The sequence below is a fragment of the Rhinopithecus roxellana genome, chromosome 9, assembly GCF_007565055.1.
Source record: "Rhinopithecus roxellana isolate Shanxi Qingling chromosome 9, ASM756505v1, whole genome shotgun sequence".
NCBI lineage: Eukaryota > Metazoa > Chordata > Mammalia > Primates > Cercopithecidae > Rhinopithecus > Rhinopithecus roxellana.
Genome location: NC_044557.1, coordinates 120,513,082 through 120,585,170, shown reverse-complemented (window position 1 = coordinate 120,585,170; position 72,089 = coordinate 120,513,082).

Sequence of the window (72,089 nt, the reverse complement as noted above, 5' to 3'; positions counted from 1 at the left end):
TCGTTGAATGAATGAATAAATGTGTGAATAAACTTGGTATCTAGTTTACAAATAAAACAAATAAGTATAACATTTTATTCTAATAGTGATTTTATACAAAAGTTTTACAAATGGTTCTTTATTATTGAAATCTTTTAAGCAGTTACTATGTATGGCAGATAGAAAATTAGGACTTTAGAAAGCCAGAAACTAGGGCTGTACACATGTATATATGGGCTTTCATGAAGAGAAAAAGCCCACATCTCAATGGGTTAACTTCAGAAGTTTGTTTCTCACTCATGTAAATCCAATGTGGGTCAGTGCGGGTTCTTGAATACTCATTGGCTCAGGAATCCAGGCTCCCTTCACTCTGGGATGGAATCATCTCAACATGAAGCTTTCACGATTTTCATGACTCTTAGAACCTGAGAAGAGACAACATGGAGTTTCCTAACCAGATCTTAAATTCCTCAACGTGTAAGTGACAGTTATCACATTTCATTGGCTAGAACTAGTCTTAGAGCTTTACCGTGCAGCCAGGATAAGAGTTCATTAGTTAAAATATATTCATGAATAAAATAATATGTAAACTTCAAATGGTATATGTTCAGGAAATAATCCATAAGAAAAAAATTTTAAAAATTTCAAACTATACCAGGGAGTATAAGGAAGTAAACATTGAATTTAATTACTTCAGTAAATTGAACGTAATTACTGCAGTAAATCAGTGAGGAGTAAAATTTTTAATTGGACCTTCAAGATGAAAGTAAAAATGTGCCAAATGAAAAGACAGTTTAAAAATTATTCCAAACAGAATTACTTTAATGTTCTACTTTATTTGGCTTTTATGCTAGCCAAATTACATTTTAATGTTTCTGATCAATGGTTAGAGACACTGAACATGATTGAAAATGTAGTAATCTTATTTGTTTGTTCCCCCTAGATTAACACAACTGTGAATAGATTATGAGTATTCATTTTAAATATGCGGTGTAGCTTAGTAACCCTCCAAATGTAGATTTATACAAGTTTCTCTAAATTTTAAGAACTCTTCTTAACATATTCTCTAAAAATATGCATAAGCCTGGGCAACATAGTAAGACCTCATCACTACAAAAAAATTTAAAAAGTTAGTCAGACATTATGGTGTGCACTTGTAATCCTAGCTACTCAGGAGGCTGAGGTGAGAAAATTGCTTGAACCCAGAAGGTCGAGGTTGCAGTGAGCTGTGATCGTACCAGTGCACTCAAGCCTGGACAAGAGGACAAGACATTGCCTAAAATTAAATTAATTTAAATTAAATTAAATTAAATTAAATTAAATATATGCATAAGATCTGCAATTATTGGCAATAATATCTTAAAAATAGTTGGAGATTTTTATGATGAAAGTAATTTAACTGTTATAATAACCATAACAACTAGTATTATGTGAAATTTAGCTAGTACATAATAATTTTATTCCCTATAAAAAGTTTATTGCCAAATTGGCATATAAAGTTGTTAAAGTTATTCAAATTGGATGCAACTGGTAAATCTGAATCGAATCTAAATGTCTCATTGTATCATGTGAGGCTAAATTATCAATATGCCATGCTATAATGAATAAGGATCCATCACAGAGCACATCCAAAGATTTCATTATAGCTCAATCTGACTTCTAATGTATTTTTATGGCATATCAAAATAATAGACTTGCAGAAAGTGTTCTAGAGTTGAAAAATGCAGAGAAAAATATGTAACCATTCACTTTATTTCATTTTTAACTGTTTCTCATAATGTTTACAAATTTCTCAAGTATTAAAATATTATTGTCTTCTTAATTGCAAATTATCAAGTAAAGATTTTAATATAGTTCTTTTAGTGTAGAATAGGCACTCATCATCCTACTCCACACATTTCCATAGACATGAAAAAATTTTTGCTTTGCTTCCCAGAATAAAAAAAAAATTTACAAAAACATTTCCAGTTCTTCTGTCTTGCCCATCAATGTATCTTTTTTAAAATCTATAATTAGGGTTAGAGCAGAAATTAGAATTAAGAGAAGGATCTCTGTCAGTCTTCCATTTCTAAACACTGATTTTAGATTGGCTTTAAATCTTAATCATTTACAGAAACTTGAGGCCGGAAGTTTATATACAAATCATCAATATAAAGTTATACTATTATTGTTAATTACTAATATGTTAATAAAGTAAGGTCTTACTTCTAATGAAGATGGAGAAAGAATATGTTTTAGCACTTTAAATTTTGTTTTTAGGCCGAGTGCAGAGGCTCACACCTGTAACCCCAGCACTTTCGGAGGCCGAGGCAGGGAGATCACCTGAGTTCAGGAGTTCAAGAACAGCCTGGCCAACATGGTGAAACTCTGTCTCTACTAAAAATACAAAAATTAGCTGGGCGAGGTGACCCATGCCTGCAATCCCAGCTACACGGGAGGCTGAGGCAGGAGAACTGCTTGAACCCAGAGGCAGAGGTTGCAGTGAGCCGATATCACTCCACTACATGCCAGCCTGGAACACAAGAGCAAAGAATAATAATAATGATAATAATAATTGTTTTTAGTAATCTTACATACTACCATAAAACATATTACCTATGTCTTAAGCTGATTTTTGTTGCAAAGAACATGCATATTTGCTGTAAAGTTATTTTCCTGCCTAAGATCGCGCTCAAATTGTCCCTATGAAAATAAAGTGTTCATTATAACATGTGAAAAGTAAGTTAGATTTGCATTACACTGATCATTAGTGATGCTGAGCATTTTTTCACGTCTTTTGACCATTTGTATATCTTCTTTTGAGAATTGTCTATTCATGTCCTTAATCCACTTTTTGATGGTACTTTTTTATCTTGATAATTTGTTTGAGTTTGTTGTAGATCTAATCCTTGGTCAGATGTATAGATTGTGAAGATTTTCTCCCACTCTGAGGGTTGCCTTTTTACTATGTTGACTGCTCCTATTGCCGTGCAAAAGCTCTTTAGTTTAATTAAGTCCCAGCTATTTGTCTTTGTTTTTATTGCATTTGCTTTTGGGCTCTTGGTCGTGAAATCATTGCCAAAGCCACCATCTAGAAGGGTTTTTCTGATGTTATCTTCTCAAATTTTTATAGTTTCAGATCTTAGATTTAAGTCCTTGATCCATCTTGAATTGATTTTTGTATAAGGTGGGAGATGAGGACCCAGTTTTATTCTCCTACATGTGACTTTCCAGTTATCCCAGCACCTTTTGTTGAATAGGATGTCTTTTCCCCACTTTATGTAAGTATTTGGATGCAGCATAACCTTACTCCTGCAAGAATAACCATAATAACAAAAACTAAAAATAACAGGTCTTGGCATGGATGCGGTGAAAAGGGAACACTTCTACACTGCTGGTGGGAATGTAAACTAGTACAACCACTATAGAAAACAGTTTAGAGAGTCCTTAAATAACTAAAAGTAGAACTACCATTTGTTCCAGCAATCCCACCACTGGGTATCTACCCAGAGGAAAATAAGTCATTATATAAAAGAGATACTTGCATAAACATGTTTATAGCAGCACAATTCACAATTGCAAAAACGTGCAACCAACCCAAATTCCCATCAATCAATGAGTGGATGAAGAAACTGTGAGATATGTGTGTGTGTGTATATATAATATATATATAGTACATATATGTATATCTATGTATGTGATAGATATAGTATATATAATATATAATGGAATACTACTTAGCCATAAAAAAAGAGTAATTAATGGCATTCACAACAACCTGGATGAGATTGGAGACTATTATACTAAGTGAAGATGGAAAAACCAAACATCATATGTTCTCACTCATAAGTGGGAGCTAAGCTATGAGGATGAAAAGGCATAAAAATGACACAATAGACTTTGGGGACTCAGGGGGAAAGGTTGAGAAGGGGGTGAGGGATAAAAGACTACAAATAGTGTGCAGTGTATACTGCTTGGGTGATGGGTGCACCAAAATCTCACAAATCACCACTAAAGAACTTACTCATGTAACCAAACACTATCTGCTCCTAAATAACCTATGGAAATAAAAAAGTTAAAAAAAATAGTATAGACAGTCTTTTAACCTGTTTAGTCAAAAGGTCACAATAAACTCTTCTGAATATCATATTTAAATGTCTAGATTTCAGAGAAAAATAGAATAGACATTTTAACTTACCTTTCTGCCAACTAATCCATACTACATTTCTCCAGTTGATTGTCAGGTATTTGTATTATTTTGAAGAAAATGTGTGTTCAGTATAAAAGATACTCTTTCAGTAAATTTAAAATGCAAAATAAATAATATTCTTTGTGTTGGTTACTCAAGATTAGATTTAAAATGTCTGAGCATTGGAATCATGCATTCATATAATTTATCTTCTAGTGTTACCTTTTTTCTCCAAATGAATTTAGTACAAGAGTTTAAGACCATTTTGGGCAACATAGTGAGAGCCTATATCTACAAAGCTTTTTAAAAAATTAACTGAGTGTGGTGGTACACACCTGTAACCCAGCTACCCGGGAGGCTGAGGCAGGAGAATCACTTGAGCCTGGGAGGTCGAGGCTGCTGTGAGCCATGATCATGCCACTGCACTCCAGCCTGGGTGATAGAGCAAGGCATTGTCTCAAATAATGATGATGATGATGATAATAACAATAATAATAATAATAATAATAATAATAATAGCAACAATGTCTGTTTGGTTTGATCCAGTCTTTCTTTTATTTTTGAGTTTCAGCACCAATCTTTTCTTACTGGAACACTATAACCTGCAAAATGGACCTCAGATACTCTAAGTGTGATAATCATGCTAAAACGTATGGTTACTCTTCTTTGTAATATCCTTTACTGGCTCCTCACAGCCTTCATTCCTGAAAGTAGGAAGGCCTTTCAGTTTTTGAGGTTGGTTTTGAAACTCTCATAACCGTCTGGAGAGCTAAGAGGACTCATAGTGAGTCCTTATACAAAGGACTATGTGTAACTAGTTAGTACTTATTCTAAACTCCACACTGTAGAATCAAGAATTAAGAAAAACAAATCTTTTATTTTCTGAGTTATATAGTTTAACTCACCTGGGTAGAAAATAGATGAATTAAGGAAAATAATCTGGAAATAAAAATGTCTATATTTTGCTTTTATTATTCACCTTTGGTTCCTCTAAGAATATCCTGTATAGTTTTAGGGAAAGAGATCCTAACATCTCTAACTTCTCTTCCAAATCTTATCTTCTACAATGTAGTAATTATATGAATGTTACATTCTTATATTTTAGTTAGTTAGACCTCAAAATTGTGTACTTTAAATGATACCTAAGATATGGAAAAAGTAATATAAAAGGACCTTAAATTGGTTATCCTCAAGAAGTTTGCAAACTTTCTAAAGTGTATGTCTCAATAAAGAAATGATTCAAGGTGGAAGAGAATCAAGTCCTTGACTGTGAGGAAGACTACTCTTGAAGCTAAGATAGAGTTGCATGGAAGGCCTGCAGGAAGAAATGCAACCTCAGTCTTTGAAGAATGTCTAGGCTACAGACAGTTGAGGAAAATAGAGCCAGGGTTGTGGCAGGTGGAAAGAAGCAAAGGCACAATGTTGCAACGTTGTAATGTTGTAATGACCATTAGAAGACCTGACTAATCAGAGAGGAGTCAGCCTTCTGTGTAGTAGGTAATAAATTTGAGTGGTGTGATGCTTAATTTTACATGTCAATTTAACTGGGGCATAGGATGCCTAGCTATTTTGTTAAACATTGCTGGGTATGTCTTTTTTTTTTTTTTTTTATTTCTTTGAGATGGAGTCTTGTGCTGTCTTCTAGGCTGGAGCACCATGGCGCAATCTTGGCTAACTGCAACCTCCGCCTCCCGGATTCAAGCTATTGTCCTGCCTCAGTCTCCTGAGTAGCTGAGATTACAGGCACCTGACACCATGCCCAGCTAATTTTTTGTATTTTTAGTAGAGACAGGGTTTCACTATGTTGGCCAGGCTGGTCTTGAACTCCTGACCTTGTGATACTCATGCCTCGGCCTCCCAAAGTGCTGGGATGGGTGTGTCTTTCAAGGAGTTTCTGGATGAGATTAGCATTTGAATCAGGAGTAATCAGTTGAGTAAAGAAGATCTGCTCTCATTAATGTGAGTGACATGATCCCATTCATTGAGGCCCAAATTAACACAAAGACATAAAGGAAGAGAAAATTGACCCTCTCTTTGTGCCTGACTGTTCAACTGGGACATCAGTTTTCTCCTACACTCTAAGACTGCCACCAGTTCTCCTGGTTCTCAGGACTTTGAACTCAGACAGACTGGAATTTACATCTCTGGCTCTCATAGGTCTCGAGCTTACTCTCTGCTGATCCTAGGAACTTCTCAACCTCCATAATTATGTGAGTTAATTCCTTATAATAAATAAATATAAATGGAATATGTGTGTGGTGTGTGTGATGTGTGTGTGTGTGTTCATTGGTTTTCTTTCTCGGAAAAACCCCAATACAAGTGTAGAGGTGGAGCTAAGATTGATACAAATGATACTACTGATACGAATGAGATGAAGACGGATAATCAAACTAAAGTGAGGAAGATTATGCTGAGAAGCCTTTCAGAGAAAAGTCAGGAGTTAAAAACACATTAGTGGTGGCAAGAATTTTATTAAAACTGAGAAATAAATGAAACCTCAAAACAGTAGAGCCATCCAAATGAAAAGGCTTTTTTTTTTTATCGGTAACAGATCAACTGTGTGATGTTTCAGTGTATTCTCCAGATCCACAGTTCTTTCAATGTACACATGTAATTAATTTATCTGTTTTGTACAACTTATTCTTGCCAATGTTTATTTTGACTGTAAACCTAAAATAGAATAGGGTTTATAGTATTTAACCTGTTGTACATATAAAATGAGTACACAGAACATTTTTGTGTGAGTATGTGACATTCTGAAACATGAATTTTGAAATAGTTCAGGAATTTTTCTCATATTCAGAGTATATATCTGTTTATTAGCTCAGTAATATTTACCAGACCCAACTTCCCTGTTACCATTGTTTTGCTTCCACAGTCAAAACAACAAGTAGGGAAGCAGCAGAACAGTGAGGCTCTATGAATGCAATTAATTGTGAGTCAGGATCTGGGTGCTGGGTGAACAATTAGGCACTTAGGTGGTGTATGCCAAATGAAAACAAGAGACCTCACATGTTTCAGATTTTCATGGGTCAATTTCACCCGTGAAGTCATCAGAAAGGCATTTATTTATAAATAGTTCCAATTCAGCTTACGTATTATAATCATTTGACAAAAAATTAATAAGATCTTTGTAAAATAATAAAGTAAATAAATAGCAATCAGAATTGTAGGAGTTTGACTAGATTATCCGGAAGTTGCTTCTCCTAAAGTTTCTCTGCCTGCGCTTCCAATTTTATTTCAAAGTTATCCAAAGAATAGTATCCATCTGTCTGGATCATAGGAGATCCTGTATTTGAATTCCAGAGAAGCACACATGTATTTACACGTTGTGTATTTTATGGAGATATCTTATACAGATACTCTGTAATAAGCTATTAATATGTCTCTCATTAGGACATATGCATAACTGTATATATAATTACCATATTGTTCATTTTAAGTTGGATATGTTTGAATTTAGGCAGCATTAATCTATAGAATACAAATTAAATATTAAAGTATAATTAAAAATTAAATAATTTTTAAAACAGCATAGTTTATATTAAAAAGGATAAAAGTATGCATGTACTTATGAAACACATCATGTATTAAAAGTTGGTTTTCCCCATTTAACCTGCAAATATTCTATTGTAACTCTTAATCAATAAACAAAACTCTTTGTAATTGGGTATTTACCTCGATCTTTAGTACTTTAATTTATTAAACACGCATGCAGTAACAACTACATGCCAGTACTATTAAATTATTTTTATGCCTCTCTAACATCCATCCTCCCCTTTTCTGGTGACAATAAACCAAATGTCTTTAGGACTCAGCTCTCTCCTATTTTTGACCTATTGTTAATAACTGTTTTCTCAAACTCTCTTTTTAAATTGTAGCTATCAATCTGTGTTAGTAATTTTTTATTTGCATTATTTTGCCTCTATATTTTCCTCATAGCATTATTATTAAAAAGTGTTGTTGTTCATCTCTCTGCATTTAAAAATAATGGGGGCTGGGCATGGTGGCCCACACCTGTAATCCCAGCACTTTGGGAGGCCAAGGAGGGCAAAGGTAGGTCAGGAGTTGGAGACCAGCCTGGTTAACATGGAGAAACCCCATCTCTACTAAAAATACCAAATTAGCTGGGCATGGTGGTGCATGTCTGTAATCTCAGCTACTCAGGAGGCTGAGGCAGGAAAAATGCTTGAACCTAGGAGGTGGAGGTTGCAGTGAATTGAGATCACGCCACTGCATTGCAACCTGGGTCACAGAACAAAACTCCGTCTCAAAAATGAATACATAAATAAAAATAAAAATAAAGGTGAGCAATTATATCAGTAGTTTTTAGAAATCAAAGAGATTCAAAAATTCTCATAATCTAAATTTTAATAATGACAGAGAGCATACACGGAGCACAGCAGAGACTAGGTATATTCATTAGAGAAAAAAAAAGGAAAATATAACCTAGACATTGCCTGTTTAGTGAGTGAAACCAAGTTTAATCCACTAATTCTCATTCAACTCAGGGGAGTTTAAATGTTTTCTATAATGGTTGGAATGAAAGAAAATGGGAGATTTGGTGAAGTGGAAAAAAATTGCCAACTACCACTCAAGCTACAAATAGTTGTCTTCATGCCATTTACTCTTTTTAAGAAACATTTTGAAAAGTCCAAATTACTCAAAATCATTCTATCCACCTTGGAAATGATCAAGTAGAGGTCAATTTGCCCAGACCATGTAACATTCTAAAGAAAGTTTGGAAGCTGTCTTTGAGCACAGTAAAAGGGAATCAGAGAGAAGTCCGGAATAGAATAGCTTTAATACAGGCCACGTGTAATGGAGGGAGAGCTGTTTCAGAAAAAATTGAGAAGTGATTACAATTTCCTTGCATTTAGTGTTTTTTGGGTGTATGATCTCTGACCTCTACTTTACCCAACATAACTTTCTGGAGGGCCTATTAAATTAAAAAAATAAAAATAAAAAATCCACCAAATGCTGGAAGAAGCAAAGACAAAATATGTAGATATCCTGTCTAAAAGAGCCTAACATTGAAAAATGGGGCCTCCATCCTATTTATTCATTTATTCATTGATTAAATACCTAGCTGCTAAAGATTCAGAAATAAAGGAAAATGTATTTCAAGGTTCTTACCATGAGAAAATTCAATTAGTAGGAGCCCTCCGGGGTAAAAAAGTATGTAAACGAAAGTTTTAGAGATAAGAAAATATACTAGAGAGTGACAGTAGATGGAACCAGAATTTCTGTCCAGTGGGAGGAGAATGATCAATTAAGGTGCCAAATTTAGTAAGGCAGTTATGAAATAACATGGATGCTTAAGCAGCAGCAGCAGCTTAGGGCTTTGTAAAAATAAAGCAATTGTCAGCTGTCCTCCAACTGGAATCCGTGTGACAATATAGCTGAGCCTTATTAGCACCTATTTCAAAGAAAAGGAAAAAATCCATTTTTTAAGTTTCAAATCTACAATTGCCACATAATTTTCATTTTCTAACTAGAAATTTTTTTTACAAAAATAGACTTCTTCAATTTCCTGTTAACCATGTGTTTATTTACACATCCTACAAAAACTTGATAAAAGATAGAAATAAATACAAATGGATGATGGAAAATAGAAACAAAATCTTGACACAATATAAAGGGTTTAATTAAAGATAATTTATTGAAGAGACTGCTTACATATGTGAGAGCACACTTAAGGGAACAATAATGAATGGTGAACACCCAGGGGCCAGAACAGTGAAATGTTATTACCAACTGTAATTCTAAAGGGCAAGAAGAAGGAATGTGTCTTCAGGAGTTTGGAAAGGACTGGATCCATGAAAAGGAGCCTCTGGATAGCACTTGTTGCCATTGTGAAATGCAGTCCTTGCGGAAATCCCAACCAGTCAAAGACAGTGTGAAGTAACTACCCACATCTTGCTCATTGCCTGCTCATTCCTCATGCCAGCACTTCCCATTAGCCAAACCCAACCAGAAGCCAGAATGCAAGGGAGTTTACCTGCTGCAATGAATAGAAAGGCAGCCTCTTGTGTTGTAGAGAAAAATAAAGAAAGACGGAAAACTGATCTGGGAATACAAAGCATGGCAGAGATTAGCCAACACACAAGGAATAACAGACTTCAGCTTCAGCTTTCTTTCATCTGTGAATTTGTAATCTTTCATACTGGCTAGACTGAACTACATTTCCCAGAATTTCATTTTGTGTATGTTTCCAGTTAGAGTGGGCCATGAGAGAATTCTCTGGGAAGATACAGAGAACAGATATCACATTATATGCCTACTATGTGGCCATTATACTGGGTAAAGTATAAATAAGGTTACAGAAATTAAACCTCACATTTGGAAAATAGGGTACCCCACAGCAATTGTCAAACCCTGCTGGATAGGAACCCAGGAGGTGGAGCTTGCGGTAAGCTGCGATCACGCCACTGAACTCCAGCCTGGGTGACAGAGCGAGACTCCGTCTCAAAAAAACATAAGTAACAATAATGGGGAACAATTATGTCAATGGTTTTTAGAAATCAAAGAGATTCAAAGATTCTCATAATCTAATTTTAATAATGAAAGAGAGCACACATGGAGCACAGCAGAGAATAAGTATATTCGTTAGAGAATAAACAAAGGAAAACGTAATCTAGATGTTGCCTGTTTGAGTGAAGCCAAGTTTAATCCACTATTTCTCATCCAACTCAAGGGAGTTTAAGTGTTTTAAATAATGATTGGAATGAAAGAAATTCCATTCCTCACCAGTGGAGAAAATTCCTTGACTCTCCTATCAGCTACTTGACTGTAGTTGGCATTACAGCTTGGGGTCCCTCTTAGAGACTGCACTGCTTTTATAGCACTCTTTCTGCTTATGCAGATTGGGGATCCTTTAGAGGTGACCTGATCACAGCTTATGTTAACTAAGCTTGTGGTTTCTCTAGTAATTTAATTGCCTCAAAAACTTAATAGGAATTCAGTTCCCTTGCTTCTGATCACTGGCATATTTAAGTAAACACAAACCATATTCTCTCAAGATACAGTTTATAAATCTGGTAAGTCAGATATTTAATTTTGGGTCTCTGACCTGTGCCATCTGCCTCTCTTGTGAAACAACAGGCTGGGGTAAGAAGTCAACACCACTCATATGATCTTTGGACTATTTTGGCACCTGTCACAGGCTGAGAAATCTGCTTCCTTCAGTTGGTACAAAATAATCAGTAGATTTTGTTTCTTTTTTAAATTTGAGATCCCAAACTATACAACTCTCAGTCAACTTACATTGCAAGCTGTAAGCAGAAAGAACTTCGCAAGTAGGCTAACCTATCTTCACTTTCTCTACATAAAAATATTAATAAAATACATTATTAATATCTTCTAGATCTTATGTAGCTCATTGTCTGTCTTCCAATGCATGGCAGGCAACAGTTTATTACATATTATTCCCTGGCATAATCTTATGCCAACATTTCAGCCTCTAACATTTGTGTCCTCACTCCTGTATTATTTGCAATAAACCAAAGTGATATATTTGTAGCTTTATCCCATACAGCACCCACTTCTGATTTTAGAAATACAAAGGGAAATTTACCAAAAAAGACATCTAAAATAATTTAAAGTTGCTTTTCAGAAGCAAGACTCAGAAAAAGAAAAATCTAGTTGTCTTTTTTTTTTTTTTTACTTCAAATAAAACATTAAATAAAATAATATACCTCTCTACATAAATTCAGCCTAACAGGAGCCAACACAGCCCCCAAAATCAGACTTAAATGTATATAAGAATATAAATTTTGTCCAAACTTGTAAGACTGATTGTAGCGATGATAGACAATAGTGGTATTGTCTAGGGGAGTGGTTCTCAACTGGGACCTCCCCCTATAGTGGTCATTTGGCAATGTCTGTAGACATTTTTGTTGGTAATGACTGGGAGTGAGGATGTGCTACTGGTATCTACTGAATGAAAGTCAGAAACTCTGCTAAATATTCCATAATGCACAGGAGAGTTGCCTCCTCGCATGCCCACAGCAAAGTATTATCCGGTCAAAATGTCAATTAGTGCTGAGGGTGACAAAGTCTAGTCTAGATTCCTTGATTGAAATAAAAAAAAAAAAAAAAAACTAAACTAAACGGATGGATAGGAGCTATAAAACCATAAACATGGCACCCCTAACCTCCACGTTGAGCAAACAGAGGGTGGATATCTTGGGACAGCAGAACATACAAATAGAAGGTATGATTCTGGCAATAGAGCCCTTAGCATGGAAGCAGAAGTAGAAACACTTCTACATCATTTGGAGGGATTCATATGGCTGCCTATATGGCTGGCCTTGTAAGCCTTGTGGACATCACAAATAATACTGGTCCCAGAATCTGCCAAAGTTTCCTTCAACATTCATATATTAGTTTGTTTGATTAGATGAGGGGCATTGAATTAACATAAAATTCCATTAGTTCAACGTAGGAAAAAAAAAAAAAAAAAAAAAAACTCCATGCATATGCTCCACCGATGGTAGATCAGTTACTTACTAGAGACTGATTAGTAAAGTAATAAAAGGGAAGAAAAACAATTATTTTGATGGATAGATGAACTCCAGAGTATATATACTAATTTAGTTATTTAATTTTCATTACACTTATGAAAAACTAGAATTTAATACTATGCATATTTCTTTGGGGAGTTTCATTTTTAATTAGATATGACTTGAGCTCACTCTTTTCCCACTGCTGAAATAATATACAAACTCAGTGTGTGTGTGTGTGTGTGTGTGTGTGTGTGTGTGCGCGTGTGTGCATGCTTACAGAGAAGTAGGCTTCTGTATAAACAATTTCTATCTCTTCACACATACACCCAGATGTGTCTTCAGTGCAACACAATAACATAAGACAAAACAAAGGGATATAAGAAATTATTCCAAGGAAATTTATCTATTAAACTAAACATTTTTCTCCTCTCTCCTAGAGTTTGGTTTTAATTTTGTTTACATGATTTTAAATCTTCTTTTATATGAAAAATAAACTTCAAGTTATGATTTAAGAAACAATATACAGGTGATAATTCTAGATATAAACTATTGTTCTTATAATCCTTTTTCAGAGACAAAGGGAAGTCCTTTTTTTTCTTTCAAGACAGAGTAGAGACAGGAAAATCTTCTTAAAAGAACAATTTGTTTATTTTAATAGAATCCGGGTGGGATGCAAAATGACCAGCTAAAGTTATTTACTAAAATAACATTAAGCATTGTGAACCTAAATACACTCTCCCAGATTTTAAAACGAAGGTTTTTTTTTAAAGAAAAAGCAAATGAAAGTTTAAAAGATATAGAATGTCATCAGTAAATCTCAAAAACATAATTTAATAAAGCAAGTTTCAGGTTTTATGTAATTAAATGTCATTTATATGCTTTTTTTTTCAAAAAAGCCATACTACATATGCTATTGGCTACACGCACACAAACACACACAGACACCTTTAAAGGACTGAAGGGATGGATATCAAATTAATGATCAAAGACAGATACAAATGGGGAAGGAAAGAGCAGAGAAGAAGCTGGGACAGGAATGTCACTGTGGAAAATGGAGCGTCATCTTTATTTGTAATATTTTACTTTACTTATTAAAAAGTATTTAAATAGATTATTATGAAGTGTTAATTCTCTGTGAAGTATGCAAAGATGTTTGTCATATTGTTTTTTGAGTTTACTGTGCTTTTAAATTTTACAAAATTAAAATTAAAATTAAAAATTAAGGAGGAGAGAGTGTCTGAGATATAAATGTAAATATTCAAACATCAACAAAAATGATCGTAATCATAGCATAGTTGAGGGTCCATACAACCACACATAGTCATGGGTGAACTACGGAATGTTAAAGACAGAGGACCAAGAATTGAAGCAAGAGATATACGCAAGATGGTTTATAAGAAATAGACTGCCGGGCACGGTGGCTCAAGCCTGTAATCCCAGCACTTTGGGAGGCCGAGACGGGCGGATCACGAGGTCAGGAGATCGAGACCATCCTGGCTAACACCGTGAAACCCCGTCTCTACTAAAAAATACAAAAAACTAGCTGGGCGAGGTGGCGGGCGCCTGTAGTCCCAGCTACTCGGGAGGCTGAGGCAGGAGAATGGCGTAAACCCGGGAGGCGGAGCTTGCAGTGAGCTGAGATCCGGCCACTGCACTCCAGCCTGGGCGACAGAGCGAGACTCCGTCTCAAAAATAAAAAATAAAATAAAAATAAATAAATAAATAAAAAAGAAATAGACCTTGTGGCCGGTCGCGGTGGCTCAAGCCTGTAATCCCAGCACTTTGGGAGGCCGAGACGGGCGGATCACAAGGTCAGGAGATCGAGACCATCCTGGCTAACATGGTGAAACCCCGTCTCTACTAAAAAATACAAAAAACTAGCAGGGCGAGGTAGCGGGCGCCTGTAGTCCCAGCTACTCGGGAGGCTGAGGCAAGAGAATGGGGTCAACTCGAAAGGCGGAGCTTGCAGTGAGCTGAGATCCGGCCACTGCACTCCAGTTTGGGCGACAGAGCGAGACTCAATCTCAAAAAAAAAAAAAAAAAGAGGCCGGGCGCGGTGGCTCAAGCCTGTAATCCCAGCACTTTGGGAGGCCGAGACAGGCGGATCACGAGGTCAGGAGATCGAGACCATCCTGGCTAACACTGTGAAACCCCGTCTCTACTAAAAAATAGAAAAAACTAGCAGTGCGAGGTGGCGGGCGCCTGTAGTCCCAGCTACTCGTAGGCTGAGGCAGGAGAATGGCGGTAAACCCGGGAGGCGGAGCTTGCAGTGAGCTGAGATCCGGCCACTGCACTCCAGCCTGGGCGACAGAGCGAGACTCCGTCTCAAAAAAAAAAAAAAAAAAAAAAAAAAAGAAAGAAATAGACCTTGTGAACTATGGATGGTAACAAATCTATTTTCTTGAATTTAATCAAAAGGCACAAAAGAAAGGTAGGAGGAAAGTTATCAAAAAATATGTATTATGAAGTTTGCACAAGGAACAATATGGAAGAAGGCTTGAGGAAAAATAAGAGCTGAGGCTGGTAATCTTAAATGGCTATTGCATTAGTCTAAGCAAGGAATAACAAAGTGCTTATGTAAGAGAGTGTTAGTCGAATAGGAAGGAAGAAATTGATGTCTCTTAACTAAGGGCACAGCAGTGGAATAGAGGGGAAGAAATTTGTAAAATTTAATTGACAGAAATTGGTGAATATATTGTGACAAAGACAAAAGCATCCAAGATGCCTTTGTTTCAGGTTAGGGCAAATTGGTGAACATTGGAAAAAGAGATAAAAACAAAGAAATATAAAATATAATTGGTTTTGTGGAGAAGAGCACACTAACTTTTTTGAATTTGGGGACACTAATATTTTTTTCCTCATTGGTTGTTAGTCCATTCTTTTTTTATTCTCATGGTTCTCTTTTATGAGGTTGTTAATTACATTGTCCACATATCTCTAACACTCTTCTAACAGATTTCCTCACCTCTAATTTCCACAATCCCCATGCCAATTGACACATTACAGTCAGATTACTTTTCCTAAACTCCTCCCTTTTACTCATTCAAGGTTGAATTCATAGTACATGGAAAGTTCCTAAGGAGAAAGAGCACTAGAGCATGTTACATTTGCAAAACTAAAACAAGCCCAGTGGTGACCGTGTGGACATTTTGGGGAGAAGATTCCCAGATGACACGAGAAAAAATATGTTGAGTGTTGTTCAAAATTTCAGATGTATCCTAAAGATGGTGGTAAGAAATTGGAAACTAAGGAGTAAGCCACATGACCTATGTAGTTGGAAATATTGACCTAATATAAGCAGAGAAACATTTTCCAATATAACTTTTTCCATGCAGCCTTCATAAAAAACTATAATTATAAAAAGATTACCTTGATAGAAGATAGAAAAAGGAAACCTAACATATGCGTATTGGATATCTCTGAATAAGAAAACAGATACAATTTAAAATGTATATTTAAAAAATACCAGAATACATTTTCCTGAAATGAAGACAAATTTGAATCTGCATGTAGAGGGGGGTACATCTACTCAGAAAAAAAATGGTAAAGGATAATCTTGCCAAAGCATGTCTTCTTGAAGTCATTGCACTTCAAGAATAAAGACTTATATAGGCATCCAGATAGTAAGGGAAAGTCAGTCATAAGAGGGCGATATGGTTCAGGTTTGTGTCCCTGCCCAAATACCATGTCAAATTGGAAAAGGTGCCTGGGCCTGATGGGAGTTGACTGGATTATGGGGGTAGGTTTCCGCATTGCTGTTTTAGTATAGTGAATGAATTTTGTTGAGATCTGATGGTTTAAAAGTGTGTGGCACCTCTCCATTAGCGCTCTCTCTCTCTCTCTCCTGCCTCCTTGTGAAGACATGCTTGCTTCCCCTTTGCCTTCTGCCATGATTCTAAGTTTCCCGAGGCCTCTCAGTCATGCTTCCTATTAATCCTATGGAACTGAGTCAATTAAACTTTTTTTCTTCATAAATTACCCCTTCTTGGGTAGTATTTTTTTTTATTTTTGTGGTTCTAGGGGCTGTTTTGGGAATGGAGTCCCACTCTCACCCAGGCTGGAAAGCAGTGAATGGAGTACCCATGATCTTTTTTTTTAAAAAAGAAAAGGCTAGTCAATCATAAAAATCTCTTTAACAAAAAGATAAATCAAAAATTTCAAAGCTCTTATATTGATAAATCATTTTTAAAAATTATGTAGTAGTGATCATGGGATCCAATTAAATAAGGCTAAGTAATGGGGGATTACAGTTATACCACAAAATGTAAATGTTATAAACCCTGATCTTACAAAAATTAGTTAAACCTTTTTCAAGTAATGATTCTTTTTTGCATCTATTGACTTGCTGCTATTTAAAAAAAAATGAGGAAATTAACACGGGTATACTTTCTTTCCCCCATCCTGGCTTTATTCTAACTTCTAATTACCTCATATTTATCAGGCACACAAACACACACATACACACACACTTCAAAAAACACACCATGATTTTTAGAGGTTATGTAGACCATATCCACATTAAGGAAGAGGTATATAGTCCTACCTTATCCCTCAGATCCCCTTGCCTAAATCCCAGGTAGTGCTTTACTTTATTTTGAAGACTGGTTTCAGTTCCTTGTGCTTGTGGGAAAGCTAGATGCTGGTATGCAAACCATGAAGCCTATTAACACCTTTGTCAAATAGCAATGTCATCTGCCTCGATGGCTTCCTTACACAGAAGAGAAATCAGGCAGACCTTGAAGGTTAAAACTATTTCTTTACTTTTTGCTAAGTCACCCTCTGCTCACTGATCTGTAAAATCTGAAGCTAGACATTTGTTTTCCTTCTTTCTACAAACAAAATAAAAGTGGGGCTGCTTTGTTCTTCCAGGTACACTTACAATGGTTTTTAATACTTTTGTTGTAACGTTTTAAAGTATCAATTTTCTACATGGACTGCTCCACAGAGTACAGAAAGTTATTTCCCTAGACTCTGTTCTATAAGTAATCCAGAATTTTGATCAAATGTATTAACCGTTTGTGTTCCTTCCACTTCAGGTGCAATAAATTACAGTTGGAGTTTCAAATTAACATGTAAGATATCAAGTTTAATTAATTTTGTTGATTTTGAGATAAAAGTCAAAGCTTGAAGAAAATTAGAAAGAAGTCTATTGAAGAAAAATTAAGAAACATAAATGTACGGACCTTCATAAGGTCAAAATAAACCTAAGAGATTTTCTGGAACAGATCATAATTTTAACACAGAGGGGATAAACCATTTAATTTGCTTTTTATAAAGTTACTCAGTTACCCATGTTGTATCTCTGTGACAAATACAAACTGCTTAATATCTATTTGCTTGTTTCTAAGCATAGTAAATTGTTATCACATTGATAGAAATTAATGACATTGTTTATAATTTATTTAAAAATGACTATATAATTTTATTATCATTATGCTGGTTTCCTCTCTCCAGTCTGACATTGTGTTCATTTGTACTCTCAAGTAAACATCTTATGAAGGGAATTCCCTGAATATCACCAAAAGTATTTTTAAGATTTAATATAGACTTAAGTTCATCAATTAAGGAAGCCAAATATTCTCAGGCCATATATAACATATTCATGGATCATCTTGTGTTTGCTACCTCAACTGAAAAAATCAATTGAAGGTATTTAAGAGCAATGAGTGTGTTGTACCTATGCTTCATGGCATACAAAAGCATTCTTGCAAGACATGTTTCCCTTAAAAAATAAAATATTATCTTAATTTTTAAATATATATCCAACTCAATACAAGACAGCAAATTATTTACATATTGATTTATCTATGAAAATTTAATCCCAATTATCTTGAGAATACAGAATCAATTATTTCTATTTCAGATCTTTTTTATTTATTTTGCATGAAGAGTAGCATCTTTAATCCAAACACTTAATTGCCAATTCTGTCTTCATACACACCCAGTTCTACTTTCAAAACAGACATACAAGCAGGAAAAGTACATCCCTTGACTGCATCATATGGGAAAATAATCTATTCTCAGTATTGAATGTATAAAAAAGGATGGCAGGACATAAAATATAGGAAACTTCCTGATTCTTCTTGCATAGGATGGATTATTTCATTTAAACTAAATTTCCTAAACTCAGCCCCTACAGTTTTTGGTCTACATCAGTTGTTCCAAGACTTTCACATTTCATGGAGCAAGAAGGTATTAAAATTGAATAAATTCAGAGCCTGGCATAGTCAATATTTAATTTTGTTAGGTAGGAATATTAAAAAGTCATTATTCCCCTAAAGATAGAACATTTTAATGCCAAAAAGATAGGATGGACATAACTTTAGATTAAATTCAGAAACAGTTTATAATTTTATACTAACATGTATACAACGCTATATTCAATTTTCTTCATTTCACTCCAGACTCTTGAACATTCATCACAGGTGAAATCCACCCATGGTATAGTATTGGAAATAACTGTTGTACGCAGCGCAGCATTCACCCCACACCGTCTTGTATGGATAATTTTTTAATCAATTTTGTTTTACTTATCAAACTTATTCTGCTTTGTATCACTCACAACAGGGGTTTCCAACCCCTAAGCCACACACCTGTACCAGTCTGTGTCTTGTTAGGAACTGGGCCACACAGGAGGAGGTGAGTGGCAGGTGAGTGAGCATTACAGCCTGAGCTCCACCTTGTCAGATCAGTGGTGGCATTAGATTCTCATAGGAGCATGAACCCTGTTGTGAACTGAGCATGCAAAGGCTCTAGGTTGCACACACCTTGTGAGAATCTACTAAGGCCTGATGATCTGAGATGGAAGAATTTCATCTCAAAACCATTCCCTCGGCCGGGCGCGGTGGCTCAAGCCTGTAATCCCAGCACGTTGGGAGGCCGAGACGGGCGGATCACGAGGTCAGGAGATCGAGACCATCCTGGCTAACACGGTGAAACCCCGTCTCTACTGAAAATACAAACCTAGCCGGGCGAGGTGGCGGGCGCCTGTAGTCCCAGCTACTCGGGAGGCTGAGGCAGGAGAATGGTGTAAACCCGGGAGGCGGAGCTTGCAGTGAGCTGAGATACTGCACTCCAGTCCGGGCGACAGAGCGAGACTCCGCCTCAAAAAAAAAAAAAAAAAAAAAAAAAAAAACCATTCCCTCCCCGCCACCCCACCGTCCGTGGGAAAATTGTCTTTCATGAAACCAGTCTCTGATGACAAAAGTTGGAAACTGCTGTCCCGCAACACTTTGTCAAATAATTAGCTCATTTGTATATACCAATACAAAATACCAGAATAAAATGACTAGTGGGTTACACCAATTAGACTTTTGTATACTTTTCTTTCTTACTAAGATGAGTAAATCAAATTTATTCTTAAGTAAGAATTTTCTAAATAAAACTAAAAGATTTTAGTACATTCTCACCAAAAAGGAATTTTAGTAAAAAGAAATTATATGAAACAAGAGTGTTCATTTTTTTAAAAAATTCTTATCAGTTTAATTGCTTACTGAAGTCCCCCAATCATGTCTAATAAAAGAATTTGCCTACTTAAAGTTACTTAATTATATTCTGTATGACTGCAGAGCTTCTCTTTTAATTGTTTGTTGTGTTAAAAAGCAATTAATGACTAACTCTAACATGTTAAGTAATTCACCTCATTCGTCTACCATCTATATATTAGATATTAATACCTGAAAGAGTGCCAGGTTTTTATGAAACAGGTTTTTAAATGTAAAGTCATTCAGTTTTATAAAGTAAATTTATATTAAACTATAATTTTAATCTTAGTATATAATCTTATATATAATTATATATACTTATAATTTATCATCTTAATATATATTAAGATTATATACTGATACATTTTTTAGTATTTTGGGTCCTTGTACTTTTCATTTGCACTGCTACAACCTAAAATATTAAGTATGCACTTAATAAGTTTCAAATATTTTATGTAACTCAGAAGAATATTTCACTAGAGTTGATGACAAGCTCTTATCTCTGACATGTATTGGAAATTAATATTGAAAGTCCAGTTATCTTATTATATTGCCTTCAGGATAGTTGTGATTTTTCTAACTTTATCTTTGAACTTATATAGAGGTTAGATTCTCAAGTCAAAAATCAGTAAACTCAATGAGTTTTAAATTTTACTATTAAGCATTTAGTCAACTCGTTTTATCCAAAATTTTAAAAATTTTTTCTTAAAATTATGGAAAATACAGTAACTTAGTCAAATACTCTTGAAAGCTCACTATTCTAATAAATATGTTGCCCATGAATTTAACATTTTCCCCACATTCCAATGTCATCACATGCAACTTGTACAACTGTTTACCATGACTGATAATCATGTCATGGCTTGTACTACACATGCTTACATACGAATTATTTTTGTATCATTTTACCTTTAAGTATCCAGTTTTGTCAGCACTCTGTCACAAATTGTAAACAAAAATTCAACTTCTTTATTTCCCAATTTTTCATGTACATTTTACAGTTTTATTATTACGTGATTAGATGAATTAATATAAAACAAACTTGGTAGTACACATAAATGAAATCTCCTCATACCCACATCATTACCAGTGCCTAATTTTGTTGGAATGCTGACCCTCTTTGCATACATGAACTCAAGGAAGTTTGAATACTTTTCCTTATGGACTGGTTGCTTTCACAAACTATTGATTAACAAATAATGCGCTATATAAAGTTACAGGGTACAATAAGAAGTACATATGCATGGTATCTTAAGTTAAACAAAATTAAAATGCCATTCTCCTCAGTCAAAAACTTTCAAGTATTAACAACATTATATGGTTCAGCCTAACAATTTTCTAAACATCCCATTGGTACCATAGAACAGAGATATGTAATTAGTGTATATTAAGTCTTCTTTATTTGATTCTTAAGTTTGCTACCTAAAGTTTAAAATGGAACTTCCTTCATTAGTCTGTAAATTACCCTCATTGACCCTCCTTGAAGAGGAAATCCCTGTTTGTTTAAACTAAGTCGAAAACTTCATAAGCATCTCCATCCATGACAATAAAGTTGTAAAACTTTTTTTTTTTTTTTTTTTTTTTTTGAGACGGAGTCTCGCTCTGTCGCCCAGGCTGGAGTGCAGTGGCCGGTTCTCAGCTCACTGCAAGCTCCGCCTCCCGGGTTTACGCCATTCTCCTGCCTCAGCCTCCCGAGTAGCTGGGACTACAGGCATCTATAAAACACGCTCACTTCTTTCGTGAATACCTACAGGGCTCAATTAGAAACTGTAGCATGATTCAGATGGTAAGTTCCATGCATATAATAATGTGACCTGAGTAAACCATTAAAATATACTATAATGAAAGTGAAAAAACACATACCTTCTAATACAGAGTGCTTCATCACCTTTTGCAAAAGAAATATGAAAAATAAATTCTGAAACACTACAATTCGTTGTCATTTAAAGTGACATTTTACTTTTTTGCATGGTTTTAAGTCAGCCATTTGGGAGTTTATTCAATCAATTCTCCTAAACAGGACCCCTACTAATTTTAACAAAGAAGCATATAGAACTTAAGAGTAGATTGGATTTGCTTTCAATATTATTTTAATTGACAATATAATAACAGTAATTGTGGAAGAACTTAACTTTTTTCCAAGTTCTTCACAGTATGTTCTATTTTATTCCAAAAGCATATTTTCTACAAATTGTACATTGCCATGTCCTACAAAACCAAAGATTGTTTACTTTCAGAAACTATAAACACTGCTTTAAATGCATAGAGTTCTCCACAAAAATGAGATTAGCAGCTTCAGTACTGCAATGTAGCAATATTATCAAAATTATTACAGAAATCAATAATACTTTCATTTCTAGAACTAATCTGATGGTAAGATCTTGTTTATATAGATATTAAACAAATGCATTATTCACATTTTGTAATGATTTTTAGAGAAGAAAAGACTTTTTTAATTATCATATGGAAGTGGTGTAATAAATAAGTATAATTTTTATTAACAAAGTTAATTTACATAAAACAAATGCTCATTGAATTATTGAATATGATAATATCTACATGCCTATTCCTGTTTGTCATATTTTGTGCCTTTTGGCGACATCAGAATTATAACAATTTGATTTATGCATTAAATTTAATGCATAATATGACAACATACAGATATGTACGCTTTATAATGTATAATTTAAACATGATTGCTATATATTTCACCTATTCTTTCATGGCTTTACCGATTTTCTCTTGCAGCCAGAAATCACTATTAAAATGCAGGTTGCCAGATAAGAATGTCTGTTTGAATTAATGAATATTTTCATAAAAGTACTCCAACTATAAATGTTTTAAAAACCTTGTCATAACACTCACCAAACTTACACATGACAGCTAGCATGTGTTACTGCATTTTCATCTTAAATATTTGATGATTGCCTCTTTAAATCCAAGATTCATAACCCAAAGGCTTTCATTTTCTTACACCATGTGTAATTCAAAAGACATTTATTAGTACAGTCCTCTTTTTATGCATCAACAAAATGTATCCGAAGGAAGCAATATATGAACTTCCCAGAATTTTGGACATTTTTTAAGGTATTAATTAGACATAACAATATTTTACAATATGTATACACTATTTATACTCTTTCTCTCTCTCCCTCCCAATGGAATAAAGATAGTATTTACAATAAAGATGATTCTGGTTAAACATTAAAAACTACAATACAACTGGAATCTCTTTTATGTTACATTAAAAATGTGTAAACATTTCCTAACCTACCCACACTTTCAGGAAATGATTTTAGTGCACAGCTGCAATTTATGAGGTTCTGAGAAACACCAATACTCTTCTAATAACTCTTTAACAATGATATCAGTTTTTAAGTCATAAATTTAAATTTAAAATGGATATTTTAAAAGGTAAATATGGTTAACAGATACAGGATCATCATTTTTAGTATTTAGGAAGGAATCCAACTAATGATCATCAGAACAATCCCTTAGTAGGTTGCGACTGAGGATTGCCCACAGATGGGTCACTCTCACTTGACCTTGGGTGTGCAGGAAGGTAGTTCACCATGGTAACCTTGGTTTTGATGCTTTCCATACAGTAAATCATTTCAGTCTCTTCATGTAATTCTTTTATTGGCTGTGCAATTGAAATGTCATGCTTCATGAACAGAGAAGCTAGTAATTTCTTATGGGTGATTAAACCACCTTTCTAATGTATGAACATGGATGAAGTTGTATGCAACTATTTTAACACACCCTGAGTTCATCATAATTTTCCTGTTTATGTGTTTTATTTTTACATATCCTATTTTAACGCAAACTGAGTTCATCATAATTTTCCTCTGTGTGTGTGTGTGTTTTACATATCCTTGTAAACACATTTTACCCTAACATATTTTTTAATATTTAAATATTTGTAATATATCAGTATACGATCAAATATCTGGCATTTGTTGATATGATGGTATTTCTACCTACAGAAAATATATGTGTTTATGTGCTTAAATATAAGGCAAAGCTCTTTAAATAACACCGAAATTTTCAAAGGCAGGCAAGTTTTAAAAGGACAGTTTGGGCCTTAAGCCAAAACTGACATTTCACCTTTAATTATGTGAAAATCAAAAGAATGTATTTTAATGACAAATTATGAGAAAATCATGAAAATCATACTTTCTTTAGAAAGCAAGAGTTATAAAATTGTTTTTCTTTCTTTATGAACTGTTCATGTCAATATCTGTAGACAATCATTCACTTACTGCTTTTATAATAAAATTCTGTTTTTCTGAAGTGCAATCCATTCTATTACATGACTTTCACAATCACATCTGTCAAGATCCCAGCCCCTCAGCCCTCACATTTGTTGAAAATCTTGGCACTTCACTAACAGTATATCTATTCATAACAATTTCTGCCATAATCCTGGGAGATTTTAAAAGCCACATGGACAAGTCATCCCAAATTCTGGCCTCCCAATTTCTTCAACGCCTCATCTCCAGTGACTGTCTCTTTGGCTGTCCACTCTCCCAAACAAACACTGGACTTTGGCATCCCTGAAACTCTCCAAATCTTAATTTTGTTACTTTAAGTGTTCTGAATTCTGATTACTATCAGCATTTGTTGTTGTTGTTGTTGTTGTTGTTGTTGTTGTTGTTTTTGAGATGGAATCTCGTTCTGTCTCCCAGGCTGGAGTACAGTGGCACAATCTCGGCTCACTGCAACCTCCGCCTCCCAGGTTCAAGCAGTTTCTCTGTCTCAGCCTTCTGAATAGCTGGGATTACAGCACCCACCACCACGCTTGGCTAATTTTTGTATTTTTAGTAGAGACAGGGTTTCACCATGTTGGCCAGGCTGGTCTTGAACTCCTGACCTCGTGATCCACCTGCCTCGGCCTCCCAAAGTTCTGGGATTATAGGTGTGAGCCACCGCGCCTGGCCACTATCAGCTTTTAAAATTATTTTATTATTATTATTTAATTACACTAACTACAACCTTAAAACTTATTAAACTGAAAACCCCAATTTGTCAATTCATCTACTATCTTTCTACAATTAGTCTCTAGAACTTCACCTCCATCCTTACCTGGTTACATTATGAGACCTTGTTCGAATCATTGCATTTATATTATCTAATTCCTGTTACTCTCTGCATTTACATACATCTCACCCACTTTAAAGACCCCAAATTTGGATGGCCCCAGTAGTCTTCTTTCTCCCGTCCTGACTTCAGGCAGCTGAGCCCTGCTAGAAAAAAACACACCACAGGTAATAGTGACACCTTTACATTAATTAATAATCACCCATCTTAAAGAAATACTTAAGAATTCCTGGCAATTTTACCATATTTATTGGTAACTTTTCTGTTCTCCATGACAATTTCTGTCCTCCTACATTGTCTACAAACTACCAAACTTTCACAGAAACCTCATTCCCAGTATATTGCTTCACTTTCTACTACACAGAGTAAATAGATGCAATGAGAGGAAAATTTCCTGCCATCAAACCTGTGAACATACTTGCATTTGTCATAGTCGTATATTATTTCCTTTTTAAAATAGGTGGTTTCCTGCAGCCAATTCAAGATCCATTTCCCTCCTACTTTCCCACGTTCCTCAGTTAGAGGACCTGTCCTCTAACTCTATTTTTCAGTCTTGTTTTCCATCAACTCTATTTTCCCCCTTCCCTGTATTTTTTCACCAACATGTATATCACAATTTAGTATTATATTTATTTAAATGATTTTGAATTAATATCTGCCTCCACCAACACTGTTAACACTATAAGGTCACCATTATGATACATATAGGAGCTCAATAAATCTTTGATAATAAATAACAATAGTAGAAAGCCCTTGTACAGCATGTACAATACGTCAAGCACTACATATATTAACTGACTTAATACAACCTTATCTTCATTTTATGGATGAGAAATCTCAGGCACGAAGAAACAACAAAGAAGTTGATGGACACACTCTTATAAGAGTTTTGTTCCAGAATTTATGATCTAATAACTACATTCAATTGTTTATGAATTAGCAAAGTAAAATTATCAGAAAATAGCACCCAAAAAGACAAATATAATACATCTGTAAGATTTACTCTATACTTTTATAATGCACAGTATAAATCTGAAGAGGCAAAGGCGAAGATTAATAAACATTCAGGGTTTTTTCCATTTCTTGGCAGTTTGAATTTGAAGTGTGGAAAATGATATTGGTGATTTTATATTCATCTTTGGTTCCTTAATTTCATTCTGCTTCTTCTTAGCAGATGAACAACATTCTAAGGTCAGGTTAATATTAATGATGAATAAAGAAGGAAGAAAAAATACAATTCTAGAATATAGGACATTTGTTTGTTTGGGAATTATAGCAAATTACCTTGGGTCTACATGGTTCCTCTGGGCAGGAACAAAGGAACATGAAGAGATGAGGGCTGACTCTGGCTATTGAGATATAAAGAAAATGCTGGAAAGGAAGAGTGTCATAATGGTAGAGGCAGTGGGGGAACATTTATAGAGAAAGAGAAAATCAGTTAAATAATATCCTTCTTCCAATTCTGGCTTAGCTCCACTAAATTCTTTAGAGCTGAATCTACATAGCCTTCAAAATATAAGGAAGAATCACACTCATTATATTTCATTTTTCACCAACACTCCATAAAGTATTGAAGAACTGAATATAATATCTGATTCAATAATCAAGAGAAGAGGAAGCAATTTTCAACAAAGCCATCCTCCATGGGAAAAGAAACACACTTGAGAGAATATAAGAAGGCTTTCAACTCAGTGGGAAGGGAATGTGAAAGCACTTCATTGAAGCTCATTGCAGCCTGTGCACAGTTTGCCTGCCAAGAAATGCTCATTCAAAATAGAGAAATAAATTCCCATTCACTAATAAACACAGTCAAATTCAAAGTCCCTTTACAAAGTTAAAGTCTATAAATATCTCATAAGTGGGTTATGTCTTAATGTATTTCCTCCAAATTATATTTTATCACAAGGCTTTCTAAGTTATTCTATTCTTTGGCTTCGGTTGTTCATGGCACAATCATGTGGTCCTTAAATTATTCAGATTTCCATAGAAGAAGATCATCATTCTCCATCCACTGAGATTCTGTAATGTGGGGATGTTTAATTTTGCAAGTTTTGTGCATATGGATAAACAGGGCGCAAGAAGATTGATTACGCAGAGTGTTAGCCATCAGGATCCAATCCTCCTGTCAGCCAAGGCTTAAGTGTTGTCTCTTGACTTGAACGTTGACCCAGGAGTCAGGAAAATAGCCCAGGGCTTGTATTTTCCAATAATGTACTGGAGACCTATGACAAGTTCACAGCCAAGTAGTAAAGCACTTCTTAACTCACAGGACCATCAAACAGGATTAAGTGCTTTGAAATCCATGGATAACAGGTGCTCCAAGGACTGAAGAGCTCACCAGGTCGCCTCTTTCCCTCCCGGTCACTCATCTCCTCGCCCCCACACTAGGAGACTATTGATGAAAGGCATCACAGAAGATGCCCATAGCAACAAAGAGTAACGCAGAGGAAGCTATCAATTTCTCATATACAGATTTTGTGCTGTGATGTTGAAAATTGTACAGTGATCTTTAAAAAATTCACCTTTTATTATTTGTTATAATTTCCACAATCCTTAGAAGACTTATATTAAATAATAAAATTTTATTTTACAGTTGCAGATTTGCTTTCAAATTAAAATCATTTCTCATAATACGTTGTTAGCCAATTTCAGAAAGTTTTAAAAAAAAAAATGTTTGATAAAGAAGTAAAATCACCCAGTAAGCTAGTAGTACAACAAAATAAGGACTGGAGATTATCTAAAATAACATTGCGATGAAAAGAAAACAATTTTGACCTTAAGCAATGGTACACTAGTTAATAAAAGTTCTCTGATTTATAAAATTCAATTACTTGAACATTCATAAAAGATTATTACAAAATAATTTAATTTTTTAATTTAGAAAACGATATCAAAGATTTCCTTGAAATAAAGCAAGGCAGTAAAATATTATTCAATATGAAAAAATTACTTCACTAATTTTAGAAATTTACACTTACTTGGCATTGCAAAACAGGGTATACTTGCACAGTGCTGTATCTCCAGTTGCAGTTTTCTAAATCAATGGCCTTCAAAATATTATTTTCAATCCTTAAAATTATTTTAAAATAAATTCTCATCTCTCTTTTCCTCATGACAGTCCTAAGTGGTCTCTGTAGAGGTTCCAGGAGTCTGTAAACCTCAGTTTCAAAACGTCTGTACTAAATGAAGGCTCCACTCTCTTCCACTCCAACTGACCTGGGTTTTGGTGAAATAATAGCTCATCAAACACTTGTTTTTCTCATGGATACCGTAAGAGACAGGGGGACAATAAAATTGTGATCTTTGTGATATAGTAAAATATTTTACGACTAGCTTATTTTTTAAAGAAAATGTAAAAATACTCTAGTAGAGTACATTGTACATAATTGAATTTTTTAAGACATGTCAAAAAGGTGTAGCAAGCCCTTGCAGAAAAAAAGAAAAAAGATTCCTATTGACCTTTCCATCTCACTATAAAATTAATTTGTATTGCTTGTAGGAGGAAAAATACAAGAGCAGAAATCACCTAAGAAAAGTATATAAACATAGGAATAAATGCCTTTAAATGTGAGCCAAACTAATTTGCCTATTTTTCCCTACATTTAGCTGAAAGGAAACGTAAATAATTCCAACTTGGGCTTAATGCACAGATATAATGTTCAACAGTCAGCTAGAGCAGCTGAGAAACTCTGACATACAAGAAATAGAAAGGCTATGCCATATAGACAGCACGGTGGAGAGTGCTAGGTGCAACTCTCAGTACTGACTGCACAGATCCATATACTGTTGACATTCTTTCTCTTTGGATACTCCCTGGATTCCAGTCCAGCCCCCAGGATGAGTGATCATTCTTCACTCTTAAAGTTATAGAAAAATAAGAAAAGAGTTCACGTTTATTTTTTATTTTCACCAAACCCATTAAGAGTAATGACAATTGAAAACTTCAGAGTTTATAAAACAAACTTTTTTATTACACCAGATAAGTACTTGAAAACATTAAATTATTTTGTAATAATCTTTTATGGATTTTTAAGTAATTGAATTTTATAAATTAGATAACTTCTGTTAATTAATTAGCATTGGTTAAGTTCAAAATTGTTTTTAATGTTACCCAAGCTTATTTACATATTTTTCTGAAAATGTACCTAGAAAAAATGTATATTCATTCAACTTGACTATAAAATTCAGATGTAATGTAAGATGGGCGGTAAATTGAGAATTCAGTCCAAGTAAATAAAAGGAAAGAAATTCTATGAAATGCCCAGATATGTGCCCATATGTAAAAAATAAAAATAAAAATAAAAATACCCTTTATTTTGAACAGAATAATTAACTTTATACTCTTTTGTTTTCTTGATAAAGAAATCTCTTGGATCTTTTTGCAACTATTTTCTGTTCATTTTCATGTTTACTATATACTTAAGTAAGTTCCATTGCTTTCTTATAAGTTAACAGACTTTGTATATGACTGGAAAAACTAACTCATATAGTAACTCATAGTAAATATCTATTAAGAGCTCCCATGACAATGCCCATAACAGTACAACCCACAGAATTATCTTGTTTTGTGCAATGAAGGCTTTCAGGAAAGTACTGTGTCAGTTCATAAAATCCTTCCTCCAATTCTTCCCCAACTCCTGACAGCCAAAATCATTGCTGCTAAATAGATCTGTCTGAGGTGCAACTCTAGTCCTCTTCCCTGTCTCAAAGCCATTTCCTGGCTCCCCACTGCCTATTTACCAAATGCAAGACACTACACTTATGAGTTTGAGTATATGAGTTTCTTTAATCTTTATAACAACTCCAGCAGGTTATACTAATATTATCTCCATTTTACAGAAGAATATAATTTTCCAAAGTTGTATAGCCAGTAAGTGGTAGATTCCTACCGTAGACTAACAGACGCCAAAGTTTATGTTTTTAACTATCACTCAAAACCTTTTCAACTTGCCAGAACCTACTTCTCTAAGTTTATCTTTCAAGATGCCTTTTCATAAACCCTTCACTCAGGCAGGATTGGTTTGTCTGCTGCATAACTCATAACTCAGGTCTACAAATGTCCCAACCAGGCATAAATGAGACGAGAACATTTTTCCCTTTCTGATATTTTCATCTTCCTTATAACATTGCTGAAAGATTATTTTAGAATCATTGACCTCCTTGAGAACTGAAAAGCGATTTTTGCGCTAGACATTAGGAAGCTCCCCCAAGAAATAGTTATTTTCTAGGAATATGTATTTAGCATTTTCCTGCTTTCTGCAATGTTATGCTATGCATCAGATATAATAAGATGATATTAGTCATAAAATTAAATATTTTACAAATGTTATTTAAAAGTTAGTCCAGCACAGGTTGATCAGATTTCCAGAGATAGAAGTACAGTATTGTGGCCGGGCGCGGTGGCTCAAGCCTGTAATCCCAGCACTTTGGGAGGCCGAGACGGGTGGATCGCGAGGTCAGGAGATCGAGACCATCCTGGCTAACACGGCGAAACCCCGTCTCTACTAAAAAATACAAAAAACTAGCCGGGCGAGTTGGCGGGTGCCTGTAGTCCCAGCTACTTGGGAGGCTGAGGCAGGAGAATGGCGTAAACCCGGGAGGCGGAGCTTGCAGTGAGCTGAGATCCGGCCACTGCACTCCAGCCTGGGCGACAGAGCGAGACTCCGTCTCAAAAAAAAAAAAAAAAAAAAAAAAAAAAAAAAAAAAAAAGAAGTACAGTATTGTTTATGCCAAAAATGGTTGAAATTAAGAGCAAATATAAACAAATTGTGACCTAATGTCATATTTGAAAACGTGTTATCATTATCATTTGTTGAATAATTCAAAAGTTTAGGTACAAAAACTTAAATACTGAATGACATTCCTTTTCACCTTATTAACAAAATGAATGCAAATGAAAAAACATCACTGAGTGAGTGCAATCTGAGAAAACAATGTTCATGATCCATACTTTGGGACTAAGCTATGGATTACCTTAGGATCAGGGCAAGGTAATACCTTGGGATGTTAGCCAACATTTTCTGAGTATTTTTTATGTGCTCAGATTATATGAACTATCCCTACTTTAATCTTCGTAAGACCTCCTATGAGAGGTGTTGTTGCAACTGTTACTGTATTGCAAAGGTATAATTGTTATTACCCTTATTTTGTAGATGCAGATGCTTAGAAGAAGTGAAGCAACTTGTCCAAAGTGATAAAACTCATAAGGGGTAGGATTTAAACCCAGGTATCCTAAATCCAGAGCCTATACCCTTCATATCATAATAGAGCACTTACCTCATCCTGTATGTGCTTTGAATTGTAAGGCCACATCTAAAGACATTTAGAGCAGGCATAAGATGGTTAGGGTTAGTTCTCTGCTCCAATATCTAATTTTGAAGATAAGCAGACCTGTTAAATATCTGCATTAGTCTCTTATGGTCACTGTAACATATTGCCACATATTTGGTGACATAAAACAAAAGAAAGGTACTCTCTCACAGTTCTGGAGGTCAGAACCCCAAAGTCAGCATCACTGAAGAGAAACCAAGGTGTTGCCAGGGCTGTGCTACCTCCAAAAGTTCTAGGGGAGATTCCATTTCCTGCGTCTTCCAGCTTCTGGTGACTGCAAGCATTCCTTGATTTGTGGCTGTATCACTCTAATCTCCAAGGTCAGCATCTTCCAATCTTTCTATGCTCCATCTTCACATCACCTCCTCCTCTCTGTGTGTGTATCTTCTCCTCTACCTGTGTCAGTTCTCCCTCTACCTCTCTCTGTCCCGACCTGCAGGACAGTCGAACGGGCCCTGGAAGGGGGAGTGGGAATGGAGGAGACAAGAAAACACGAGAAATGGAGACAAGACAATTGCCTGATCAAGTCTCCTTTAATGGTGGCAGTGCAATGCCTTATATAGGCTGGCAGAGGAAGAGGTTGGGCCAGGGCGGTGACAGGAGGCTGGGTTTACTCAAATTACAATTGCGCATGCGCGTGGGTTTGTAATTTTCCCGGGCGCGGGATTGCGCCTGCCCCGTAGGCTGCATATCTTCCTGGGCGGGAAAAATGTTTGCTGCGTGCGCGGGAAAGGTTTGCGCGCGCGTGGGAAAGGTTTAGGCGCGCGCGGGAAGGGTTTAGGCGCGCGCAGGAAATGTTTGTAATAAAGAACCAGGAAATGTGCCATCTTGTCTCCGCTTTGCGGAGATCAAGCAACAGAGGTCGGCTAATTCCGGCCCTCATGGCTCCGGACATTTCTCTTACAAAGTCACTTGTGATTGCATTTAGGGCACATCTGATAATTCAGGATAATCTTCTTATTCTGACATTCTTAGTTTAGTCACAGTTACAAAGAACCTTTTTCCAAATAAGAATATTTAAAGGTTTCAGGGATTCGAATTTTACATCTTTGGGAACAATTATTCGGCACTACATTACCAATGTATAAATATAATGCCAAGGGACATGTGGCTAAAAGACAAAATACCATCTTGGAACTTTTTCAAGTGAGGCATTTTTTGGATCTGTTTCCCATTCAGTGTCTCTTCAGCAGTTTGTGCCATGATTTCTATGTCTGCCTTTGCTCATCCTATGCTAGGCCTGATCCTGAACTAGGCCTGAGCCTCTACTCTACCAGGCCTGATTCCATACTAGGCCTACAATAACTGATGCTCATTTCAATCAACAATCATTCAGAGAATAACAAACAGCAACTATTGTTTTCCATGATACTATGTAAGTATAGAGTGAAACTTCTAGGTAAAATTGTGAAATAAAAACCAGACCATTTAGTGTACAGCTTTCTACTATGCCCATCCTGGGTTACATGAGCACGAAAGTTGTTAGTGTCATTTTGGCATTTGGATATAGTGACTACATAGTGCGAGGAAGGAAAATGTAGAAATTGGTAGATACAAAGAGCTGGACTGTATTAAATGTATACCCTGAGCATAACGTATTCTCACTGAAGGAGTAATGTGGGAAAAAACAACTGCTTAGAAACACAAGAATATAACAAGAACCTTGATTCTAATAATACTCATCATGGGCTTGCACCTTAGATTATTTTGGGATTCAAATACACATAAATGGCATGGCATGGGAGCTCCCACACAAGCTATTGATATTTCTGAGACATGCTACAGAAGCAAAATAAACTCTCGGGATAACTACGCATAAAGCCTTGAAGATAAGCAAGCTAAAATAGCAAACAACTATAAGAAACACTCAATATGACCAATAGTTATCAAATGCAAAAGACAGAAAGTTGGGCTCTAGAAATTACAGAAAATTTAATAATATCATAAGGGCTGTATAAAGTGAAAAAGATTTAAAGTGAGTGAAGCATAAAGAGGAAGTGCTACATGTTTCCATATTTTAAAAACAAACATTAAAAAAGAAGTGAGATAGAATGGTTCTAATTTTTAAGAACTGAAATATGGAGTAATTTTAACAAAAAAATCTTAGTCAGTAGGTAAAACAGCCTATATAGAAGTAGCTAAAAAGAAAGTCAACTGAAAAATAAATCAGAAAATTACTTGGAATGCAACAAGACAGGAAAAGAAATAAACTTTTTTTAAAAAAACAGTAGTGAAGCTAAAAGGCATGGAAAATAAAACTATGGTTCCAATACACATTTAATAGGAGTTTTAGTATAAAAGAATAGAGAAAATGGAAAGATGCCTATTAAATAAAACCTTAAAATTTTATGAACAGTTGAAAAAAAGCACAACTTTGCTTTAAGCTAAATAAATAAACCCACATTGAGACCCATTTCAGTAAAACTGTAAAACAAAGAATTAAAAAAAAAAAATCTCAAAGGAAATCATAAAACACATGTTACCTATGAGAACATATTTTGTTCTCACTTTTGCATGATTCACAAATAAGACTGCCAGTAAGCAGCAATAAAAATCAGAAATCAACAGAATTTTATCTTTGATGTGCTAAAGTAAAATAAACCTCAAGCAAACGTCAATATCCAATCTGTCATCCAAAAGTGAGAACAAAATACATGTAATTTTAGAAATGCAAACATGAAAATTATTATTAGTAGACTTTTACACAGGTATTTATGTTAAAATTCCATGTATAGTCACCAAAAATGTCAATAATATTTAACTTTTAAGTCAGTAGACAGGTAATAAGGAGAAAATAATATTTTCAGCCTAATTGGTGGCAATTAAGGATTATAAAAAGTAGCAAATTCATAACCTTAAATTAGAATAAATAAAAAAATTATAGGAAAGGAAAAATTCACACTCAAGGTAGAAAATTTTTAAGAACGTTTTCTTAATAATCAAAAAACAAGAAGGCAATAAATTAGTAGAAATATAAACATTTTGAATAAGGTAATTAAGCTCACTCCAGTGGACCAGGGTAGTACTCAATACCCAACAATTAATCAATACTTTTTCTTGCATTTACATATGAGACATTTCTAAATATTGATCGTGTACTACATCAAGCAGCCTAACCATAAAATTCCAAAGAGTCATGGGCACACGTCATGTTTCACAGAAATACGATATACATCGTGTCTCTGTATATAATAAAATTACACTGAAATCAAAAGGGAAAAAAAGCAAACCAAAACAAACATTTGTAAACTAACAAAGATATTTCTAAATAGCACATCATTCAAGAAAGGAATAATAATAAATATTTAAAACTACAAACCTTTGAAATGATAAAAATACTACTTGTCAAAACTTTTGGGAAAGCTCTTGCTATTTAGAGGAAAATATATACCTTTAAACAATAATATTGGAAAAGAAATGCAGAAAAGGAAAAAAGACCCAAAATCAATCAACTAAGTAACCAAATTTCAAGAGTTAAAAGAAAAAAAACTCTAAAAACGTAAAATAAATCAAATTGGGCCGGGTGCAATGGTTCATGCCTGTAATTCCAGCATCTTGGGAGGCTAAGGCAGGCGGATCACCTGAGGTCAGAAGTTAGAGATCAGACTGACCAACACGGTGAAAACCCATCTCTACTAAAAATACAAAGCTTAGCTGGGCGTGGTGGCAGGCACCTGTAATCCCAGCTACTCGGGAGGTTGAGACAGGAGAATCACTTGAATCTAAGAGGCGGAGTTTGCTGTGAACCGAGACTGCACCAAGATTGCGCCACTGCACTCTCAAAACAAAAAGAAAGAAAGAAATCAAATCAACGAAATGGACAAACATTAATAAAATGAGAAAAAAAAAAAAAAAACAACAACGTAGTCCAACAAAGCCTGTGGCCAGTTCTTTAAGAGCAAGCTCCATATGTACATACCTGAAAGAAGGTATTTGCAATTCATACCAATAAGAACAGATATAAATCTGGAATATACTCTACATATAAGGCAAATCAATAAGAAAGTAGACAAAACACGTATACAGACAATTCACAAAAGAGAGAAATTCAGACCCAACAAAATACACCCTTGTCTGAAGATGAGAAGGAGGACAGCAGTAGTAGCAATTTGTTTAAGCCTCACTTATAATTTAAAATTATGTCTAATTAAAAAATGAATCAAAATGCCAAGTGGCAGACAGATCCAGAAAGATAGGGCTCAAAAATTATTCACTGGATTTAGTCATCTAGAGGTCGAGGGAGCTCTTTTCCAGAGCACCAGGAAAGCTAAAATCAGACTTCAGTACATTGAGAAATGAATGAGAAACAGGAAAACAGACACAGAATAGTAAGTAATGACTTTGCTCAGTGGCACAGATGATACAGGATGAGAAGAGATAGCTGAAGTTGGATGCATGCTCAAAGTAAAGTTGTTGTTTTTTTTCACTTGATTTTTTCACTGTGACTGAACCATGAGCTCCTTACCAAACTAAGAAGTAGCCACAAGAGAGGAAACTGTCCTGAAAATAAGAAAGAAAAGAAATGATGAAGCAATCAAAGCACCAATGCAAAGTGTAGCCTTGAGCAAAAGAGTAACAAGAATGCCTTAATTTTTAAATTAATGTGTATAGTAGGACACACAGCATGCATAAATTTAAAAATATTGAGTAATATAACAAAGCAGAGGCCAGGTGTGGTGGCTCATGCCTGCAATTCCAGCACTTTGAGAGGCCGAGGCAGGTGGATCACAAGGTCAGGAGTTCAAGACAAGCCTGGCCAAGATGATGAAACCCCATCTCTACTAAAAATACAAAAATTAGCCAGGTGTTGTGGCAGGTGCCTGTAATCCCAGCTACTTGGGAGGCTGAGGCAGGAGAATCGCTTGAACCTGAGAGGCGGAGGTTTCAGTGAGCCAAGATTAGGCCACTGCACTCCAGCCTGGGTGACAGAGAGAGATTCCGTATCAAAAACAAACAAACAAACAAAAAAACAAAAAAAAAAAAAAAACGCAGAGTAAGAGGCAGGAAGTCTAACATTGGGTGAAGGAGATATTAGATATAGGATTGTGAAGATCTAAGGAAATGTCAGCCCACAACTCTATTTTATTCACATAAAAAATATATACAGTAAAATTAAACATGGGTCATCATGCCCTTAAGGAGCACCCAGTCTACTAGGAAAAGCAAGATGCAAACAAGGTAACTAAAATGCCATTCATCCCTCTTTCTCAACAGACACATGCTGTTTTGTTCTTTTCTTCTTTCATTTTCTAAGGTTATATAGCATTTTCTGATCCTCTTTCTTCCCAATTCTTTAAAGAAGGGACACATGAAAGCAGCAATATTTACCAAAGTGCCACCATTAAGCTTAGGCTCCCTTCAATGCCTTAGCTTTGAGAGCTCTAAAGCAATTCATCAGAGTTGGGAAACAGTTCAGACTAAATGCATGAAAGAGATGGGGAGGAGGATAAATCATTGAAATCATCCTGTTTCTCTCATACCAATACACACTTCACCTTTAGGAAATATATTATCTACTGATTCCCTACTGTGAAACTGACGTTTTTCACACAGTCAAAATATTTTAAAATGCACAAAATCAGTCGTTTCTCAAAATCTATTGTTTGAATATATAACATTAAAACTTATGTTTCAGAAACGTAGAAGTTTCAAGTTTCTATTGTTCATATTTCAAGATTCTTCATTACAAATTGTTTTGATGATAGCTAATTAAAACTATCATTTTATAAAAATTTATTTAAAACTATTCTACCAAACAAGAGAAGACAGTCAACATTCATTTTAAATACAGTTTATATCAGCCTTTGGTTTCAGCAATAAATGTAAAGAACAATAAAATTATTAACAATTATGATAAGAACAATATGTCTTTTTCTAAGACAGTAACTTTTTTCCATGCATGTTGCTAGAAGAAGCAAATTTATCATTGTCTTTAATTTTAACAAAATTGTCTTTTATTTTAATGTCTCAGAATTAAAATCATTTGCCAAGACTCTAAAGAGATTATCATATATATAAGGTTAATCACAACTTTTTTCATATTTAATTATGTTTCCTTCTAAAGAATAAGTATTGTTCATTCAATTAACTTCATTTTACAGTTGGCACATTACAGGGAATCACTGAGGCAGAAGAAATGCAGAAAGGGGGATGGAGGTGGGGAGGCGACCCAGAGTAAACAGTCCTCAGCCATTCCAAGTCAGTTACTCCACTTTTACTTATCAAAATGTCTTCAGTATTTCATTAATATCCTTCTTTTTAAGTACTGTAGGAAACACAGGGTGTATGTCTGATACACTCTCACTACTTCTAGACTATGCAGTAGCACAGTGTATAAATTCACTTAGCTGCTATGAGTGACAACTTGAATTTCTTTAGTATATAGTTACTTTCTCTGAATTAAACAATTAATAAGCCAGCAGCTATGTGAATCATAAATTATTCATACTTACTATACCAATGAACATTAATCAATTATAAAGAGATACAGAAATTAAGACCAAGAGAAAGAGTCAACCATAGCCTTTTAATATTGAGACTCTACTAAACCAGTCTCTTTAAACATATTTGATTTGTACAATAACATCAATATGCACAACTATGCTTGTGCCTGAGTTTCCAAGAAAATAACCAATTTATGAGTATACACATGCTGTCAACCAGTAACAAGCAATACTCATCACAATTCTGTAGTCTTTGAGTAAAAGGGCTTATTAGAGTTCTTTCAAATTATTGTACCTTATCAAATATTTAGTGTTAACTCTCCTGGCTTTCCAAAGAATTTGAAGCATACTGAAAAGCATCATTAGAATTCTTTTGTAGTTTGAATACCAATAACTCTATACCAATACATGTAAAATTATAATGATCACAAAAGCAAAAACATATACCTGGACAATAGCCCAAGTCAATCAATTGTAATTCACTGCATCATTAATGGACACAGGTTCAGCAACAAATTCACAACTTAAAATCACCTAATGAGATGTTTAACTTGCTTATCCCTAACACATAAGGTTTCTATATTATGCAAGTACCCATTCTGATTAATTTATTTAAAATCAGTCAGGGAAAGATCTATATCTTCTAGTCTACATTTTACCAAGAGTAAAGCAACAGAATAATAAAAGTATAAGGATAGCAAATAGGAACTTAAATAGGGAAGTGGAATTAACCAGAGTAAGAAAATTGGAATAAACATTTGGTTATAGCTATCAATCAAATGTTGGTGTCAAGTATTACCCAGAAATAGAATATAAACTGTTCTTCAGTTGATGCTCTTCAGCAGTAATGAGCCTGTTTCTCAGCCCCCCAAGAAGAGGAAAGGGTCATTGACAGCTATCATTAGATTTCCTATTTCACTGTTCCTTGAAAACTGGAGAAAATGTAAAAGTGATGTTTTTATCATGGGAAATTAAGGGAAAAATATATTCTACTTTTCTTGTGTCTTTAGTTAGAATTATTTTTATTTTCTGTGCCCTTGAACATGAGTAGAGATATGATACCTGTTCCTTGGACTAATGTGATGTGTATTTAGTTCAAGAAGATAGTCAAAGAAGTATTTTCTTCTTTTCTGTAGACTTGAGGTTTCACTATGTTGCCCAGGCTTGTCTCAACTTCCGATCTCAAGCAATCCTCCCACCTGGGCTTCCCAAAGTGCTGGGATTACAGGCATCAGCCACTCTGCCTGGCCTATAACAGCTGGCCAGTTCAGCTAGGGCAGGCTTTTTTCGGAGTGGCAAAAGTAAAGCCTTGAAATACAGAACGGATCTGGGTAGGAAAATTAGCCTGAGGGGATCCAATGAATGTATATAAACAGATGGGTGCTTTTGTAATAAATGTAATTCACTTTTCAGGTTCTACCCTTCAGAACTCATCCGCTTAGCTACTGTAAGTATTGCTGCTGGTGCCTTAGTTGAGTCCTTCTCCGAAAATTGCCCACAGACAAAGAGAGCTGCTTCACCCAAGTTTACACCTCCATCTGAAAGTGATTCACGTCCAATGGCTTGTTGATACAGGGTTACAAATGCCTGTCCTCCTGGACATCTTTGAATAATCATTCCAGTTTCAGAGTTCCCTGGATGAAATGTTATCTGGTACAAATGCTTTGCTTTTAGATCTCTCTTTTTACCCAGTCTTACTTTTCTCATTATCTTGCAGGTGTCATTCCAAGACAGCTTCCTAATACATTTCCTGCACACAATTCTCCATATCAGAGTCTGTTTTCCAAAACTTGATCCAACACAATTTTCTTCAAAAACATATAGCATCACTAAAAAGTTTGTAATTAGTTCATCTGGACAATTTTATTCTGGTATTGTTCATTAATTAGTTTATTAATATGCTTTCACTACTCATCTAATATATGCATTTCTTCTGCTATTTTATTTTAGGTTCAAGAGTACCTGTGTAGGTTTGTTACATAGGTGAATTGCATGGCAGAGGGTTTGGTGTAAAAATTATTTTGTCACCAAGATAATAAGCATAGTACAAAATTGGTAGTTTTTTCTTTATTCTCACTCTCTTCTCACCCTCCACACACAAGTAGGCTCTGGTGTCTTTTGTTCCTAGCTTTGTGTCCATATGTCCTCAATGTTTAGCTCACACTTATAAGTGAGAACATGCAGTATTTGGTTTTCTGTTTCTGTGTTAGTTCACTTAGGATAATGGTCTGCAGCTCCATCCATGTTGCTGTAAAGTACCTGATCTCATTCTTTTTTACAGTCGCATGATATTCTATGGAGTATTATGTACTACATTTTCTTTATCAAATCCACTGTTGATGAACATTTAGGTTGATTCTATGTCTTTGTTAATTTGAATAATGCTGCAGTGAATATACACATGCATGTGTCTTTATGGTAGAATGATTTAATCCCTTTGGGTATATACAAAACAATGGGATTTCTGGGTCAAATAGTAATTTCAAGCTCTTTGAGAAATCTCCTAATTGCTTTCCACAGTGGCTGAAGTAATTTATACTCTTATCAGCAGTATATAAGTGTTGCCTTTTCTCCACAAGGTTGCTAGCAGCTGTTATTTTTTGAATTTTTAATAATAACCTTTTTGACTGGTGCGAGATGGTGTATCACTGTGGTTTTGATTTGCATTTCTCTGATTAGTGATGATGAGCTTATTTTTATATGCTTGTTGGCTGCATGACATGTCTTCTTTTGAAAAGTGTCTGTTCATCTCTTTGCCCATTTTTTAATGGGGTTGTTTTTGCTCGTAAATTTGTTTAAGTTCCTAGTAGATGATGCATATTAGACCTTTGTCTAATGCAGTTTGCACATATTTTCTCCAATTCTATAAGTTGTCTGTTGATAGTTCTATAAGTTACTCTGTTGATAGTTTCTTTTGATGTACAGAAGCTCTTTACTTTAATTAGGTCCCATTTGCCAATTTTTGGTTTTGCTGCAATTGCTTTTCAGCATCTTCATCCTGCAATCTTTGCCAGGTCCCATGTCCAGAATGGCATTTCCTGGGTTATTTTCCGGGTTTTTTTTTTTTTTAATAGTTTTAGGGTTTACATTTAAGTCTTTAATCCATCTTAAGTTTTGTATATGCTGTAAGGAAGGGGCCCAGTTACAGTCTTCTACATTAATATATACATTTCTAAAGGTAAAGAATATGTTTTATCTTTTAAGAAAAATTTCCACTAAGATAAATACCGATTTGGATACATGATATGCATTCATCTCATACTTTATGAATTAACAATATCAAATAAATGATATTGTTAATTTATGATGAAATCATAGTGTTCATTTATGTTAAAATTTATCTGATATGCATAACATAAGCAAGTAAAAATGTTAGAAAAACACTTATAAACTAAGAATTACCTATTTCTAAGACTGATTTTAGCCCTGGTTGTCATCCAAATTACCTCTTTTATGTTTCCCTGTTATAGCACTTGAGGTACAGTAGGTACTCAATAAATGTTGGTTGACTTAGTGAATAAATGAGTAACAATATTTATATAGAACGTGGAACTCACAGAGTACTTTACCTGTGTCCTCATTTAATCCTCCCAGGTAACTTTTAGGTAACAGTATCAGCTATAACAGGAAATTAGGCACACAGAGAAACACCTAAGTTTTCAAAAAGCATAAATTCCTAGTTTCACCCAGACATTCTGAATTAGAAACTATGGGTTTTCATTGCTTCTCAAACTTAAATGTGTATTAATTTACAACAAGCTGCCAAGTAATTCTGGTGACCAGTGGTGCACCCGGTGAGGAGCAAGGTATAGTTAGAAAAGTGACTAGTTAAAAAACACATCAAGAAATTCTAACGTGTGGTTGCTCAGATTTTTTTTTTTTCTTCAAGTTATGCCAGACTCTATTTCCAATGACTCTGACTCAGTCCAGAGTCAGGGTACTGAATTTTTAGCCAGGATTGAGAACTACTGCTGTAGATTTTGCTCCAGCATAAATACCTATGAAATGGTAGAAGCAAGACTACACCTGGATCTCATTCTAGTATTTGTCTTTTCAAAAATCCCATACTACCTCCCTGAGGGTAAAACAGGGGCTCTGAATTGCCCTGTTTGCAATCAAGTTCTGTTACACTCCAGTTAGCATATGAAATATACAATAGCTACTCTTACAGTTTTTAATTTCTAAAAGTTGCATAGTAAAGGGCAGATAAGTGAATCAGAACGTGAAAATGAGTAAATACGATTTAATTACTGTCAGAATTCACTGGTGATATTGTTGAATCTTTAACACATCCTTCCCCTAGGCATTCCAGAAAATAGTTCTGTATAGTTATAAATAGTTATCTGAGCAAACATTTCATCATCTCTGGAAACTGCAACTTCCCAAATTCCTTCTATATTTGGAAAATACACAGTGCCTCTTACCACTCCCCAATTCCCCTGCAAAATTATTTCTAATAGAACTACTAATAAAATTTTGTACTTACATTTTTACTCTTTTATTGGACTGAAACCCACAAATATTTGTTTGAAAAATTATAGTCACCCATCACGATGAGTGAGAAATATAGGCACAGTTAGCCACATGTGCATGACATCAATTTTTCAACATAATGTAGCAGGCGGTAAAGCGCAAAAAATTCAGCTGAAATCTCAGCCACTAGATGCCGCTGAAGTGTCTGGAGGCCTAGGAAGTGAATTCTCCAGAACTATAAAGCCTTACATCTTGGAAAATAAAATGCTGTTACTATGGTGACCAGCTGAGATTATGGATAATGAGAGTACCATGTTTTCCACTCTCTAAGGAGCTATTGTTCTCCACATATTGCTCTACGCTGAACATTGCTGACCTTCAAAATGTATCAAAATCATTGGTACTTTCCTTTCTAAAATAAAGGAAATTTCATTCAATACTTTTGTGTGAGTGAGAAGCTGTACACATCAATTATTCACACGTACATACACACACAAACACAATATGGAAAGAAACCATTATCCAATGCGTTTTTCTTATTTAGTACAGAAGTGTGATCGATGGCCTTAACAGTACCTGATGTCATAGTTTCTACAACTTTGTGTGATTCTGTATTTTTTAAAGTTCTTCATCTATAAAGATAGATGAATTGAAAAAACTGGCTGAATACATGTCATCTAGATATGCAATAACATTACATATCTACCTAGCATATTACATATGTATTAGGAATAATTATAGCAAAAATAACTTTTCAGTGGAACAGGGTACAAGAAATTTTCTGTTTAATTAGAGGAAACAGACACAAGTAGTTTTCTTCTAAGGACAGCAGTAGACAGGAAAACAGAATCACAGAGAAATAGAAATATTTTACATAAAACAGTTGAAAACAGACATGGAAAAAAGATAAAAGGATAAATTATGCTCATTGTTTACTAACAAGTTATTGATTTTCTCTGAATCTTTAATTTACTATATTCAATAGGAAGTCTGTGAAGTTAAAATTCATACATTTTTAGGAAATTATATTTAAAGAAAATCATAAATGGATATTGTGAGGTTCTATAAGTCTCTCACCAAAAATATTCTTCCAAAATAATTACTTAAACTTGCATAGCCCAAGGAAATAAAAAATAATTAATATATCTCAAAATTCAAGCAAGGGAAAAATTAATGACCAGATTTTTCATGTCAGAAGACTTTACATAATAATTAATGAGTGTGAAAGAGTAATAAATATGTCAGTTTTCATAATATATGATGAGTTCTCATGATCCTGGAAAACTACACCAGTCATTCCTTTTAAAAACTATCCCTGAGCTGCATAAACCTAAAGTGAATTTGATATCCCTGAGTCCAGCTTCCAATGGCTTTTAATGATGCATAGAATTCATAGCTTGGTAAGTGGTTTCTTAAGAGTAGTTGCATATTTCAAAAACAAACAGAACATGGAGCTGATGGGAATATCTGGAAATAAATATCAAGGGATGTTGTTAGAATACTATTATTGGAATCATGGTTTTTCAAAACACAGGAAATTCTGGAGCACAAGTTTATGGCCACACCTATCCAATGGTCACTTCCATGAAAACGTAATGGAGACTATAAACAACAGCATTTTATGCCCCATAGTGTATTTTACTCTCTAATTTCCTAGTACTGCCATAACACAGTACCATCAAACTCAACTGCTTAAAGCAACAGACATTTATTATTTCATATTTCTGGAGGCCAAAAGTCAGTGATCAAATATCATCAGGACCATGCTCTCTCTGAAATGTATGGAATAACCTTTCCTTGCATACTCTCAGCTTCTGGTGGTTTGCTGGTAATTTTTGACATTCTTTGGCTTGCAACTGCATAATTCTAATCTCTACCTTCATCATCACGTGGTGAAATCCTTGTGTGTATCTGTCTTCACATGGACATCTTTTTGCAAAGACACCAGTCATGTTGGATTAGGGCCCCACCCTATTCCAGTATGATCTCATCTTAACTAATTACATCTGCAAACAACCTACCTCCAAATAAGGTCACATTCTGAGGTAATGGGGGTTAGAACTTCAATATATTCTTTCAGAGGGGACACAATCAATCCAAAACACTCTTGCAATATCAGAAAGAGTTATTTGATATGTGGTAGCACATCAAACTTTATAAAACACCACCATTTCCTCCTCTTGGCTGGCAAAGCTTTGTAGGAGATCATGAGATTTATCATCAGCTTTATGATACTATAATGTAAACATTAGAAATGGAATCCAAAGAATGAAAAGCAGGATGGACTAAAGACCTAAAAAGTGCAAAGAATTTTCCTATGGTCCATTATGACATCCACCTGCAATCAGGTAGAAATGTACCTAAATCAATTCATCTTCATATAGTGACTTTTTTTTTCCAGTTGTCATTGGCAGCTAAACAATTACCCTATGTGGATAGACATGGGTGAAATAGATAATTACTTTTAAGAAACATCTAATGATAATAATAATTTTGGCTTTATATTTTACTTGGGCATATATATCAACCACATGCCACTCTCCTATGTTTCATACAGTTATATAAATGAGGAAATGAAAACAAATGTTTGGCTTCATAAATCTTCAGATTAACCATAAGAGACTCTGGGGCTTTAATCTGATCAACTATGGGCAGTCTAGCTATATTTAAGCAATGTAACTTTTTCAAACTTTCATCATGTATTCCTATCATATTCTCTTTCAACACTATACCAAAAAAGAGAACAGCAATGACCTCCAAAGTTTCAAAAGATCAAAAATGTGCTCACTCGTCCATTGATTCATTTATCCTTTCGTCCTCATCGTTGAGGACCTACCAAATTTCAGGCATTACGATGGGTCCTGAGTTTAAATGCTCCCCAAGCCTGGCAATAAAACTAAACTGTGGTAGTATGCATGCTGTATCTTAGCTAGACTATAAAGCTTTCCCAAATACATACTGAATGCATAGTAAATTCCTTGGATTTGAATTTAAAGAAGAATGCAAAGGGCATTGCAAAATACATATTTTGTACATTACACTTTGATTAGTTTTCCCGACAGTGATGCTAATGTAATTTTCTTTTGGTTTTCAATATAATCTTTGGATTGATTTTGCAAGTGTTTTTATGAAGAAGCAAATAAGTAGCCACAATTCTGGCAGCCCAATGGCAATCACCTACAGGTCCCGTCAATGCCACAAATTAAACATTTTCAACACTAAACATACTTATTTGTATGCTACTGATTTATCTTACTGATACCATCACCTTTCCATCACCCAGGCTCAAAAACAATCTTTTCTCCTTTTTTTTTTTTTTTTTTTTTTAACATTCCCTTTGTAAGTCTTCTCATTCAGTTTCTCATTTTAATTGCACATTTTTTTTTTTAATTCTATTCCCTTTACTTTATGTCCACAGACACTATTCTCATTTCCTTTCTTAAACACTGGCATTCTAAATGTTCTTCCAACTTGTGTTTACAGCATATTTATCTCATTGAAGCACAAATCTGATATAATCTGATATAAGCACAAATCATGATATAATCTCAAATAAAAATCATCTGTTTCTCCCCTTGGCACAGAGGATAAAGCTCTTTGTCTAACATTCAAAGCCTTCCATAATTGATCTCCTATCTCCATTTCCTATCTTCCAAATGCTCATCATATCCAGAACACTATTTTCAAACTAAAATAGCTGCTGTTAACCTGAGCATTCCTAACCCATGACATTACTGACACTGATTCCTCAGTGAGAACGCTTTTATCTCATATCCAAATTCTGTTATTCAATCATAATACTTTTTTTATTAATTATATGAAATGGGTGACTGAGTTGATTCATTGCAACTAAATGATACACTTCTAAGTCTTTCAAAACTCATACTTAGGTTTAATATATCAAACATACCTTAAGGAAATACGACGTTTTCAAAATTCCATAAATTGTTACCTAATACATTCCTTTCTGTATAACAAAAGTCATGTGAATTTATAATCACTCTACTCTGAAATATTCCATAACAGAATTATCCAAGAAAGTACAGCAAAGAAAGAGTAAAACCATTTGTTAACAATTATATTTCTAATTGTCATTTTGCTCACATAACTCTATATGCCTTAGCCTAGATAATATTTGTATATTTAATGTGCTTAATATGATCATAGAAGGTTGGTATGAAGCAAGAGGAAAAAATAAATATCCAGTTACATATTGGTAAGCAATTTGACATTTTAGTTTTGCTAAATAGTCCAGAATTATTGCTATCCAAAATAATTATTTTTACAATGAAGACTAAATATACAAATAGAAATGGTCAAATGTATTCTCATCTAAATATGAGTCTTTCAAATCAAAAATGTCTTTAAATTTTGTTTTATTTCTTATGATGTTTGAACTTATAAAGAAGTCTTTATTAATTAAGGATGATTTGGTAGGCAATTTTGTTTGATAACATTACATTAACATGCAAAGAGGTGTTTTATAATTTAACATTTTTGACACTACAGTGTGGGAAAAAGATAAATGTTTTTCTCCAGAAACAATCTTTTAAGACTTCTAGTCCCCATGGCAAATAAATGTACCTTGACATGCATGATATGCACCAAATACATAGTAGTGTCTGATAAAATGTAGAATGAATAAACTAAAAATTTACCTGGACTCGTAATTAAAATAGGCATATCTGTAATGCGGATACTTAACAGGAGTTAACAGGACAAGTTCAGGGCAGCCGGTCTCTTGGATAGATCAGGCAGCGGTAACTTCTTCATGGGCTATTGAGGCAGGGGAGATCCAAGAGTCCAGAAGAGAACAGGAACCCCAGAAACAGCCATGTATATTTAATGGGCCCTTTGCATCTGTTGGCTGCATCTTGAGTTTCACTTCCACATATTCAATTAACCGTGGATCCAAAATATTCAGAATGGGGTGGGGAGGGGCGATGGCTGGCACCTGTAGTCGCAGTTACTAGGGAGACTGAAGTTGGAGGTTCACTTGAGCCTAGAAGTTCCAGGATGTAGTGTACTATGATCCTGACTGGGAACAGCCACTGCACTCCAGCCTGGCAACGTAGTGAGACTCCATCTCGTAAATTTTTTTTTAATTAATAAATAAAAATATTCAGTCAAAAAATTAAAATAACAATACAAAAATTTTAAAATAATGGAAATGGAGTAGATCAGGGCAGTATAACAACTATTTATGTAGCATTTACATTATGCTAGGTAACATAAGTAATCTGTAGATGATTTAAAGAATATACATATTCCTTAAATTACATAAGTTACATGTAAATACCATGCCATTTTATGTAAGGGACCTGAGACTTCACAAATTTTGGTTTCCTGGGTTGGGGCCCTGAGGCCTAAAATCAATCACTGTTGGGTACTAAAGGAAGACTTTATTGGAACTAGATATGTGATTAGGACGGCCACACATGCCAGTTTGTTCAGTAATAAGCGTTTCAGCTTATACTTGCCATCTTTGTATTTTGTCTGGTTGAGGAAGTATTTTGTTTTCTTGCTTTCAGTTTTTCAGAAAATTGTTTTCAATCGTTGCATTAAATTAAGATGCAATATCTCTTATATTCCAAGTCCACCACACCCTGTCGAGGAGTGCATGAGTCGTATGTATAGTGAATTGAGCTCCAGCAACTTTGCCTGACCCTTTCCAGATATAATCTAGCTAACAACACATTCCAGGACAATATGCAAGTTGTTTACTGATAAATGTGTTCTAAGAGGAGTGGCTAAAGTCTCCCTCGCAGCCTCTGGAGCTGGTGAGAGAAGTATTTGATGTTGGATGGTTTAGTAAGCTATCTGCATACCAGACAATTTTTTCCATGTCCCACATTTTGGCCTACAAGATATACCTAACTCCCTTGCCACCAATAGCCTTGGCCTAAAATATATGCAAAACTGCCAGTTAATGTGGCAAGTAAATATTGTGGGAAATCATGAGATATGTTTTTAGAATACAGAGTCAGAGCAGTTACACTGTAGACTGCATAAACATTAGTTGGAGTGCACTTATTTAAATAATTCTGCCATTTATTGTAGGGTGGAAATATATACCTATTTCATTGCTTGCAAATAAATCTTTTTGAGAATGAGCTCAAAAATATGAAAGTTTATGATTAATAAAAAGTATGTAATTTCTGTATCTCAAAAGGTTGATGATGGACATGAAACATCAACTAAATGTTTATGTATATACGTCATTTCCTCTGGGGCTCTGAGGATATTACTGACTAAACAAAAACCAGAACATACAAATTTACTAAAGAAATAATAACATCTTATTCTGATTAGAAGTTGTTTTAAGGAGATCATGCATGAGACTACAGATTTACAAAGAAACTAAAGGAGGTGCAGTTTCACGCTTTCATATGAAGCATGACTTTTCATTTAGATCAAATGACTGTTCTTCTAAGTTTATTTATTTTCCAAGTTTTATTATGTATAATTGAAAAAGCAATATCTGTTTATATGTTGGACTCAATATTAGAATAACTTTAGTTATTCTAATATTTATATCCTGTTTCTAGATATAAATATATCCTGTTTGTGAATATAAATGTATTCTGTTTGTGGATATTAATATATCCTGCCTATGGATATTTATGTCCTGTTTGTGGATTCAGGATATATCCACTTGTATCCTGTTTGTATATAAGTGTTACCAAATGCTTCCCATAAAATATAGGTTACTTTCAAAATTAGAGTTTTTTCCAACCGATTCACAGAATAAAACTACAGATATTGGAAATGCACTACGCTGTAGTGTAAACACAAAATTATTATGAATGCTGTTCTAAATTTACTTTAAAAGTTCAAATAATCAGGTAATTTTTTTATTATATTTACATTTTGGGAGAACATATTTATGTAGGAATTAGTAGATTTTACACATTCTTCAAAATCATTTATAGACCAATAAGAACAACAAATAAAATCACATTTTATGCATGTTTACAATGTAACTAGAAAATAGTAAACACAGGCTGGGCACAGTGGCTCATGCTTGTCATCCCAGCACTTTGGGAGGCCGAGGCGGGTGGATCATGAGGTCAGGAGTTCGAGACCAGCCTGGCCAACACAGTGAAATCCCATCTCTACTAAAAATACAAAAATGAGCTGGATGTGGTTGTGCACACCTGTAATCCCAGTTACTCAGGAGGCTGAGGCAGGAGAATGGCTGGAACCTGGGAGACAGAGATTGCAGTGAGCCAAGATTGCACCACTGCATTCCAATCTGGGTGACAGAGCTAGAATCCATCTCAAAAAAAGAAAAAAAAAAAAGAAAGAAAGAAAGAAAAAGAAAATAGCAAATACTACAAAATTTAATATATAACTAAGGAAATACAGCAGAGGAAGGTCTATGAAGCAGATACTCAGCCTCTTTTTTTTTTTTTTTTTTTTTTTTTGAGACAAAGTTTTCTTCTTGTCACCTAAGCTACAGTGCCATGGAGAGTGTCAGCTCACTGAAAGCACTGCTTCCTGGGTTCAAATGAGTGTCCTGACTCAGCCTTCCAAATAGCTGGGATTACAGGTGCTCACCACCACACCCAGCTAATTTTTGTATTTTTGGTAGAAGATAGGGTTTTACCATGTTGGCCAGGCTGCTCTTGAACTCCTGACCTCAGGTGATTTGCCCACCTCGGTCTCCCAAAGTGCTGGGATTACAGGCATGAGCCACTGAACCTGGCCTCAGCCTCACTATTAAGCAAAATGGAACAATGAGAAACTCAAAGAAAATGAAATGCCATATGTTTTCATTACTTTGTGGGGGAAAAAAAAAAAAAAAAAAAAAAAAAGAGCTCTAGAGCCCCCAAAGATGGAAAAGAAATCATGACCCCAATATCCTTTCCAAAAAGTACATGAAAATTCATCTTACACAAAAAAATGAGCAAGATGAAAAACATTATATAGAATTCCAATTTCCATTTTTAAATAATTATAATGCCCCTATAGAAAATAAAAGCTAGCCACTAAGTCCTGCCTTCAAAATAATTTTAAACTTCCATTTAATATATCAAAATGAATGTAAAAAAATAATAAATACACGAATGGGAAAAGAACATAAATTTATAATTTAGAAAAAAACTCAAAACTAAGATGTTTGGGGAAAATGAAAATATAAAAAGAGAGGTGACAGCATTTAGGCAAGAATTGGAAATAAATATTACATTGGAGATTTTTTAAAAAAGAACTAACATAGAAAGCACAAAAGCATAACAGGTGAAGCTTTTAGAAAAATGAAAGATGAAAAAGAGAAAAAAATTAAAAACAAAATTCATGAAGAAAGAAAATAAGAATTTGGATATAATGATAAAGGTAGAAAACATGGAAAGTCAACAAACATATGACAAATGTCCTCCAAACTAATGGCAATGGAACACAACAATGTTGAAAATCATAGATCAAAAAAAAAAAAAAAAAAAAAAAAAAGTCCCAGTAATAAAACTTGAAACTACTTAAAGAGGAAAATTGACCTAAAATGGCCAACACCAAACATATTTTTGTAAAACTACTGAACTTTAAAAATATTTTCTTACTGGCAAAAAACAAATCAAGTCTCCTAAAGGGAAAAATCAGATTGCTTTTAGTCTTTTTAAAAAGCAACACTTTATGCTAGATGTCAATGGTGTAACATATTTTAAATACTGAAAAAAATAAAATAGAATTCACGAATTTTATACTTACGCCAAACTTATCTTTAAACATAAAATCCTCAGACAACGTTTTTGAAATAATAGAATTGTAAAATATTGTTCCTGTGTCTTTTTTAAGAATACAAAGAGAATGTGCCTCAAGCAACTGGAAAATCTAAAGATTATTAACATAAAGACTAATGGAACCTTGGGTCCTGATCCTACCATTAACATGGTGAGCACCTGAGGAAGGTTCAAATGCAACATCTTGCTCATCATCATTTCAAACAAGACCAAACAGAGCACTGACTTGTTCCTTTGTGTTTTAAGATCTTGAGCTGCTGGGAACCAACTCTTGCGGAGGTTCTGATCTAAGTTACTTGTTCTGTACATATTATCTTTCTTATCCAGCAGCTCCCATTAGAACGTTCTGGAAGCTGTGTGAGTTATCTCAATTTTGTCCACTAAGCTTCTACAGGAAGTAACTGTGTTATAAACATCTTATGCCACTGTACTTACACTTCAAAAATATGAAATTATTTTATTTCGCAGCAGATTTATTTTCACTGTTGCCAGGATTTCCTAATTATACCTTTTCTCTTTCTCTCATTAAAGATCCATTTTCAAAAAGAAGAATGAAAAAGAGGAGGAGAATTAAGAGGAGAAGGAGGAGGAAAGGAAGGCGGAGAAGGAGGTGGAGGGGGAGCAGAAAAAGTAAAGAAGGAGACAGTGAGGGAGACAAGGAAGAAGAAAGAGGAACGGGAGAAGGAAAACAGAGGGACAGGAGGGGGAAAATGGGAGGGGAAGGAGGAGTGTGGGAGGGTGACAAAAAACAAGGAGGACAAAGGGGAGGAGGAAATAGAGAAGGATTGGGAAACAGGATGAGGGAGAGGGAGAAAAAATGAAAAAGAGGAAAAAATTAAGGGGGAAGAGAAAGAGAAAGAAAAAGAAATCGAAAGAAGAGGAGGGGAAGAATAACAAATAGAAGGAACTATGAATTCAGTAACTACACAGTGACAATGAGATTAAACCTCAGGGCAATATTAAAGTCAGACACTCCTGTGTAAGTGATAGGGACAACGGGAACTGCATATTAGAGTGACCAGGTTACAAGGCAAAGACCAGCATGAAGGTAATTTTAATATCCAACAAGGAGACTTTGTGAAAGTGAAGAGGAGACTTAAAAGGCCAGAAGTCTCAGTGATATAACCAGCTGGGGTTCAGAAAAATAAATTTTTCTATTATGTCTATCTTTTTATTGTTTCTTCAGGTTGATTAGGCCTAGAGACCAGGAATTATATTAGATTGAAAATCACACAAATGAAAACATTTTTGTTTATACTATTCCTTGAAAAAGTTAACCAATGACATGAATAACAAGCCAAATAAGTGGTTCAACACTAGATTTACTCCTACTTTTGGCATTATGAGAAATATACTTGTAAAATAATAACATTTAATTGGTACAGACAGAACTTATTTTGGCATCCTCTTTGCATGTTTGCAGTGTACAGAATAATTAAAATTAACAAATTGCATTTCAGTGTGTTGTGTCTCAGAAACGCATCCCTCCACTTCATTACATTCTACAGGCAGAACCCACATGGCTTAGTTCATTTTGCGCAGCTCTAACAGAATCCTTGAGACTGGATAGTTTATAATGAACAGCAATTTATTTTCTTATGAGTCTGGAGGCTGAGAAGTCTATGATAAAGGTGCTTGAATCTGGCAAGGGTCTACTTGCTGCATCATCACACAGTGGAAGGCAGAAGGGCAAAGAGACAAATGCAAATGCGGTCCAAATGCGCCCTGTGTAACAGCATTAATCGCACTAATCGCACCCATACTGGCAAAGCCCTCATGGCCCAATAACCTCCCAAAGATTCCACATCCCAACATACACACAGGGGCAACCCAGGTTCAACATGAGTTTTGGAGGCAATAAGCATTCAAACCATAGCACTGCATATGCTTAAGGTTGTCATTTCGTGTATCAAATATGAATTAATGGACTGTTTAAAAGTGAGAATTTTCTGTTCTTTTAGGAAGGCATTAGGTAGTCAAAATCTTTTGTAAGCTCATGTTAAACTACAAAAAAAATGTATACTTTAAAAAATTTTTCTTTTTTATTTTTATTGATAGATAATATTTATACATACTTATGGAGTATGTGTGATATTTTGTTACTTGAATGAAATGGTTTATGATCAAATCAGTGTATTGAAGGCATACATCACCTTGAATATTCATAATTTCTATATGTGAAACATTTCAAGTTTTTTCTTCTAGCTATTTTGAAATATGCAAAACACTGATGTTAACTATAGGTATCTTACTCTGCTATCAAACATTAGAACTTATTCCTTTCCTCTAAATTAGTATACCCACTATGGAAAACAGTATGGAGATTTTTCAGAAAACTAAAAATAGATCTACCACAGCATACAGCCATCCCACTGCTGGGTTTTTATCAAAAAAAAAAAAAAAAAAAAAAAAAAAAAGAAAGAAAAGAAAATCATTACATCAAAGGGTTGCCTACACCCTCATGTTTATTGTGACACTATTCATAATAGTTTGTATATGGAATTAACCTAAGTCTCCATAAGTGGATAAAGAAAATGTGGTATATATACACAATGGAATGCTATTCAGTCATGTAATTATTTTTAAAATGAAAATAACTAAATGAAATACGCACCTACATATTATAAGCCTATATGTATACCTATTTATTACCTATTAAAAGTATCATGGTAAATATAACTAATACTTTGCAGAAAAGTGATCGTAATTTTCAGTAGAATTTCTCTTTCCTGGAACTAAAATATTCGCAATAGGAAATATATTATGTTAGTGTTAGATACTATCAGTTAAATTAGCTTTGAAGAAAAAAAATTGCTAAAACTTGGGAAATATTTGGGAACTAAGAGGCACATAGTATAATTTGTAATTTTAAATAAATACAAATGTCTCTTTTTAGAATTTTGTAGGCTTATATTTCCATATACAGAAACTAGAAACTGGGTTAAGTGTAGTATCCCAAATAAAACAAAAATGTTTAACTAATACGCCAAAAGTATAATTATGCATCTATTTGTCCAAGGACATTTTTGCCAAACTTTTGAAAGTTTACAAAAAAGAAGGAAACAATTGTACAATGATGCCTTTTCTGAAGGCCAGCTGTTACTTCAAACTTCTATGTATTAAATGGCTTCTATATATTTGTCATAATTCTACATTCTTTGTTACCCAGTTCATCTCAAATCCAAATAAGATTTTTCATTTCAGCTTTTCAAATAGGGTGATTAAGGTGGAAATTTTTAAATGACTTGTCCATGTTCACACAGATTGTAGGTGTCAAAACTGAAATTCCAATGCATATCTGTCAGAGACCAGTTCACAGTCTTTTTACTATGCTATAGGAATATGATTTACTTTACAAAAAAGTTCATATTTTTAAAAAGTTTCAGATAACTTTTGCATAAAAGAGGCTCCTCCTTCAGATTTTTTGATAGAATTTACAAGAATTAATTCTAGATAACTTTAGCTGAAAACTCTCGAGACAGAGAAGCATACACTGTTTATGCAAATGAAGGAATAGTGAAGACAATAATGATAGAAGGGAGTTTGAACTCTGGAAGATCCAGGTTACTTTCCAGTGTTGTCCTTTAAAAGAGCAGTATCATCGTTATAGTGGCTATTGTTAATAAACACACTAGACATCTTGTTACTTACCTACCTTTAACAGTAAAAGAGTATCTTTACCCTAGGCTAGATAGTCATCGTATACTAACCATCAATTTCAGCTTTTTGTTTTCTTTTATGTGGTGTCCTGAGCCTAGAGAATATACAGGAATTTCTCTGTGGAGTAAGACAAATCTAGATTCAAATCCTCCCTTCTCTCACTTACTACTTAGAGCACAGGACATAGGAGTTATTATTTAGTCATTCTCAGCCTTTGTCCCAGAGTGATGAAATAATAGGTACCACATAGAATTATGGTGGAAATTAACATAACTCTGGTATGAAAGGGTTTAACCAAATCTTGGACTCATAGCAGGCACGCAATAAAATTTAGTCACTTTGCTTTCGGTCTTTTTTCTTTTGTTTTAACCTTATAATGCTTAGCAAAGTATAATTTTCAAAAAGTTTTAAGCGTAACTCCCAAGCAAATAATAATTGAGCATGTGCCAGAGGTTTCATTCTACCTTTTAATTAATGAGGAATCCAATAAGATGTTAAGACTGGTTCAAAAAAGAACATAAAAGACACATATACGTTGGCAGTCAATAATACTAAAAATGAGTTTGCCAATGAATGCAAAACCTAATATAAAATTTTTAAAACTTTGGTGTTTTTTCGCATGTTCTCACTCATAGGTGGGAATTGAACAATAAGATCACCTGGACACAGGAAGGGGAACATCACACACCGGGGCCTATTGTGGGGAGAGGGGAAAGGGGAGGGATAGCATTAGGGATAGCATTAGGACTAATGTAAATGACGAGTTAATGGGTACAGCACACCAACATGGCACATGTACATATGTAACAAATCTGCATGTTGTGCACATGTACCCTAGAACTTAAAGTAATAAAACAAAAAAATTTGGTGTTTTCATGTTTGACAATAAAATGTGATATTTGGGGTTATATTTTTATGGGGTGAAAATCAATTGTTTCTCCACTAGACAAAATGTGTTTGTCTTGCTATGGACAAAAATCATTTGCATTGCTATTTGTTTTCTACAGGCTGACATCTACCCCTACTGAGTTGTAAAATAGCTTAGTCAATAAAAAGTTAATCAAATGTGCACACTACTTTACAATCAAATAATCCCAGGCATTCCATTAGACAATGCCTAGGCCTTTTCTAAAAGAACACCCAGAGTAATCTCTTTGTGCATTCTCAAACCTTGTACATGCTATATAAAGTAGAAAACTTCAGTTTTGAAAATTCTTAGTTTCTGAACAAATGATTCCTAAGACTCCATTATCTCTACAAATATGCTTTTAACATTATAGGTAAACTATAATACATGTTTTTTTCTCGTGTATTTATATCTTTCTAAGTCTTGTATTTTGATAATGTGTCTATTACATTGATTAAAGAACTAGTCCAGATGCACTTCTGGCTCCTCATTAACTAACTGAATAATAACGGGCAAGTCACTGTTGCTCTCTAAGCCTCAGTTTCCACCTGTGAGAAATACAGATAGTAAAGACAAATACTTTAATTGTTGTAAGGGTTAAATGAAGTAACACATGCAAAATTTTATAACCATTTCTGAAACGTGATAATTATTCAGCAAATATTTTTTATGTCATTTCAATGTCCTTGAAAGTTGAGATACGGAAACAAGGTCCATTGAGTGTTTGCTTGTACAGTAGCCAGCAGGTGAAAATGGGAAAGGAAGCAAGTAATAGAAGTTCTGGAAATTGACAATAATGATAAATGTGATGATGAAGTACACTTGAGGACCAGATCAAAATTGTGGTTCAAAAATCAAAAGGGGGTGCATTTACTGTTTTTAGATGAGTAATTTTCTTTCTTTAATTAAATGCCATGCATTTTCACTCGGAAGACTCAGTTATAAAATGGAGATAAAGGTAATTCATTAGGCCAGGCATCGTGGCTCAGTCTGTAATCCCAGCATTTTGGGAGGCCAAGGTGGGTGGATCACTTGAGATCACGAGTTCAAGACCAGCCTGGCCAATGTGTTGAAACCCCATCTCTACTAAAAATACAAAACATTAGCCGACTATGGTGGTGTGCACCTATAATCCCAGCTACTAGAGAGGCTGAAGCAGGAGGATCGCTTGAATCTAGGAGGTGGAGGCTGCAGTGAGCCGAGATTGCACCACTGCACTCCACCCTGGGTGACAGTGTGAGACACTGTCTCAAAAAAAAAAAGATAATGCACTCAAAGCAAAGAACTTTGCTTCACAAAAATGATAATCACCAAAATAATGTTACTTTTACACTGTTGATTTATTTTAATATAGGTTACATTTGGAGTTTATTAATTTATGGAAAGAAAATTAATTCTAACTCAAGTTTCTTTCTTTTGCTTCTTTTTTAATATATAAAGTATCTCACTCCCTTATAGTCAAGAATTCCCAGAGGTTAAATGGTTCGATGTAGAAGGTAATAAGTAACTAGCCCCTCAAGTGAGACTGGTACAGAAGGGATATGCCAAAAATTACTACACGGTTACCTCTATCTCTCTACCACATGGCCCAGAAACACATTCTGCTACAGCACGGAACCATGTATAACAAGTTAAACTCAGGTCTCTAGGTTTTTATTTTGGTATTTTGTTTTGTTTTGTAATGTTTTGCTTTTTACCCTTCAAAAATAAGGATTAGAAAAAAAAAAAACAGTATAATGAGTATAATGTAACCTGATATCTTTGGGAAGAACAGTTACATGTTTATTTTAGGAAAATTATTATGCTAGGATTTCAACTTAAAAGTTCTATAATTGCTTAAAGTTTCATGACATATCAGAATAAGGTTACAAAATGATGTTTTAACCCTCACCCTTTTAAAAATATATGTAAAACTTGACAAAACACACTAAATGTTATAAAGTATATCATTGGCAGAGATGACTCATATACATAAGAAAAGTCTCTATTTGCCCTGTAACTCAGAAATGTACAAATATAGAACATATCTTATGTGGGAAACAAAATTTCTATGTCCAAAGCCATGAAATTACTAACGAATAGCCAACATTTTAGTCTCATAAATTAACCAAGCCATATCACATGATGTTTGAATTACAGTTCTTTAATATTTTACTGCATAATTAAGCTGTAAATATGTAGTCTTTATATAATTCCATGGTTTGAAATTTAATTCCAAGTTAGAAAAGATTTTATAGTATATATTATTTAACCAACCACATTTTATTTTTGAAAGTAGTTGTGTTTTAAGCTAAAAAAGAAAAAAAAAAAAAGAAGAAAAATCTCAAAGCAAACAAAATGGGGCAAAGTTTTGACTTGTTTTGAACATTATACATAATAAATGTTTAGAATAAGTTGTTAGATAAATATGTTAGACACTGAAAAAAATAGAAAATATAGGAAATAAATGTAAAACTTTTATTATAATTTAACCAGAAAAGCTACTGAAACTCTTTTTCCAATTCATTCATTTAATCTACTACTTTTTTGGACACTCAGAGAAAGCAAGCCAAAATGCAAATTAGCTCATAATTTGAAATAAATGCATATTCAAATGCCAAATTAGGGCAAATCAAAGATATAACTATGGCCTTATGAATCAGAAAAGAAAGAAAATTAGATGGAAGACACATCTTACCAGTTTTAAAATGTAGTCTTCTAAAGCTAAATTTCCTAATTCTTTGTCTTCTCTGAGCTTCCATAAAAAGATTTTAAAGGGCATTGTGGGCTAACATAAAAAACGTACTACTGGACTTAAAATTTCTTAAGAATATTATCTGCTTAGGAGATGCAATCGGATACTCAGTTCAGTGAATCTGTAGTCACTTTTCTAAAACAGCAGATTTTGGCTTTGCACCCCATGACAATTTCTTTGTCCAAGCCACACTAAAAATAGGTCTTCGTATAATGGAAATGTTGAGACCTTAACTACAGCAATGTGAGTGAGCACCACTATAATAAGGATTTCTCATCAACTCTTGGTTTACATTATATTAGCATATGAAAAAGCTATTTAAACATTAAAATTAATACATCATAAAACAATGGTAATACTTCATACAAAATATAGTTTTATTTAAATCACAAATACTCACAATAGCTATGAATATCCCCATTCAAATTGCTATCATGAATATTGTATAAAATGAGAAGAATAAACTAAAAGTAAAATTAGAATACTCCTTTATAAATTATAATATGTCAAGCTAACAAATGGTAGACTTGTCATATTGAGCAACTAAATGTCTAAATGATCATTCAGCACTCATAGTGTAGGAAGAAAAAAACATGGGCTTTGTTGCCTCTAAAGCAGTTGCTCGATTTTTCATACTGTCATTCTGCTCTATTAGCAAAGCCTAACACAATTAGGTATGAATATGCAGTAATAACATGCAAATTGTTCCCTCACAATTGCCCTAAGGCAGCAGTCTCAGCCTTTCTAAGCTTGATTCCTTCTACATCATTACAGGCTTGGCATAATTCATCAGAATAAAAAATACCTTAGCCTTATTGCGAGTGGCCAGCTAGTAAAATCACCGCTAGTTGTTAACCACTCTCCCTCGATGGTTTTGTTAGCGATGCTTGTCCCCAGCTCCCTGCCACTCCTGCACTTGTACATGTTTCCCTTGGGTAATGTTAGACACTACATTTGAGCCTGCCAGAACAATTAACCCTACTGTTAATTAGAATGAAATGTCAGGCGCACAGATGGTACAAGCTGGCACCCTGCCATCCCGCCAACTGCTGCTGAAAGCAGCTACCCTACTGCTGACAGCTGCTCAGCCATGTCCCAAACCAGCAGATGTCAAAACTTTCCAGCTGAGGAAGGTTAAAAAAAGCAAAAAGGAGGAGTTTCTCATCCCAGCAGCGATGATGACTGTTTTAGTGCTATTGTATCTATTACCTGTTGTCATACTGTACCAATCAAGAGGAAGTCTACAAGCAGAGAGACACAAATTTAAAATAATGATACTAATCATCATAACATAAATAAACATAATATGGCTATAATTCAATACAAGTATAAAAACAGCACTGGCAACAAACAAAATCACTGAATGGTTTCACTAAGTTCACGTAAGTTGAGAGGCATATTTTCACATATATTTTTAAACAGAAAAGAATATTTTAACATTCCCAAATCAGGTAATTTACAAGGCCACAAAATATTGCCCATTTAACCTTTAGACAAAATATCCACTTTGTTTCCAGAAATCACACCTAGGGGTAAAATTGTTATTTTTCCTGGTGTCTTTTGTTGTTCATAATTTATGAACATAATTTTTGAAATGACAATTTATGTTTCCCTCTATCCTCGTACACATATACGTGGCCACCAAAAAGAGATAACAAAGTATTATCCATGAAAAATATCAAAACTAAAGTCTGACTAGAGAATACATTTGCAACTGCGTATCATTTTGGTTAGAAACCAGCTTCAGAATTTTGGCCTGAATGTTATGTTAATCTTGTGGCTAAACAAACAGTTAGTGATCTTATTATGAATTACTTGGAAATGCAAGCTCCTTCTAAACACAAGAGGACTGGACCATAAATCCCTAATACTTAGTTTTGAGATAAGAAAACAATTTTGTGTTGCTGATTGCTATTAAACATGGAAAGTGTAGAAGTGTGAAAGTAATCTCTTTTCAATTATGCTATTTTGAGTCATTCTCTTTAACAGCATGAATGCAGGGGGATATTATAACTTAAATGCGACAGGAAATATGCCATAAAATTTAAAGTTTATGTTTCTGCTATTTCTACTTCAATCAGACATTATTTATTGATAAATTATTTATTCAACATTTCCTAAGTATGTACACATACTGAAAAACACAATGTAAAATCTTTTGAACATTCAAAAGGAATTAAAAATTACTCACGTACTAACTGCTCATTCTAATTAGGCAAAAAGAAACATAATACAGATATATGGACCATGTATAATTAGGATTCTTCTGTCATGCATAACCAAAGTTAACTATACTTTGAAGATACCCATCAGGGCTTTTCTGTCCTGCATAACCAAAATTAACTTAAACTACAAGGAGATTTATCAGAAAAGTATGAAATGGTTTACAGTAAATATTTTTGAAAAGCAGAAGGACTGGCTTGGAAAAGACAGGGACAGCTTAAGGAATGAGGTGGCAAGAACAATGGGCAAACTAAGACACTAAGATGAATCAGCTCAAATCGTTTCTTCTAGGAATGTAAAAGTTCACCTGGCCTACTTTGCTTCATGTGCCTAAGCATGATATGTGCACCGTAGCTTAATTAATGATTCCAGTAAGACTGAAGCAAAAGTTTAGTTTGTTACTATCTGAAAATGGGCAAGTAAGTACTACGTGTCAAAAACATCAGTGTCAGATGACCAATATCTTGGGAAGTCACTGCTAATGGATGCCATGAAGAGATTTGATGCAACCTTGGTTAAAACTACAGAGAAGATTATAAGGGAGGAGTTAAGTAGGCATTCCAGGTATAAAAGCGAGAGAGTAAATAAAATGTTGCATGGTGAGGTAACAAGCCTGGAATATTTGAACATTGAACATCTCACTAAAACAAGCCAGTACCATTAATAAAACAGTGACAACTATGACTACTACTACTTCTACTAATTTATTCTACTTATTACTACATTTGTACAGCATTTTGCCATTTATAAAGTACTTTCTGAGAGATTCTTCTTTGATTTTTACAACAGCCCTGAGAAATATGTTACACGTACTGACTTTTTATATATAATCAAGAGGTGTGTTACAGATACACTACAGTCAACATATGAACATACTATTGCTAACACACATGAAGAATTTGATGTTTGTTAGATATATCTTAATGCTCAGAAAGTTGGAATTCTTATTTCAGCTTATGTTTTTTCTTTTTCTGGAAGCAATCTAAATAAATGTGTTATATGTTATTTCACATTTCATTATTTTCCAAAAATATCATTTGATTAACTATCAAATGTCAGGCACAAATCTAGACACCAAGAATAGTGAAATGAGATATAGCCCTGCTTTCAAGGAACTTAGAATCTAATATGAAGAGACAAGTGAAGAAGTACGAATGTTGTTTATATTTGTTACAAAAGAGACAGGATGAAGTCTCGTGAACACAGGACACAGATAGGTCAGGTCCTACAAGGGGGCCGTCAAGAAAGAGTTTTGAAAGCTATATGACTCAATATACTTGAAAATCAATTTGTTTCAGAGATTCACAAAATATCACTTAGCATACAAAAGAAGGACAAGAAAGATAACTGAATTAAAATAAGTACAAAAACCCATCAAAAATGAATCTGCCCCTAAAATGCACAGACAATACATTAAACAAGTAAAATGCTTGTGGTTTGAATGCTGTTTTTTGTAAAATGTCTCTTTGAAAGTAACAGTACTAGCATTCTACTAAATCCAGAGTATGTGTTCAACTGGAAAATATTTTAATTTAAACTACCTCTTGAGATTAAAATGACATATTAAAGATGCACATGGTATAATGTTGAAGCATCCCTTGACTTCCACAGAAGTTCCAATACTGAAAAATAAGATAATTTTAAATGAAATGGATAGGGACAAAAATAATTGAATATTTTTGCTGCAATAAAAGTAAAAATAACTCTTGCCCATTCAAAATTAAAGTATATGCATGTGTATTTATACTTGTATGATTTTATTATCACTGTTAAAGTGTAGTAATTTTATGTCTTTTAATCTTGACATAATAATTCATAAGGGTCACTTTGAGCAAAAGTGCCATTAGATATTAAAATATGAAACATTTCTAAATGTACAAACATATAGCAAATTCAAGTCATACCATTTAATAACGATCAGAAATAAGATAAAATATACTTTTCTTGGAAACTCCTGTTGTGGTTGCTTTTTTGTTATTCAACTCTCTCTGACAGACCAGGGCTTCTTCTTTATACCCATTTCACAGATCATAGTTTTCAGCTTTTATTTTTCCTGTCCTACATACATAACATCTGTATTTTGTTCAACATATTTAAATATGCAGGCGAAATTTTCTAGTTGTATGCATAGTAAGAATTAATGATTGATGTGGTTCGGTTGTGTGTTCCCACCCAAATCTCATGTTGAATTGTAATCCCCATTTGTCAGGGAGGGACCTTGTGGGAGGTGACTGGATCAGGGGGACAGATTTCTCCCTTGCTATTCTCACGATAGTGAGTGTGTTCTCATGAGATCTAGTTGTTTAAAAATGTGCAGCACTACACCTTTTGCTTGCTCTCTCTCTCTCTCCTGCCACTGTGTGAAGGTGCTTACTTCCTGTTGCCTTTTGCCATGATTGCAAGTTTCCTGAGGCCTCCCAGTCATGCTTCCTGTTAAGCCTGTGGAACTGTGTGCCAAACTTCTTTTCTTCATAAATTACCCAGCCTCAGTTAGTTCTTCATAGCAGTGTGAAAATGGACTAATACAATGATCAAATCTGTATGAGTTTATGAACCATTATAAGTTTCTGAATTGCATTTACATGTAGTATTTCACGCAATCTTTACAATGCTTCAAATGAACGACAGAAGATGCTATCATCCTCACTTTTTAGTGAGTTGCTCTCCATCAAACAACTAACAAGTAGAAAAGCTGAGGCCAACCCAAAGTTGCTACCAAGCCCAATCCTGTTTCTAATTTAACACCATCTGCCTGCAGAGTGGACATGAAAGTCCACCAGCATAGTGTTAATGTCTCTTAAAAATCAATTTATGCCTGTTTTCATTTATTACGATCAAATTATAGAGATTAGCCTCAAAGAAGCAAAACAATCATCTATTTTTTTCTCGGCAACCATGATGCAAGTCAAAGACATCTAGATGAACCAGAAAAATGAACCAGGGACTTTTAGTAAACAGTTGTGAAATGATTCACAGTGCAGGCATTAAATATTTAAGCAGAAATAATGTAGCCTCTGTTCCCTGCAGATTTAATAGTGGATATACTTGATAAATTTGCTATCAGAAAAATACATTTACATTAGAAGATATTCCTATTTTGAAAAATAAGCTAAGTATTGTCAGATTAAGTGTAACTCCATGCTTATACTTCTCTTTCCTCTATAGTCTAGGAGCTCACCGGTGAAGAGACAAATGAGGAGGGCAAGAGAAAGGCCGATACAGACAGAGAGAGGAAAACAGATACAGATATATAGGAACAGGAAGAGAGGCAATTTAGGGAACTTGTGATGGTTATTAAGTGAAGCAAAGAAACAGTGTCTTAGTCTAAGAAGGATGATTTTAGACGGAGCTAGTCTGCCTATGCAGGGGCCCCTGAACCAAAACACTCTTCCCCTAAATACCTGAATACTTTTACTTCATTTGTCACACTGTCTCAATTCTACCACAGGATTATTCTTTTTAAAAAAAAAAAAATAATGTTTTAAAAAATTCAAATTATCTCTGGGAGGGTTAAAACACTATTATTACTAGAAGAATAATATGACATCACTGGGAAAAACTTTATTACTTAGCTCAAAACCCTATTTTAAATATGAGGATGCTGAGACCTCGTCAAGTCAAGCTATTGTCTTAAAATCACAAAGCCCAACTGTTTCAGAACTGAGGCCTCCAGTCTCCTGAGTCTCCATGTGAGGAGAACTGCAACAGTAATAATAGACAACATTTCTGAGTGGTCGTTCTGGAGCAGCCAGTGCTCTGAGACAAATCCATATGTCATAATGTTAAATGGTACTACCCGTACATGTTTTTTCCACCTTTGTTAAGCAGAGGAATAAGCAGCTTGTGGGTTGTTTCAGTGAATGGGAAGAAGGGCAGAAGAATGGATTGATCCTGGTTTCAATGAGAGGATGTCCATGCTTACCCATGTTATGCACTGGGGTTTTGCCCAAGATTTGAGAGCATCCTTAGAACACTCCTTTCAACGTTTCCATTGATATCATTCATCTTCACTCTCTACTGCCAAGGAAATCTAGTCAACTGCACTTTTTTTTTTTCTTCTAGATGGAGTTTTGCTCTTTCATCCAGGCTGGAGTGCAATGGTGTGATCTCGGCTCACTGCAACCTCCGTCTCCTGAATTCAAGCAATTCTCCTGCCTCACCCTCCTGAGTAGCTGGGATTACAGGCACCTGCCACCACCCCCAACTAATTTTCATATTTTTAGTAGAGACAGGGTTTCACCATGTTGGCCAGGCTGGTCTCAAACTCCTGACCTTGTGATTCGCTTGCCTCGGCCTCCCAAAGTGCTGGGATTACAGGCGTGAACCACCGCACCTGGACTGCACTTTTCTTATGAGATAAAAAATTAGAATTTATAGCTTAAAAAGGTACTTTATAAGATTCTCATTATATGTTAGAAGTTCTTAACAACCTGTCATAATATTATCTTACCTTTAAAAAATTACTTAAGATCTCTGTTAGCTATCACTTTATTTATAAAATTGTCAATAAGTGCTTGTAAACAGTAGGAAGGGCTAATCTATAATTCATCTTTGTGCTCATTTAGATTGCTGCCCTTACCCATCTAGCTAGTCTGGATTACAATAGTTCACCTTATTTAAAAATAGGAAGATTATGTGTTTTGTTCTCTCCAGATTGGTCACTTTCCATCCCAGACTGAGAAAATTCATTTCAGCGATCAAAGTTCAGTTTGAATGCCACCTTTATTACAAAGCTTTCCCAAATCACACTGCCAGAAGTCATCAGCTGATCTTTAAATTTCTATTTGCAATTTATTTGAAGCTCTTTCCAAGGTTTACCACGTATCACTTTAGATTAGAACTATATATGTACATGTCTTAACTTTCTTCCTAGATGAGAAATGGCTTAGGACCAGGAAACTTGTGCTCTGTCTGAGAACCTATAGTGCTTCCATAAATTCTCAATTAATATGTGTATACGTTTAAATGAATGATGAGCTGAAGCATGTGAAGGAAAACAAATGGGAGAAACAAGGTTCTGAGTGAACTGGAGAAAATTCCTTGAGAATTTCTTTTATGGTGCGTCACAGTCAAATCACTAAAGATTACTCTCCCAAGGATAAATCAACTTCTCACAATAAATGTTTACCTATATTTGGATCATTACAAGACATAGGTAAAACAAACTTGCCAGGAAATTATCCAAATATATTATATACTGTCTCCATTTGCTAGCACAGATATAAACCCTTATATCAGTAAGAAAGAAAAACTGAGCAACCTTTGATCTGGCCTAGAATCATTCAATCTAAAATTCCACATTCCAGTTCTACTCCCTTTTGTGACTACAACTTCCACTGGATCTCAAGGGAAATAAATACAAAAGACTTGTGCCAGACTCTGTAGAAAAATATGGCTATCTGATTTTAAACGTTTATGTAGCTACTTATCGACTTACGAGTTATGGTAGTTAGTTTCCATTAAAATAATCTAAGATTTGCTTAAACTTTTGAAACAGCAAATTAAATTACACATACTTAAAAGAAAAAAAAAATCTATTTTGTCTTCTGTGTACAAGGCACTATGTTAAACCTACATAGGAAAGAATCAGAGGTGGATTCTCTGCCCTTGTGGAGTTCATACTCTAGTAATCCAATAACCGTTAATCAACCTATCATACAATTAAAATTTTGGGAAATAGAAAAGGGAAACATAAATTGGAGATCTGTTTGTGACTTAAGCAAGGCTTCTTCTAAGAAATAATTTAACTTAGTTTTGAAGAATTTATTGATTCTCCAAAATTGTCATCCATAATTTCTACAGATTTCTGAATGAATAATGAATGATTTAAAGTTCTAGAATTACACATTGATCTTATTTAATCTTTTCTTTGGAATGTGTTTTCTTCACTCTTACAGAATATAAATCAATTATTTATAAACATTTATCAAACTTCATATGTATATCTTCATTAGAGTTGTGGACTGATTACACAGTTGGAACACTTGCATTTTTGCAACGTTATTTATAAGAAACAGTAGACTAAAAGAGCTGCTATTTAAACCAAATAATTTTGCTAGGATGTTCTGATATATTAAGAGGAGGTTTAAGGTGCCATATAACTACATGTGTAAGTACACCCTTATTGCTGACCTTACAATGCACTTAGTATCTTATACTTCACTAATGCTGTCTCTACTACCACAAGCAATTTATTCTGCCTCATGTTCCTCAAGTGCTCATAAATCAGCATTAGATCCTTTTTACTGCGTTGCTGATTTTAAGCCAGCACAGTTAGAAGGACCATTTGGATTCAAAGTATAATATTGGCACACATATTGATTTTAATTAGTCTAATTAGTTCATTACACTAAAAATCACACAGATCATTTATTACATCAAACCTAATGGCATATGATCAAGGATTTAATATGATAATGAAGTAGATCAATTATCACTCATAAAGGAAGTCATTAACAAGTGTAAACATTGTCAAGTTGAATACCATTACAAATTATGAAGTCATAGCAAAGTGCATACACACTAATTTTATTTTGTAGTTAATCTTCTCTTTAAAAAATAGGTATAGTTCCATTTTAAAATTCACTTTTATGTGTCTGTTATTACTATTTTAAGTTACGCACAAGCTGGTTGACATAGGTTGTTATGTTTAAATACTTGTAATTGTATCTGGGAAATCTATATGTCACAAAAAAAATTAATATCGTTAGCTGCAACTAAAGTCCATTTCCATTTCTTTTTTTCCTTCTCTTTGAAAACTTAGAGTTTGTTCCCTCTGACAGTTTAGTGGTCCTGGTTTGCATAACAATAAACAACCAATGAAGGTTCTTGAAATATCTGTGACACTTGGTATATCCTGCAGGCTAATTGATGTTATTTTTAAATCTTTAATTAAATAACAATAACAACATATAATTACATTCAGCAAGGATCAAGATTTCTGCAAAAAGATTTCAGATTACAACCCTACATACTCATTTATTAATGCTTTTTGCGGATTTAACATTACCAAGACATCTTAAATAAAAGCAGCCAAGTGTGCACACTGGTCCTAACTCAATGCATTGCCATTTATCATTATTATTGCTATCATTACCCTTTGCTTAGGGTCCCTTCACTCTGTTTTAAATCCATTTGACAGTAGTGCACATTCAAGCCATTGAGAATTTATTTTTCTGGTGAGAACTTGGGAGGTAGTATATAAAATATTTCCTTCATTTCGAGATATAATATGATCTAATTATCATTACCTAAATGTTAAACTTCAACAAAAAAATGCTGTCCCAGGAATTCTTCTAAATCTCTTCAGAGTTCTCAAGCAAAACACCTTGTTATTGACAATTTTATATATATATATATATATATAACTGATGTAAAGAGCATCATAAGTGTTCCTGAGTAATAAACTACAATAGCTAATAATAATAAAACTAATAAATAATATAAAATAAAATATCTTCCTAAAATACCACCTCATTCTGTTGTCAAGATAGCAAACCTGGACACCAACCTCTGTGGATTCATCATCTGGTCCCTCCATTTTAATATGTGTACCTTACAGGCTTGGTGTGAGGATCAAATGAGTTAATATCCCTAATGTACTTAAAATGGAGGCTGGCATGCATTAGTCACTCAGCCGTTAGCTATTTTATGAAGAAGCAAGTCGTGGTGTGTTCAGTTGTCTGACATTTTTCTAGTCTAACAGCTTCCTAGAGCAGATTGTAGTGCAATGAATAAGCAAAGCTCACCTTTCTGCTTTACTTTCTGCCACTAGTGTAGAGTATACATCAATGGTATAATTTCTTAATGGCATTCTCTTACCAGACACTCTCACCTCAATGTATTCTCATTGCCATTATTGTTCAAAAGCGAAATTGACTGTATGGATGTCTTCTTTTGAGAAATGTCTGTTCATATCCTTTGCCCACTTTTTGATGGAGTTGTTTGTTTTTTTCTGTAAATTTGTTTGAGTTCTTTGTAGGTTCTGGATATTAACCCTTTGTCAGATGAGTAGTTTGCAAAAATTTTCTCCCATTCTGTAGGTTGCCTGTTCACTCTGATGGTAGTTTCTTTTGCTGTGCAGAAGCTCTTTAGTTTATTTAGATCCCATTTGTCAATTTTGGCTTTTGTTGCTGTTGCTTTTGGTGTTTTAAACATGAAGTCCTTGCCCATGCCTATGTCCTGAATGGTATTACCTAGGTTTTCTTCTAGGGTTTTTATGGTTTTAGGTCTAACCTTTAAGTCTCTAATCCATCTTGAATTAATTTTTGTCTAAGGAGTAAGGAAAGGATCCAGTTTCAGCTTTCTGCTTATGGCTAGCCAATTTTCCCAGCACCATTTATTAAATAGGGAATCCTTTCCCCATTTCTTGTTTCTCTCAGGTTTGTCAAAGATCAGATGGCTGTAGATGTGTGGTATTATTTCTGAGGACTCTGTTCTGTTCCATTGGTCTATATCTCTGTTTTGGTGCCAGTACCATGCTGTTTTGGTTACTTTAGCCTTGTAGTATAGTTTGAAGTCAGGTAGCATGGTGCCTCCAGCTTTGTTCTTTTGACTTAGGATTGTCTTGGCAATGTGGGCTCTTTTTTGTTTCCATATGAACTTTAAAGCAGTTTTTTTCCAATTCTGTGAAGAAACTCATTGGTAGCTTGATGGGGATGGCATTGAATCTGTAAATTACCCTGGGAGGTATGGCCATTTTCACAATATTGATTCTTCCTATCCATGAGCATGGTATGTTCTTCCATTTGTTTGTGTCCTCTTTTATTTCACTGAGCAGTGGTTTGTAGTTCTCCTTGAAGAGGTCCTTTACATCCCTTGTAAGTTGGATTCCTAGGTATTTTATTCTCTTTGAAGCAATTGTGAATGGAAGTGGATAAGGAGAAATAGGAACACTTTTACACTGTTGGTGGGACTGTAAACTAGTTCAACTATTATGGAAAACAGTATGGCGATTCCTCAAGGATCTAGAACTGGAAGTACCATATGACCCAGCCATCCCATTACTGGATATATAACCAAAGGATTGTAAATCATGCTGCTATAAAGACACATGCACACGTATGTTCATTGCGGCACTATTCACAATAGCAAAGACTTGGAATCAACCCAAATGTCCATCAGTGACAGACCGGATTAAAAAAATGTGGCACATATACACCATGGAATACTATGCAGCCATATAAAAGGATGAGTTTGTGTCCTTTGTAGGGACATGAATGCAGCTGGAAACCATCATTCTCAGCAAACTATCGCAAGAACAGAAAACCAAACACCGTCTGTTCTCACTCATAGGTGGGAACTGAATAATGAGATCACTTGGACTTGAGAAGGTGAACATCACACACTGGGGCCTATTATGGGAAGGGGGGAGGGGGGAGGGATTGCATTAGGAGTTATACCTGATGTAAAAGATGAGTTGGTGAGTGCTGACAAGTTGATGGGTGCAGCACACCAACATGGCACAAGTATACATATGTAACAAACCTGCACGTTATGCACATGTACTCTAGAACTTAAAGTGTAATAATAAAAAAAAAAAATTAAAATAAAAAAAGGGAAATTAGTCATACCTTTTCCCATTCTTTTCTGTGAAGAGAATAAAGTCCAGTTCAAACTCCATACCATGACATTTTATCTATCCTCCCCGATCCTATCTCTCTACTCTAGGTTTGGTGCTGCGGCAACACCAGGTTCTCATTGTTTCCTAACAGGCATTGTGCTTATCAGCCTCCGTGCTGTTCACTTCCTAGGTTTGCTTCCTAACAGGTTCCCTGTTTTTCTCCCTGATGAATCCCTAATGATTCTTCAATATCTATTCCCTCCAAATGCATTCCATTCTTCATTATGAGTTACACAACTCTGGGAAAATTATTTAATTTCTCCAAATTTTAACTTCTTCTCTGAAATGCGTGAATAAATATGATCATCTATGCTAACGTGTTTGTAAGATTAGGTACATTTTCCACACAGAGTTCAGCACACAATGATGCTTAATGAATTGTAGCTATTATTATTATTATTATTGCTAACATCATTATTATTCCATCTACAAAAAGAAAGCCTGTATTTCCCAACCAAAATATAATGAAAGCTACACCGGGATCAAAGCATTTGACCCCACAGGTACTAGGTCCCCAAACTCTAAGAAGTGTGTTAATCGGTAGGACACCACCAGTGGTGAGTAAGACAGAGGTGGTAGTTTAAAATTCTGTAGCCAATGCTTATTACCTGGGTGATGAAATAAACTGTGCACCAAAACTCCGCAACACACAATTTACCCATGTAACAAACCTGCACATGTGCCCTGAACCTAAATAAAAGTGGAAAATAAAAAATAAAAACTCTGTAGTCAAAAGTCAAAGATTGCCTTGAGAGAAGGAGCTTAATTGGTAACAAAAAAGACAACTAATATGGAGGGAGGAGCAACTCCAAAGCCCAATAACGTTGCTATTTTGCCATCCTGCACAAATATAAAAAATATGTGTTTTTAGAAAACATTTGAATGTAGCAAAATCCTATCATCTGATGAGATCTGAATAACACAACATGTCATTCGTTTATGAAGCATAAGCAATATACCTACAGATTGGTCTACTCTGCAAAAGTAAGAAGAAAAGAACACTTCCACCTCTTTTTATGGATCTGTCAAATAAGTGCTGTGCTTTCTCTATCAAGATCACAAACTTTGGTGAATTAGTCATGGAGTTCTTTGTTTTTAGTTCAGATAAGCTGATTGTTTGCTGTTGAATGCAGTCTACAGACCTGTTGGCAAGTTGAGAGAAGGCCCCCAAGGAATACATTGAGGACTACAGTACAACTCCAGCCAAAAGTAGTACACAAACCGCTCTCCAGATTCCACTGCATGAATACACACACCGCCTTAATTAATCCATCATTAACATCAGAGAGCGGCACAGCGCCTACCACACCTGGCTTGACAGCTGGATTGAAAGCACCGTTGACAGCTGGTGCTTATGCACTTGCTTGAAGTAAGACGGCTGATGATGGGCTTGCCTAGGGAGCTAGCGCCCTGCCGAGAGGTGATGTGTTTGATGAACGTAATAGCAGTTAATGAGAATACTTTATGCTAGAGTTTGCGGACTGATGTAACGGCATCACAATAAAATGCGCATACTTGGCAATTCAATATCTAACTCTGCTAAATATTGTAAAGCCATGTAAACATTTGAAGAAATGTCTCGTGGGCTAAGCAGTAAGCTCCAACGGAGCAATATTTGTAACCATAAATAGCTAAATAGAATCACTGCAGGTCCTTGTGGGCGGGGGGGGGGGGGGGGGGGGGGGTGCGGTAAAACATTCCCATAAACATCAAGGCAATTC